Consider the following 72,089-nt stretch of genomic DNA (forward strand, 5'->3'; position numbering starts at 1 on the left):
GGTCACTAGAAAAGAAACCAAATTTTGTAAAATAATTTAAAGAGGTTTATTCTGAGATGAATTTGAGGACCATGACCCAGAGCCATGCCCGAAGTCTTAAGCAAGTGGACTCCTTGTGGTTGGGTTACAGTTTGATTTTATACATTTTATGGAGACAGGGATTGCAAGTACATTCATAAATCAATACATGAAAGGCATACATTGGTTTGCCCCCAAAGTTGGGATATCTCAAAGCAAAGTGGGGGCTTACAGGTTATAGGTGGGTTTAAAGACTCTTTGACTTGTAATTGGTTACAAAAATGAAGCTTTTGTCTAAAGGCTAAGAATGTTTTAAGATAAGGAGCTCTGTTAATCAGAGAAAAGCTACTGGCAATATATTTGCTGTGTTAATTGAGGACCTGCACTTTTGTCTTGCATAGCTTTAGGCCTGTCAATGAGTTACAAAAGATATACACGAGAAAGGAGGGGGAAGGATGAGGCATATCTGATCTCACTCTCTTGGCTGGCACTCAGCTTTAGGGTATCATCTTGGCCAGGAAGGGCTCCATTTAATCAGACATTGCGGAGGAGCCTTAAGATTTTCTTTTAATTCACAGAACTTATTCAGTGTAGGAATGCAATTTTCATGCCCTCATTCCCCAACCCATCAGTGACTCCAGCCTCTCAGCCGTTACCTGCCAAAATTCCCTTAAAAACCCCAGTCCAAGACCCCTCTGGGAGGCAGATTTGATGTACCCTCACACCTCATTTGGCAGCCATCCAATTATCAAACTCCTTCTGTGCTGCAACACTTGCTATTTCAGTGTCTTTGTCTGTTACCATGCATTAGGCATGAATCTGGTGAGCAGATACCAAAAGCAGCCACATGAACTTCACTGAGCAAAGCCATGAGGGCAGGGCTACCTGAGGCCTTGGGAGCGCACCCCTAGCTCCAGTGTGTCCAAGATGCAGAGCATGGAGTGAAGGGAGATTATTCTGGAGTTTTAATATTTAATGTCTGCTATGCTGTGTTTCAGATTTGCTTGGGCCCTGGTATGCCTTTCTTTTTGGTCTACCCTATGCCTGTTCCACCATCATATCTTAGAAGTAAATAATCTGTTTTTTATTTTACAAGCCCATTAGTGGAATTTAGACTTTTAAGTTGGTGATGGAACAAGGATAAGACTTTGGGGGATATTGGGATGTATTTTGCATATGAGAAGGACATGAGATTTGATGGGCCAGAAATGGAATGCTATTGATTAGATGTGGTTTGTCCCCTCAAGTCACATGTTGAAATTTAATCCCCAGTGTAGTAATGCTGGGAGATAAGGCCTGGTGGAAGGTGTTTGGGCCATGGGGGTAACTCCCTCATGAATTGATTAATGCCCAACTACAGGGATGATTCAATTCTATTTCTCATGTGAATAAATCTGTTTCTGAGAGAGTGTGTTGTTAAAAAATCTGGCTTTCTCAGTTTCTATTTCTTGCTTCCACTGTTGTCCTGCGATCTCTTTTTGCAGGCCCACACCTCTTCCACCTTCTGTTGTGAGTGAAAACATTCTCAGGCCCTCACCAGATGCAGCTGCTCAATGCTGAAATTTTCAGCCACCAGAATCATAAGCCAAATGAACCTCTTTATTTTTTATAAATTACCCTACCCCAGGTATTCTGTTATAGCAACACAAAATAGCATAAGGCATGAATAAACTTTAACCTAGGTAGTGAAAATCTTACATTCTGGAAACCACACAACATTGCTTTAAAAATAAAGAACACATAAATAAATGGAATGACATCTAGACTTTGTGGATTGGAAGAATTAATATTGTTAATGTGCCAATACTACCCAAAGTGATCTGCAGTTTCAATGCAATTCCTATCAAAATGCCAACAATATTTTGCAAAAATAGAAAAAAAGTCATCAAATAATTTGTATGGAATCTCAAGAGATTTCAGTTGCCAAAATAATCTTGAAAAATAAAAACAAAATTTGAAGTTTCACCCTTCCTGATTTCAAAAATTACTACAAAGTTATGGTAATAAAAACAACGTGGTACTGGCATAAATATAAATATACAAATGGAATAGAACAAGGAGTCCAGTAATAAACTCTATGATTTTGGTCAAATGATTTTGGACATGGATGCCAAGATCAGTCAATGGGCAAATAGCAGTGTTGTCAACAAGTAGCACTATATTCAGTAGTACTGAATATATACATGTAAAAGAATAAAGCTGGACCCTTACTTCACACAATAAATAACATTTAACTCAAATCTGATCAAAGACTTAAGTGTAAGAGCTTAAAGTATAAATGTTCTATGGAAAATCATACGGAAAGCTTTGTAATATTGGAATTGGCAATTATTTTTTTTGGATATGACACGAAAAGCACAGGCAAAAAAGTAATAATAGATATATTAAATTTCATCAAAATTGAAAATCTGGGACATCAAAGGACAGTATCAATAAAGCATTATAAAAAGGCAAGCCACATAATGTGAGAAATTATTTAGAAATCATATATATTATAAGGGATTACATCAAGAGCAAGTAAAGAACATTTAAAACTCAACAATAGCAATAATTAAAGAACCAAATTTAGAAATGGGCTAAAGACTTAAATAGAAATTTCACCATAGATTATCTACAAATTGCCAATACACACAGGAAAAGATACTTAACATCATTACATATTATGGAAATGCAAGTCAAACTACACTGGAATATCATTTTATACCTATTAGCCATTCGTATGGCTGTAAAGGAAACTGAACATATTTCACCCCAAACTATTCTTTTTTTGACACATTTTGAGATTACTAATCAGAGGGTCTAAAGGTGGAAATTGTCCTAAAAAGCTGCCTTTTCTGGAGAAGTTTTGTATCCATACAGAAAAATCTACATTGGTAAAATAAGCATGCATGTTTTCTCTGAGGCTCCTCTTCCTTTCCAGCTATGAAATATCAACTCAACCACTGGCTACTATCTATTTTTTTTTTCTGAGGGCTGCTACCGATGAGGTTTCATCTGCATAACAAGACCACCTTCACTAGCCATACATTTCCTCTTCTCTCCCTCCTTTCTTGTCATGATTGAAGATCTTGTTCTTTCTGAAACTGCAAAATAATGTTAAAATGTCAATCATCTGGCACTTTGAGTCTTTCATATTTTGTATTACTTCTATGTATATTTGTACACACTAATACATTTTGAATTCCTTGCCTCCTATTAACCTATATTTTGTCAGTTGACTATGTGAACTTTCAGAGAATAAAATAAATCTTCTCTTGGTCCTTACATGTGTATTCAAAAATTAGAATACAACAATTTTCGGTGAGAAATTGGAACACTTGTGCTTTGTTGGTGGGAATGTAAAATGAAATTTCCACTGTGGAAAACAATATAGTAGTTCTTCACAAGGTGAAACATAGAATTACCTATACCCCAGCAATTCCAAATGTATATATACACATCCCAAATAATTAGAAGCAGGAGCTCAAATAGATATTGTACAGCAATTTTTATAATAGCATTATTCCCAATATACAACAGGTGGAAATAATCCAAATGTCCACTGAGAGATAAACATATGAACAAAATATTCCATATACATTCAATAGAATATTATTCAGCCTTAAAAAGCAAATGGGATTCTGGCACATGCTACAGTGTGGATTAACCTTGAAAACATTATGTTAACTTAAATAGACCAAACACAAAAGGACAAATGGTTTATTACTTCACATATAGGTAGATCTTGGGTAGTGAAATTCATAGAGTCGAAAAATTGAAAGATGATTTCTAAGGTATGAAGGGAGGGATAAGTGAGGAGTTACTGTTTAATGGTGCAGCATTTCAGTTTGGGTACATAAAGTTCTGGAGATGGATGGAGGTGATGGTTGCACAAGAGTGCACAAATAATGACACTAAACTGTAAATTCAGAAATACATAATATGGTAAATATTATGTATATTCTATGATAATTTTAAAAGTACATCAGTAGAATATTTTCAAGAACTTTTTGCCAATAAATTTGACAACTTAGATGAAATGCATAAATTTCTTGAATGATAGAAACTAAAAAAAAGTTACTCAAACTGAAAACCAAATCAAAGTCTGAATATCCTTCATAATACCAACAAGGAAAATAAAATACTCAGGAATATATTTAACTAAGGAGGCAAAAAGACTTCTAAGGGAGAATTATGAAACACCGAGGAAGGAAACAGAACAGGATATAAACAGGTGGAAAACCATACCATGATCATAGGTTTGCAGAATCAACATTGTTAAAATGTCTATACTACTGAAAGTGATCTACAGATTCAATGCAATCCCTATTAAAATAACAACATCATTTTTCACAGATCTAGAAAAAATAATTGTATGCTTCATATGGAAGCAGAGAAGACCCCATACAGCAAAAGCAATTTTAAGCAAAAAGAACAAATTTGGAGGTATCAATTTACCAGACTTTAAGCTATAATATAAGGCTACAATAACTAAAACAGCATGGTATGGGCACAAGAACAGAGACATAGATTAATGGAACAGAACTGAAAACTCAGATATAAAACCATCTTCATATAGCCATGTGATCTTTGACAAAGCAGACAAAAACATATGCTGGGGAAAAGAATCCTTATTCAATAAATGGTGCTGGGAAAATTGGATAGCCATATGTAGAAGACTGAAACAGAATCTGCACTTTTCAGCTGTCCAAAAAATCAACTCATAGTGTGTAACAGACTTAAACCTAAGGCATGAAACAATACGAATTCTACAAAAAGTTGGAAAAATTCTTATGGACATTGGCCTAGGGAGAGAATTTATGAAGAAGACCCCAAAGGCAATCACAGCAACAACAAAATAAGTAAATGCGACCTGATAAAATTAGAAAAACTTCTGCACAGCCAAGGAAACTATCATGAGAACAAACAGACAGCCTACAGAGTGGGAGAGAATATTCACATGTTACACATTCAATAAAGGGCTGATAACTAGAACCTATATACAACTCAGGAAAATCAGCAAGAAGAAATGAAACAACCCTATCAAAAAGTTGGCAAAGGACATGAACAGAAACTTTTCAAAAGAAGACAGATTAATGGCCAACAAACATGAAAAAAAATGGTCAACTACTCTAGTCATCAGGGAAATGCAAATCAAAACCACCACGAGATATCACTTAATTCTAATGAGAATGGCTTTTATCAAAAAATATCCAAACAATAAATACTAGCATAGATGTGGAGAGATAGGAACACTCATACACTGCTGGTGGGATTGCAAACTAGTACTTCTATGGAAATCAATATGGAGTTACCTCAAAGGGCTACAAGTATAACTACCATTTGATTCAGCAATCCCATTACTGGGCATCTACCCAAAAGAAAAGAAGACATGCTATAAAATAGAATCTGCACCAGAATGTTTATAGCACCACGACTCATCATTGCAAAAATGTGGAAACAACCCAAGTGCCCATCAATACATGAATGAATTAATGAAATATGGTACATGTATGAGTTCTACTCAGCCACAAAAAAACACTGATGGTTTAGCACCTCTTATATTAATCTGGATAGAGCTGGAGCCCATTCTACTAAGTGAAGTATCACAAGAATAGAAAAACAAGCACCACATGAAATCATCGTCAAATTGGTATTAACTGATCACCACTTATGTGCACGTATAGTACTAACATTTATCAGGTGCTTGGCAGGTGGGAGGGAGTAGGAGGGGATGGGTATATTCACACCTACTGAATGTGGTGTGCACTGTCTGCAGGATGAACACACTTAAAGCTCTGACTCAGGTGGGCAATGGCAATATATGTAACCTTAACACTTGTACCCTCATAGTATGCTTAAATAGAAAATAAAAATAAATACAAAATAAATTTTAAAAACTCAAGGGGAAATACATAATATGAATAAGCTTAATGCCTATTAAATAAATCGAATTTTTTGTGAATAATTTCACAAAGAAGACATTGACTCATATTACTCACTGATAAATTTTACCAAATATTTAATACTAATTCTAATTTAACTTGTCCAAAAGTTTGAACTGGAGATAGTACTTTGCCAATAATTCCATAAGGCAAGTATTACCCTGATACCAAAATCAGACATGGGCATTGTAAGAAAAAAAATAACTGGAGATCGATATCCCACATATACACTGATGTAAAATTATAAAAAGTATCTTAGCAAACTGAATCCAGAAATATGCTAAAAGAATAAGAAATAATCAAATGGGATTTATCTTGGAATTACATGGTTATATTGACATTTAAAATCAATCAAAGTAATTCTTCATATTACTAACATAAAACAACCATTTGATTATCTGAAAATCTACTTAAGAAATTGTGGCAAAACCTATCATCTATTATTCATGAAAATTCTTAGCAAGCTAGTAACAGAAGAAAAATTCTTCAACCTGAAGGGAAAATCTTTAGCCTAATAATGACCATGTAAGATAAACATGTAGCTAATCTCACATTTGACTATGAAAAACTGAATGTTTGCCCCTAAGATTAGGCAAATACAATGATATTTGTTCTTTCTACTTCTATTCAGCATTAAATTTAAAGTTCCGGTTGGTCACATATATCAAGACAAAAATAAATGAGTAAATAAATAGAAGGCACCATATTTGAAAAGAAGAAGAAAACTGTCTTTTTTTCCAATACAACATGATCATGCATTTAGAAAAATCTAATGGAATATACTAATATGTAAGTTCTGCAAGATTTAAGGACATAAAATTAATATACAACATTCAATTGTATTTCTTTATACTAGCAATGAAAAATGTGGACTTGTGTATAAGAGTTTTTCCAAAATTTTCTTCTAGAATTCTCATAGTTTCATGCCTTAAGTTTCAGTCTATTATCCAATGTGAGTTGATTTTTGTGAGATGTGAAAGGTGTGGATCCTGTTTTAGTCTTCTACATGTGGCTATCCAGTTTTTCTAGCACCATTTATTTAATAAGTATTTTTCCCAGTGTATCTTTTTGTCTGCTTTGTCAAAGATTAGATGTCTATATGACGATGGATTTATATATGGGTTCTCAGTTCTGTTCCCTTGGTCTATGTCTCAGTTCTTGTGCCAGTAAAATGCAGTTTTAGTTACTATAGTCTTGTAGTATAGCTTAAAGTCTGGTAAATTGATGCCTCCCAATATGTTCTTTGTGATTAGGATTGCTTTTGCTATATGGAGTCTTCTCTGGTTCCATACAAAGTGTAGAATTATTTTGTCTAGATCTGCAAAAAATTATGTTGGTTTTTTTTTCTCCCTGACTGTAAATGATTGTTTTCTTTTTTATTTCTGCATATTATGGGTGTACAAATATTTAGGTTACGTATGTTTCCCTTGCCTACCCTTCCCCCCTAGAGTCAGAGCTTTAAGTGAGTCCATCCTCCAGATGGTGCACATTGCTCTCTCTCTCTCTCTCTCTCTCTCTCTCTCTCTCTCTCTCTATATATATATATATATATATATATATGTAAATATATATATATATGACCATCCCTTCCTCCCCCCTCCCATCTGCCTGATGCCCGATAAATGCACTTGAATGTTTATAGCAGCACAATTCACAATTGCAGCGATGTGGAAACAACCCAAGTGCTCATCAATACATGAGTGGCTTAATAAAATATGGTATATATACCATGGAGTACTATTCATCTATAAGAAACAATAGTGATATAGCACTTCTTGTATTTTCCTGTATAGAGCTGGAACCCATTCTACTAAGTGAAGTATCCCAAGAATGGAAAAATAAACCCCACATGTACTCACCATCAAATTGATTTCACTGATCAACACCTAAGTGCACATATAGGAATAACATTTATGTTGGTATTTTAATAGGTATTGTATTGAATCTGTCAATCATATAAGGTAATATAGACATTTTAACAATGTTGATTCTGCCAACACAAGAGCATGATATGATTTTCCACCTTTTTATGTCCTCTGGTATTTTTTAAAAACTCTTATAGACATTGGCCTACCCAAAGAATTTATGAAGAAGACCCCAAAGCCAATCACAGTGACAACAAAAATAAGTAAATGGGACTTGATCAAATTAAAAGCTTCTGCACAGCCAAGGAAACTATCATGAGAGCAAACAGAAAACCTACAGAATGAGAGAAAATACTCACATGTTACACATCTGATAAAGGGCTGAAAACTAGAATCTATTTAGAACTCAGGAAAGTTAGCAAGAAAAAAATCAAACAACTCCATCAAAAAGTGGGCAAAAAATATGAAGAGAAACTTCTAAAGAAGAAAAACTGATGGCCAAAAACATATGAAAAAAATGTTCAACATTACTAATCATCAGGGAAATGAAAATCAAGATCACAATATTATATGACTTATCTCCTGTTAGAATGGCCTTTATCAAAATGTTCCCAAATAATTAATATTGATGTGGATGCAGAGAGTTGGGAATACTCATACACTGCTGGTAGGACTGCAAACTACCATGCTTCCCCGAAAATAAGACAGGGTCTTATATTTATTTTTCCTCAAGAAGACACCCTAGGGCTTATTTTTAGGGGATGGGTTATTTTTTTAAGTACAGTACAACAACTTACATTTATTCAAATATAGTTGAGTCATCTTCTTCTGGAACATCATCATAACTCTCCAAACCCCGAATTCCATCCTGAATTTCTTGAGACTCTATTTCCTTTAGAACAATTGGCCCCAATCTCTCATGTCAATAAATAGAGCTCTCATGAGGCAGATGAAAAAGACTGCTTGTCTTCTTTACAGCTCCGCGACAAAATGCATGGGTTGTGCAGATATGCTGCATAGCCACGCCAATCACTAGGTCTTATTTTGGGGGTAGGGCTTATTTTGTGCAAATGCTTAGAAATCCTGCTAGTGCTTATTTTATGGGTAGGTCTTATTTTGGGGAAAACACAGTAGTACAGCCTCTGTGGAAAGTTATATGGTGATATCTCAAAGAGCTACGAGTAGAACTAGCATTTGATCCAGCAATCCCATTACTGGGCATCTATCTAAAAGAACAAAAGACATTCTATAAAAAAGACAACTGCAGTAGAATGTTTATAGGAGCAAAATTCACAATTGCAAAGATGTGGAAACAACCTAAGTACTCATCAATACATGAACGAATGAATAAAATGTGATATATGTATACTGTAGAGTTCTACTCAGCCTCAAAAACAATGGTGATATACCACCTTTTGTATTAGCCTGGGTAGAGCTGGAACCCATTGTATGGAGTGAAGTATCACAAAAATGGAAAAACAAGCACCACATGTAATCATCATCAAATTGGTATTAACTGATCAACACTTAAGTGCACATATAGTAATAATATTTATCGAGTGTTGGGCAGAAGGGAGAGGGGAGAAGGGGATGGGTATAAACCCATCACATTTAATTGTCACAGTGCTCACCGTCTGGGGGATATACATGCTTGAAACTCTGACTGGGGTGGAGCAAAGGCAATATACTTAAACTAAACATCTGTATCCCCATAATATGCTGAATTTCGAAAAAAATTAAAACAAAAACAAATACAAAAGCAAAATAGGAAGTTGAATATTTTTAAATACATTTATAATAGCATCAAAATATAAAATGCTTAAGGGTAAATTTGACAAAATGTGGGAAACCTACACATTTAATACTATAAAACCATGCTAAAGAAATTTAATAAGACTTAAATAGAGAAATACAACTTGCTAATTAGTCAAAATACTCAATATAAAATGTTATTTCTTTTTAATTTATCTATAAATTCAACACATTCCATATCAAAATTCTAGTATGTTTTCATAAAAATTGACAAACTAATTATATATTTCTTATGGAAATGCCAAGCCCATAGAATAAAAAAGTAAATTTTGAAAAACAAAAAGTTGGAGGGCTAACTCTACCTCATTTCAATAATTATTATGAAGCTATAGTAATCAAAACAGAATGGTATTCTCTGCCTAATGACAGAGAAATAGATTAATGTGCAAACAGAAATAGTCCAGAAATAAACCCACACATATAGAGGCAATTGATTTTTACAAAGTTATGACAGCAATTCAGTGAAAAAAACATAGCTTGGTAAACAAATAAGGATGGAGCATTTGGATAAGTCTATGTAACTATTCAACCACATAGTATATACAATAATTTGTTGAAAATTGATCACACACCTAAATATAAATTCTGAAATTAGAAAACTCTAGAAGAAACCAGGAAAAAAATAGTGCAACCTCGTGTTAGGTAATGGTTTTTGATACCAGACAAAAAGTACAATTCATAAAATAATAAATTGTTGTATTTGACATCATCAATATTTGAAACTGTTGCTCTTAGAAAGATACTAATAAGAGAATTAAAAGATAAGCCACAGACTGGGTGAAGATCTTTGCAAATTATATAACTGAGGAAGGGCATGAAGGACTTTAATCAAAATATATAAAGAATTTTAAAACTCAACAATGAGAGAACAAACAACCTGACAAAAGTTAGCAAAATATTTGAATAGATACCTCACCAAGGAAGATATATGAATGGCAAATAAGCACATGAAAAGATGTTCAACATCGTTAAGCATAGTGGCAATTCAAGTTAAACCACAATGATATACTTATTAGAATACTTATTAGAACATACTTATTAGAATAATTAACATTGTAAAAGACTGACCATACCAAGTGTTGTCAAGAATGTGTGCATGAAGTGGAACTTCAAAACACTCCTAGTGGAAATGTAAAATGGTACAACCATTTTAGAAAATATTTTCAGTTTCTTAAAAATGTAAACATATACCTGCCATTTGATCAAGCCAATCTACTCCTAGGTATAATATTTACCCAAGGAAAAACTAAATATCTGTCCACCAAAGACATGTACATAAATGTTCATAGAACATTTGTCTATAATAACCATAAAATGAAAATAATTCAAACTATCAATAGATGAATAAACAAATTGTGGCTTGTAATGGATGGAATACTACTCAGCAATGAAAGAGGACTAAACTGCCAATAACATGGATGTACATAAAAATAACTCTCCTGAATGAAAGAAGCATGAAAATAAGGAGTACAAACTCCATAATTCCATTCATATAAAACTCTAGAAAATTCAAACTAATCTATAATGACTTAAAACACATCAGTTGTTGCTTGGGGATTGTATATGAGTGAGACTGGAGGGAGGAATTACAAAGAGCTATGAGGAAACTTTTGGAAGTTCTCCTGATTGTAGTAATGGTCTCTCAAGTTGTCAAAACTTACTAAATTGAACATATTAAATATATATAATTTATTTTATTTCATTTTTTCTTCAAAAATATACTCTCTATATAATTGTTTTTGAAAAGTTCTTTAGAAAAAATTCCTGTGGAAAACAAAAATATCATAGTGTAGATAATATAGAAGGAACAGACTTAAGAAATTTAGGTACCCATCAATTTTCTACATCAATAGAAGAGGACTCACATTAAATGCAAGTAAAGGAGTGGATAATTAAATGGTGAAATCCCTTTGGATTTTGAACAATTTTTTAAAAATGGTATTTGAATTTAAATAAATGTGGAATACTAAAAATTCTCAATTTTTTAAATACCATCATAGATCCCCCATGAAGTTTTGAGTTAGGATTCAACCAATTTTAATCTCTATAATTTCTGCCTGGCTACTTCATATCTCTTCAGAGGACTAAAATATTTGCTTATAAGGCCTTGTCTGGCAATCTAATTCAGTTTTTCCAGGTGTAAATTAGTGTTATTAAGAGAACCAAATTTTAGCTGATGGCTAATAAATCAGTTAATCCTTATATTCTGATTTTTACTAAATAGCATATATTTTGAGGATACTAGCAAAAGTAAAGTAAAAAGTGATTTATTATCTAGTAGAGATGAGGGACCAGGGGAGAGTCTGTATGGGCTAAATATCAGGGTAAAACTTTGGGGTCTTTTTCTTCTCTTCCTATTTCTGGTTACACTCTCTGTAAAAACTGAGTAGAAACTATGCTCTAATGTAATTCATGCGCTTCAAGAACTACAGACAGTTACATACAGCAGTCACTGGAGTGTTTTATGAGGTGAAACATCTCTGACTAGCCACCATGATAAATAATCAGAGGACCTTTTATACCAGTACTCCAAAGAGTGACAAAAATCTGGCAGAAAGTAATCTTGAAAAAATTAGTTATTTGAATTACTAGAGAAACATTTAAAAGAGGTCTATATGTAAGATTAAATTTTAATATTTGTTAATAGGTTACAAAAATTGTTAGAGAAGTATGTTCAAAAAGTTATTATAATGTATCACTTTAAAATATGTTTTATTTGACACTAAGTTCAGAAATAATTAAAGGCCTTTTGCAAGAATTTTTGAAGAGAAAAATAGGTGTTCTTAATGTTATGAGATATACCTCTGGGATGAATATAGAGTAGGCCATGTAGCAAAGAAGCACAACTAGTGGAAAAGTGGGGGGGCGGATTTCAAGAGATTTTGTTGCCATGGGGATATTTGTTATTGGAGTCATTGCCTTACTTGCTTTTTTTTTCTCTTGCTCTGGATTCATTTGGGAGTGAATATCAATAGCTCTTTCCAGATACATCACAAAAAGGAATTGCAATATGAAAGAGGGTGATTTGGGTAAGAGAGATTGTGAGACTGAAAATTCCCAAGTTAGCTGGGACTGATATTGAACAGTGTCTTTGGTTTTAACCCAGTAAATATTTATAGGATTTATAGCATCACTTACGAGAAAGAGCAGAGTGTGCAAGACTGCAAGATTAGGTGCCCGATGTTGTGCATTGCGAATATCCACAGAGGGGATTGGAATATTGAATCTGACTGCATATATATCAAGAAAGAACAAGCCAAAAGAAAAATAATTGTTTTAATCCAATAGGTATTCAGAGGGCTTGAAGAAGCTAATTAAAATTTCTTCTATCCTCTATTATGAAATTAAGATAAGAAAAATGGTGGAACATAGTGAGTGCCATATTGTTTTACAAGTCAAATCTGGTAGTATTATCATGAGCTTTGTTTGAGGTTTTACTCCCTTGCCACCCTCCTCTCTCTTTCCTCTTTCCCTTTAGTCAGTATTTATCCCACTCTGCAAATCTATATTATAAAGTTTTGGAAAATTCTATTTCTCTATTATCTTTTCCTTCCACATCACAGTTTCTGGCCTTGAGACCACATTTGGTGATCCCTGCTTCATTTCTCAGACAAGTGCTTTCTTTGTTTTTTTATTTTTTTTAATTGAGAAATTTCATTTTTTTCCCCAAGGGAAACATACAATGAGAAGAATAAAAAGACATATGATAAACTGAAAAAATATCTACAAGACCTATAATAGGCAAAGAATAAACCACTAATAATGTCTAACAACTAATTTATGATAGAGAACTGCAATGAAGTAGGCATATACAAAAAATGTTTCCTGCTAAGAAAAGCACATTGACACATAAGATTACAATTGTCATCATTAGAATGGTACATTTTGAAAGGTTTGATAAGGTACACTTTGATCAACAAAGATTGTTATACTGTCATGATTATAAATTGGTATAAATTCTTATTTTTTTCAATTATTATAGGTAATAATAGTTGTGTATATTTATAGAGTACATGTGATGTTTGGCAACAGGCATACAAATGTGTACTAATCAAATTAGCGTATTGAGGTATACAACACCTCAAGCATTCATAATTTCTTTGTTTTGGAAACATTTCAATTCCACTCTCTTAGTTATTTTAAAGTATACTCTAACTTATTGTTAATTATAGTCACATTGTTATGCTATCAAACATTGTCCATGCTATCTAACTACATTTTTGCACCTATTAACCATCTCCACTTTATCCTCCATCCTCACTATTCTTTCCAGCCTCTGCTAATCATAATTCTACTCTCTGCCTTTATGAGATTAATTGTTTTCATATTTGACTCCCAAATATGAGTGAGAACATGTGATATTTGTCTTACTGTGCTTGGCTTTTTTGAATTGATGCAGTTCCTTTCATGTTATTGCAAATGTAGGATTTTATTCTAATTTTCTGCCAATACAATACTCCATGATGTATTTCTGTATCCATTCTTCTGTTGAGGTACACTTGGGTTGATTCCAGATCTTGGCTACTGTGAACAGTGCTGCAATAAACATGGGAGTGCAGATATCTTTTTCATATACTGATTTCTTTCTTTTGTATATATACCCAGCAGTGGGATTGGTGGGTCATATGGTAGTTCTATTTTTAGTATTTTGAGGAACCTCCACACTGTTCCATAGTGACTACACTAATTTAATTTCCCCAAAAGAGTGTATGAGGGCATCCCTTTTTCCATATCCTCATTAGAATTCATTTTTCATTATGAATTATTAATTTTCATTTTTCATATTCATCATTCATTTTAAGGGGGTCTGAAATGCAGTTTATTTTATTGATTTTTATTTCGGAATATAATGGGGGTACAGATTTTAAGGTTTCCATAAATGCCCTTTCCCCCCTCTCCCCACAAGTCTGAGTCTCCAGCATGACCATCCCCCAGATGGTGCACATCTCATTAATTATGTATGTATATACACACCCCCCGGCCCCCTGCCTAATACCTTATTACTGTAGTACATATGTGTCCACTTAGGTGCTGCTCATTTAATACCAGTTTTCTGGTGTGTATAGGTGGTTCTTGTTTTTCCATTGTTGGGACACTTCACTTAGTAGTATGGGTTCCAGCTCTAACCAGGAAAATATAAGATGTGCTATATCACCGTTATTTCTTAGAGCTGAATAGTACTCCATGGTATACATACACCACATTTTATTAATCCATTCTTGGATTGATGGGCACTTGGGCTGCTTCCAAAGCCTTGCAATTATGAATTGTGCTACTATAAACATTCGAGTGCAGGTGTCTTTTTTGTAGAGTGTCATTGGATCTTTTGGGTAGATGACCAGTAATAGGATTACTGGATCAAATGGTAGATTCACTTGTATCGCTTTAAGGTATCTCCAAATTGCTTTCTACAGAGGTTGAAATAGTTTGCAATCCCACCAGCAGTGTAGGAGTGTTCCTCTCTCTCCCCATCCATGCCAGCATTTATTGTTTGGAGAATTTTTGATAAAGGCCATTCTCACTGGAGTTAAGTGATATCTCATTGTGGTTTTGATTTGCATTTCCCTGATGATTAGAGATGATAAGCATTTTTTCATATGTTTGTTAGCCATTCTTCTGTCTTCTTTAGAATAGTTTCTGTTCAAGTCCTTTGCCCACTTTTTAATAGGGTTATTTGATATTTTCTTTCTGATTTTCATGAGTGCTAAGTAGATTCTAGTAATCAACCCCTTATCGGATGCGTAGGATGCAAAAATTTTCTCCCTCTCTGTAGGTTGTCTGTTTACTCTCATGACCGTTTCTTTGGCTGTTCAGAAACTTTTTAGTTTGATCATATCCCATTTATTTATTTTTGTTGCTACTGTGATTGCCTTTGGGGATTTCTTCATAAACTCTTTGCCAAGGCTGATGTCTAGGAGAGTGTTGCCAACATTTTGCTCTAGAATTCTAATAGTTTCGTACCTTAGGTTTAAGTCTGTTATCCAGCGTGAGTTGATTTTTGTGAGAGGTGAAAGGTGTGGGTCCTGCTTTAGCCTTCGACAGGTGGCTATCCAGTTTTCCCAGCACCATTTATTGAAAAGGGATTCTTTTCCCCAGCATATGTTTTTTTTTTTTTTTTATTTTGGCATATTATGGAGGTACAGATTTTAAGGTTTCAATAAATGCCCATTTCCCCCCCTCCCCCCAAAAGTCTGAGTCTCCATCATGACCATCCTCCAGATGGTGCACGTCTCACTCATTATGTATGTATATACCCGCCCCGCTTCCCCCTCCCGCCTGCCCAATACCCTATTACTGTAGCACCTATGTGTCCACTTAGGTGCTACTCAGTTAATACCAGTTTGCTGGAGAATATATCTGGTGCTTGTTTTTCCATTCTTGGGATACTTCACTTAATAGTATGGGTTCCAGCTCTAACCAGAAAAATATAAGATGTGCTATATCACCATTGTTTCTTAGAGCTGAATAGTACTCCATGGTATACATATACCACATTTTATTAATCCATTCTTGGATTGATGGGCACTTGGGCTGTTTCCACAGCCTTGCAATTGTGAATTGTGCTGCTATAAACATTCGAGTGCAGGTGTCTTTTTTGTAGAGTGTCACTGGATCATTTGGGTAGATGCCCAGCAATGGGGTTGCTGGATCAAATGGTAGATTCACTTGTATCGCTTTAAGGTATCTCCATATTGCTTTCCACAGAGGTTGAACTAGTTTGCAGTCCCACTAGCAGTGTAGGAGTGTTCCTCTCTGTCCGCAACCATGCCAGCATTTATTGCTTGGAGATTTTTTGATAAAGGCCATTCTCACTGGGGTTAAGTGATATCTCATTGTGGTTTTGATTTGCATTTCCCTGATGATTAGAGATGTTGAGCATTTCTTCATATGTTTGTTGGCCATTCTTCTGTCTTCTTTAGAAAAATTTCTGTTCAAGTCCTTTGCCCATTTTTTAATGGGGTTATTTGATTTTTTCTTCCTAATTTTCGTGAGTTCTAAGTATATTCTAGTTATCAGTCGCTTATCGGATGCATAGGATGCAAAAATTTTCTCCCATTCTGTAGGTTGTCTGTTTACTTTCATGACTATTTCTTTGGCTGTGCAGAAGCTTTGTAGTTTGATCATGTCCCATTTATTTATTTTTGTTGCTGCTGTGATTGCCTTTGGGGACTTCTTCATAAACTCTTTGCCCAGGCCGATGTCTAGGAGAGTGTTTCCAACTTTTTCCTCTAGAGTTCTAATAGTTTCATATCTTAGGTTTAAGTCTGTTATCCAGCGTGAGTTGGTTTTTGTGAGAGGTGAAACGTGTGGGTCCTGTTTCAGCCTTCTACAGGTGGCTATCCAGTTTTCCCAGCACCATTTATAGAAGAGGGATTCTTTTCCCCAGCCTATGTTATTGTCTGCTTTGTCAAAGATGAGATGGCTATATGAGGATGGTTTTATATCAGGATTCTCACATCTGTTCCACTGGTCAATATTACTGTTTTTGTGCCAATACCATATTGTTTTAATTACTACATCTTTGTAGTATAGTTTGATATCTGGCATATTAATGCCTCCCATTTTGTTTTTGTTGCCTAGAATTGCTCTTGATATTCGGGGTCTTCTTTGGTTCCATACGAAGCGTAAAATTATTTTTTCTATATCTGTGAAGAATGCTGATGGGATTTTAATAGGTATTGCATTGAATCTGTAGATCAGTTTGGGTAGTATAGACATTTTGATGATATTGAGTCTGCCGATCCACGAGCATGGTATGGATTTCCATCTGTTTACATCCTCTGCTATTTCCTTCCTCAGTGTTTCATAGTTCTCCCTGTAGAGGTCTTTTACCTCTTTGGTTAAATATATTCCTAGGTACTTTAATTTCTTTGTTGCTATTGTGAAGGGAATTGAGTCTTTGATTTGGTTCTCAATTAGATTGTTGTTGGCGTATATGAATGCCTCTGATGTCTGTGTATTGATTTTGTATCCTGAGACTTTACTAAATTCATTGATCAGGTCCAGGAGTTTCTTGGTTGAATCCTTGGGGTTTTCTAGATACAATATCATATCATCAGCAAACAGTGAAAGTTTGATCTCTTCTGCCCCTATTTGGATACCTTTGATTCCATTTTCCTGTGTGATTGCTGTAGCCAAGACTTCCAGCACTATGTTGAACAGAAGTGGAGATAGTGGGCAGCCTTGTCTGGTTCCAGTTCTAAGTGGGAATGATTTCAATTTTTCCCCATTCAGTATGATGTTGGCTATGGGTCTGTCCTATATGGCTTGTATCATTTTTAGGTATGTCCCTTCTATGCCTATTTTCTTAAGTGTTCGTATCATGAAAGGGTGTTGAATTTTGTCAAAAGCTTTTTCTGCATCTATTGAAAGAATCATGTGGTCTTTGTTTTTGCTTCTGTTGATGTGGTGAATTGCATTCATAGATTTACGTATGTTGAACCATCCCTGCATCCCTGGGATGAAGCCCACTTGGTCGTGGTGGATTATTTTTTTGATAATTGTCTGGATTCGGTTAGCTAAGATTTTGTTGAAAATTTTTGCATGTATATTCATTAGGGATATGGGTCTGTAGTTTTCTTTTTTTTGTTGCATCCTTTCCTGGTTTTGGTATCAGAGTAATATTCGCTTCATAAAAGGTGTCAGGGAGGTTTCCGTTCTTCTCGATGTTGTGGAATAGTTTCTGCAAGATAGGTACTAGTTCTTCCTTGTAAGTGTGGTAAAATTCAGGTGTGAAGCCATCTGGACCGGGACTTTTCTTTTTAGGGAGATTTTTAATTGCTGTTTCTATTTCAGCTGTTGAGATTGGTCTGTTCAGGAAATCTATTTCTTCCTGGTTGAGCCTAGGGAGGCTGTGTGTTTCTAGAAATTTGTCCATTTCCTCCACATTTTCCAGTTTGTGTGCATAAAGATTTTTGTAGTATTCATAAATTGTATCTTGTATCTCTTTGGGATCAGTTGTGATATCTCCTTTTTTATTCCTGATGGAGCTTATTAAAGATTTCTCTTTTCTGCTTTTCGTTAGCTTAGCCAATGGTGTGTCAATTTTGTTTATTTTTTCAAAGAACCAACTGTTTGTTTTATTAATCTCCTGAATAGCTTCCCTGTTTTCAATTTCGTATAGTTCTGATTTGATCTTGTTGATTTCACTTCTTCTGCTGGGTTTGGGGTTGGTCTGTTCTTCTTTTTCCAGCTCTTTGAGTCGTTTCATTAGATTGTCTATTTGTGATCTTCTTGTCTTTTGGTTATAGGCATTTATGGAGATAAACTTTCCTCTCAGAACTGCTTTAGCTGTGTCCCAGAGGAGTTGATAACTTGTCTCTCCATTGTCGTTTTCTTCATAGAACTTTTTTATTTCCGTCTTGATTTCTTCATTTACGAAGTAATCATTTAGTAGGAGGTTGTTTAATTTCCATGTTTTTGTGTAGAAATGTGAGTTTCTGTTAGGGTTGATTTCTAGTTTTATTCCACTGTGATCTGAGAAGGTACATGGTATGATTTCTATTTTTTTAAATTTCTTGAGATTTTCTTTGTGTCCTAGGATATGGTCAATCTTAGAGAATGTCCCATGAGCTGATGAGAAGAACGTATATTCAGTGGATTTTGGGTAGAATGTTCTGTAGATGCCTGTCAGATCCAATTGTTCTAGAGTTTTGTTTAAGTCCATTATTTCTTTATTAATTTTCTGTTTGGAGGATCTGTCTCGTGCCGTCAGTGGGGTGTTGAAATCTCCGGCGATTATGGAGTTGCTATTAATCCATTTGCTTAGCTCCAGTAAGGTTTGCTTTATGAATCTGGGTGCACCTAAGTTGGGTGCATATATATTTAAAATTGTTATCTCTTCTTGTTGGACTGTGCCCTTCACCATTATATAATGACCCTCTTTGTCTTTTACTACTTTTGTTGGTTTAAAAACTAAATCGTCTGAAATTAGAACTGCCACAGCAGCCTTCTTTTGGCTTCTATTTGCTTGGAATATTGATCTCCACCCTTTTATTTTTAGTCTATATGCATCCTTGTAGGTTAGATGTGTTTCCTGAAGACAGCATATACTTGGCCTGTATTTTCTTATCCATTCAGCCAGCCTATGTCTCTTGAGTGGAGAGTTTAAGCCATTCACATTTATTGAGAGAACTGATAGGTAAGGTAGATTACTGATCATTCTGTTGGGTTGGATGTTGTTGCTATGATTTCTGTCTTGAGCCATTGTAATATCTGGCCTTTAATATCTTTGGGTTTTGGTTGTTTTCATATTCGTGGGTATTATTATGATGTTCCATGCATAACGCTGTTTTAAGTACTTCTTGTAGGGCTGGTGTTGTCTTGGTGAATTCTCTGAGCCTTTGCTTGTCTGAGAATGTTTTTATTTCTCCTTCATATACGAAGCTTAGTTTTGCAGGGAATAATATTCTAGGCTGGGCATTGTTTTGTTTCAAAAGAGTGAGAATGGGGCCCCAGTCTCTCCTTGCTTGTAAAGTCTCATTAGAGAAGTCTGATGTTATTCGAATTGGCTTTCTCTTGTATGTTACTTGCTTCTTTTGTCTTACAGCTCTTAGAAGGGCCTCTTTAGTTGATACTTTGGTTAGTCTGATGACTGCATGTCGTGACGTCTTCCTGTTTGCATTGAATCTCCCAGGGGTCCTCTGAGCTTCTTGAACTTGTATATCAAGATTTTGAGCAAGGTCTGGGAAAATTTCCTCTATTATATCTTCAAACAGCTTGTCCAACCCTTGAGTGTTGTCTTCTTCCCCTTCTTGTAACCCTATGACCCTCACATTAGGTTTCTTCACATAATCCCACAGCCTTTGTAGGCTTTGCTCTTTTCTCTTGTTTCTCTGCTCTATTTCTGTGAGTGATTTATTTAATTGGAGGGTGTTATCTTCAAGCTCTGAGATTCTTTCTTCTGTTTCATCTACCCTGTTCTTGAGACTATCCACTGTATTTTGTAGTTCCTTGAATTGATTCTTCATTTCCAGGAGTTCGGTTACACTTTTCTTCAATGTGTCTATTTCTTTTCTCATATCCTGGAGACTTTTTGTCATTTCTTCGTGCTGGTTATTGAGTTGTTGTTGCAGCTGGGTGAGTGTTCTTATGTTCCACATATGAAATTCCTCTTCTGTCATATTGGTTGCCTGATCTTGGTCGGTGTCCGTTTCTAGGGGGCTGGTTCTCCTCTTTGGGGGTGTGTTTTCCGTTTGGTTCTTCATATTTCCTGAGTTCTTTCGCTGATTTCTTCCCATGTCGATCAGTTGTTGTTTCTTTCCTTAGGTTATTGTTTGGGTATTCACACACTTTGTTTAGTTTCTGAGGCGTTAGGTGGTCCCTGTGGGTGAAATTGTACCACTCCCTGTATATTGAGTCAGTGGGTGCCATGGAAAGGCTGTGCAAGATGCCGTCCCTGTCAGTTTGCTTGGAGGAACAGGCTATGGTGTTGATTTTGAGTCCTGTTATCAGCTCTCGTTATGGGCAGAGCTGGGTCGGGTAAGCCTGCCCTCAGGCCGTTAGCAGGGGTCAAAGTTCTGTTCTCTGCTTCCAGGGAAAGCTGTCAGGGCGGGGCTGGAATGGTCCCGCTCAGCCAGAAAGTCTGGGTGTGGAGGTGGGGCTGTCTGAGACCCGCAGTCTGCAGCAGGCCTCGCTTCTTTCCACCCTCCCCAACTCCGCAGCTACTCCTGGGCCTCTGCCAGCAGGCCAGACCACAAGCCACCTGGCCTCCCTGGACTGTGATGCCGGCAGGGAGGTTCCCTGCACAGGAACGCCACCTGGGTTGGGCGCACGGCCTCCTCCTGGGAGGAGGGTTGCCCTCTAAGACACCGATCCACCCCTGGAGGCACACAGACCTCAGTAGGCTGTTCACGTATAACCCTTCTGTGCCCCGGGCAATGCTAGCCCTTGGTGCAGGGGATCTGGTCTGCAGGTCCGACCTATGGGTCCCAGAGTTCAAACTGTATTCCCACCAGGGAGAGGATTTCTGGTCCTAATTCACCCACAGGGAGCCCAAGCTGGGTCTATGTCTCTCAGCCTCTGAGTCGGCACCGTTTTCCTGGGAACACGGTGCCACCAGCACCTGGGAGGGCGGGCGGGGTCCCAAATAGGAAGGTCTCGTTCCCTGGAGGTGCCTCCGGCTGGTGGATGTATTGTCTCTCTGGGCAGCTGCGGGTAGGGTCGGCGGAGGGGAGGGGGAGGCAATATGGCGCCTGCGGCGCGGCTTGGGTCCGTGCACATGGAGGTGCCTGGAGGAAGTTGGGAACCTGGTGCCACGTCTGCTACAGGCTCACCGTTGGCAGGCGGCGGCAATCTCTGGGCTGGTGTCCGCAGGTCTCTCCACCCGCTGGGGAGCCCACCAGCAGTCCCGAATGCAGGGGAGGGGAAATAGCAAATCCACCTACCCTTGTCGCTGGTCTCCGGGCTGCTCCGGTGGTCTCCCATTATTCATTTTTGATTGAAGCATTTTAGTGTGAGATAATACCTCATTGTAGTTTTGATATGCATTTCTCTGATGAATAATGATGTGAGCATTTTTATATACCTATTTTCTATTTGTATATACTCTTTTGAGAAATGTCTATTCAGATCTTTACTCCATTTTTTTATTATCTCACATTTTATTGCGCAATACAAAATTGATTAAAATGCATTAAGAAACAACATTTTGCATTTACATTAAAACTAACTTAAAATGGCAGAATATAACACAGTTTATTTAAATATATTCTAACTCTTATGAAGGTAAGTGATTTATTTCAAAAGTTTTACATATTTTAGGTATAGTTTTTCATTAAACTACACAGCTTTTTTGAAACATCTCTCTCTCTCTTCATTCTTGCTTCTGTTATTCTACCCCATTTCTAATCAGATTATTTGATTTTTTCCTATTGAGTTGTTGGAGCACCTTATATACTCTAGTTATTACTCCCTTGTCAGATAGATAGTTTTCCAGTGTTTTCTTCCATTCTGTGGGTTATCTCTTTACTTTTGATTGTTTCCTTTGCTGTGCAAAAGCTTTTTAGCTTGATGTCATTCCTCTTGTTCAATATCACACTGGTTGGCTGTGCTCTGTGGGTATGACTCCAGAAGTTCTTGCCCATATCTATGTCATGAGGCATTTCCCTTATGTTTTATTTTAGTAGTTTTATAGTTTCAGGCATTATATTTAAGTCTTTAATCCATTTTTATTTGATTTTTTATATGCCAAGAGACAAGTTGCAGGATACAAAATTAATATACAAAACTCGGTAGCATTTCTATATGGTGACAGTAAGCACTTTGAAAAAGAAACTGAGAAAATAATCCTGTTTATGATAGCTACAAATGAAACAAAATAACTTGGAATAAACTTAATCAAAGAAATGAATGATCTCTATCATGAAAACTATAAAACATTGATGACAGAAATTGAAGAGGACACAAAAGATGAAAAGATATTCTAATCCAATTGATTGGAAGATTCAATATTATTCAAATATCCATACTTTCCTAGCAATCTCCTCCAGATTTAATGCAATTCCTATAAAAATTCCTATGACATTCATCATAGAAATAGAAAAAATAATCCCAAAATTTATACAAAACAACAAAAGACTCAGACTAGCAAAAAGTATCTTGAACAAAAAGAACAAAACCAGAGAAATCATATTACCTAACTTCAAATTATAATACAGAGCTGTAGTAACCAAAACAGCATGGTGATGGCAACAAAACAGACACATAGACCAGAGAACCAAGTAATAAATCCACACCACTATAGAGAACTTATCTTCAACAAAGTGCAAAGACATATGGAAGGGAGAGCCTCTTCAAAAACAGTGCTACAAAAACTGGATATCCATATGCAGAAGAATTAAACTACATCCTTATCATTCATGTAAATTCTTTGGAATGAAATTTGGCAAGTTTATATGAATTATATTTAAAATGCACAAATAGTTTGGTCCATTGATTTAAATTCTAGGCATTTTATTCTGACAACTGCTTTCTAAGCATTATCTAGTTAATTCTTTCATGTTTGGCAGCTTCAAGTTGATCTCTTGTCTGTTTCCTTCTCTCCGAGCCAGATTTAAATTAATGCTACCTGACCAGATTTATTCAGAGCTTCCCACTGAATTTTGAAATACAGTTTGAGTATATAATTCTTTGATTTAATTTTTTCTTCTTTGCATTATTTGACATTTGTGATAGCTCACTTAGTAGAATGGGCTCCATCTCCATGCAGGATAATACAAGAAGTGCTAGTTCACCATTGTTTTTTGTGGCTGAATAGAACTCCATGGTATAAATCACATTTTATTAATCCTCTCAAGTATTGGTGGGCACTTGGGTTGTTTCCACATCTTTGGAATTGTGAATTGTGTTGCTATAGACATTCGAGAGCAGGTGACAATTGTGAATAAAAGAAAATGTCAACCTGAGACTTAAGCTTTTTTTTCAGAGTTTACTGCACATAGCCACATATGAGAATTGGTGTTCCTTGTCTTGCATGAACACGTGAATGATTTATGTTAAAATATACTGTGTCATGAAATTATAAATAAGCAATGTATTTAAATCCTCTATCAGAAATTTTATGAGATAGCAATTATTTCCAATATTGCACAGAATGAATGAATGGCTGAGTTAATGAAGAAAAAATGAACTAAACTTTGCATAAAATAATGTACAAGAGCTTAACTTGAAAAAGGCTCTTTGCCTATATTTTATGAATATCTATTTGTCAAAACAGATAGATTAAGGCTTTAATTAATACCATGAAGAATTATTCTGGCACTGGACAGAGTAAGAAGTCAGGCAACTGACTCCTGCTCCTCAGTGATTTAGTTTAATGCTAATTCATGTTAGTTTCACTGATTATATTCACTAATTTTTTCTGGGTGATGCAATATTAACCTTAGAATGCATCTATAATAATTTTCAAATTATAGAAAAGTGCTTAAACTGGAAATCATATGGATTATTTGGCAAATATGTTTTCTGCATGCATATAGCATTGATTACCATGCACAATTCTTATTCATTGCAATCTGTTCAGTGTAAACTCATTTAAAGTCACATTTCTTCATTCTCTTGAGAATAAATTAAGTAGACAGCTTTCTGTATGAAAACTTTTTTAATTTTTAGTGATAAATTATTCTGACACTTGTTTTTTATTTAATTTTTTAATTTTTTTCATTTCAGTATATTATGGGGGTACAAATGTTAAAGTTACATATATTACCTTTGCCCCACCCAAGTCAGAATTTCTACTGTGTCCATCCCCAAGATGGTGTACACCACACCCATTAGGTGTGAATATACCAATCCCCTTCTCAATCTCAACTTCCTGACGTGGGGTGAATGTTACTACTATATGTGCATATGGGTGTTGATTGGTTAATGCAAATTTGATGGTGAGTACACATGATGCTTATTTTTCCACTCTTGTAAAACTTTGCTTAGTAGAATGGCCTCCAGCTGTATCCAAGATAATACAAGCAATGCTAGATCACCACTATTTTTTGTGGTTAAGTAGAACTCCTGGTATACATATATCAAATTTTAGTAATTAACTCATGTATTGATGGGCACTTGGGTTGTTTCCACATCTTTGCAATTGTGAGTTGTGCTGCTATAAATATTTGAGTGCAGATGTCTTTTGGGTAGATGCCCAGTAATGAGATTGCTGGATCAAATGGTAGCTCTACTTTTAGGTCTTTGAGGTGTCTACATGTTAATCTTTCCACAGAGGTTGTACTAGTTTGTAGTCCCACCAGCAGTTTATGAGTGTTCCTAACTCTTCACATCCATGCCAACATTTATTGTTTTGGGAATTTTCGATAAAGGCCATTCTCACAGGAGATATGCCATATCTCATTGTGGTTTTGATTTGCATTTCCCTGATGATTAGAGTAGTTGACCATTTTTTTATGTTTGTTGGCCATTAATCTGTCTTCTGTTGAAAAATTTTGTTCATGTCCTTTGCCCACTTTTTAATGGAATTGTTTGATTTTTTTTCTTGCTTATTATCCTGAGTTCCATATATGTTCTAGTTATCCCTTTATTGGATGTGTAACATGTGAACATTTTCTCCCATTTTGTAGGTTGTCTGCTCTTGTGATAGTTTCCTTGGCTGTGCAGAAACTTTTTAATTTGTTAAGGTCCCATTTATTTATTTTTGTTGTTGATGTGATTGCCTTTCAAATCTTCTTCATAAATTCTTTCCCTTTGCCAATGTCCATAAGAAAGTTTCCAATATTGTATTATAGAATTCTTACAGTTTCATGCCTTAGGCTTAAGTATGTTATCCAGTGTGAGTTGATTTTGGGGAGAAGTGAAAGGTGTGGATCCTGTTTCAGTCTTCTACATATGGCTATCCAATTTTCCCAGCACCATTTATTCAATAAGATTCATTTCCTTAGTGTATGTTTTGTCTGCTTTGTCAAAGATCACATGGCTATATGCAGATGGTTTTACATCTGAGTTCTCAGTTTTGTTCCATCAGTCTATGTCTCTGTTCTTGTGCCAGTCCATGCTGTTTAATTTACTATAGCCTTATAGTATAGCTTGAGGTCTGCTAAATTGATGCCTCCCAGTGTTTTCTTTTTGCTTGTTTTCCGTAGATTTTTTTTTTCTGTTTCCCTACGAAGTGTAGAATTATTGTTTCCAGATCTGCAAAATATGATGTTGACATTATAATAGGGATTGCATTGAATCTGTAGATCACTTTGGGTAGCATAGATATTTTAAAAGTGTTGATTCTGCCGACCCATGAACATGGTATGGTTTCCCAGCTGTTTGCGTCCTCTGCTATGTCCTTACTCAGTGTAAGGACATACCTGTAGAGGTATTTCACCTCCTTAGTTAAATATATTCCTGGGTATTTTGTTTTCTTTGTTGCTATTGTGAAGGGAATTGAGTCTTTGGTTAGGTTCTCAGATTGCTGTCATTGGTGTGTAGCATTGCTACTGATTTGTGTACCTTGATTTTGTAACTTGAGACTTTGCTGAATTTGTTTATCAATTTCAGTAGTCTCATGGCAGAGTCTTTGTGGTTTTCTAGATATAAGATCATATCATCAGCAAAGAGTGATAATTTGGCACTTCTGCCCCCATTTGGATGCCCTTGATTTCTTTCTCTTGTCTGATTGCTCTGGCTAGGACTTCCAGCACTATGTTCAATAGAATTGGTGATAGAGGACAACCTCATCTAGTTTCAATTCTAAGTGTGAATGCTTTCAATTTTTCCTCATTAAATATGATGTTTGCTGTGGATTTGTCATGTATGGTTTTTATCATTTTTAGGTAAGTCTCATCTGTGCCTATTTTGTTAAGTGTTCTTTTCATTAAAGAGTGATGAATTTTGTGGAATGCTTTTCTGCATTTTTTAGAAGATGATATGATTTTTATTTTTACTTCTATTTATTTGTTGAATTACATTTCTAGATTTGCATATGTTGAACCATCCCTTCATTGCTGGGATGAAGCCCACTTGGTCATGACAGATTATTTTTTTGATGAGCACCTGAATTCTGTTTGCTAGGATTTTGTTGACAATTTTTGCATCTATATTCTTAAGGGATATTGGTCTGTAGTTTTCTTTTTTGGTTGCATCCTTTCCTGGTTTTAATATCATAGTGATGTTGGCTTCATAAAACATGATGTGGAGGCTGGACACGCTAGAAGCTCTGGCATAGTGGGGTGGGCAAGTGGGGGCAGGGGCAAGATATGTAACCCTAACAATATATGTACACCCATAATATGAAGTAATAAAAAATTATTTTAAAAAAACATGCTGTGGAAGATTCTGTCTTTCTCGATGTTGTGGAATAATTTCTGCAAGATAGGCACCAGTTCTTCTTTGTAGGTCTGGCAAAATTCAGGTGTGAATCTATCTGGTCCAGGAATTTTCTTTTCAGGAAGTTTTAGTTTTTCTTTTTTCTTTTTCTTTTTTTTTTTTTTTTGCTGCTTCAATTTTGGTACTTGATATTGCTCTGTTCAGAAATTATTTTCCTTCCTGATTGAACCTAGGGAGGCTGTGTGTTTCTAAGATTTTGTCCATTTCCTCCACTTTTTCAAGTTTATGTGAATAGAGGTTTTTATAGTATTCATAGATGATATTTTGTATTTCTATGGTATCAGTCATAATACCTCCTTTTTCATTCCTGATGGAGCTTATTAAAGCTCTGTCTTTTCTGCTTCTTGTTAATCTAGCAAGAGGCATGTCAATTTTGTTTATTTTTTCAAAGAACCAACTTTTTGCTTTATTAATCTTCTGTATAGTTTTTTGTTATCAATTTCATTAAATTCTGCACTTGCTACAGTGGTACGAAAGATTTTGTTCAGGTTTATTGTGATAGCTGTCATGATTATCCTAATAGGTGATAGAGATTGGACTAAACTACAAATGCAGTAGAAACATTTGGGGATTTATATTCAAAGAACAGAGAGAGTGTTAGCATATGGAAAATTATTAAGAAGACACCAAATGTAGGTGTGATTCTTAATAAACTGATTTAAAAGGCTAGGTTGATCAGATATCAAGGGTAGAGTATTCTCTCTATTAAAATTAAAATTTTCAACAAATTAAATTTAATAGAGCTTAATTGAGCAAAGGCTGATATATGAATCAGACGGTCAGTCTCCAGGACTAGAATAAGTTCAGAGTGATTCCAATGCTGCCACATGACAGGATAACATTTATGGACAGAAAAAGAAAATGATATACAGAAAACCAAAGTGAAGTTCAGAAACAACTGTACTGGTTACAGTTACGTATTTCTGGTTTGAATGGTTGGGTGCCTATGGTTGACTGAAATTCAGCTGCTGTGATTTGCTGAGACTCAGCTACTTGTTACAAGAGTAGATTACACTCTCTTTACATATCAAGTTATATTATAGTTCAATATCTACAGAGAAACATTTAAGCGAGACTCAAAATGTAATGATGCAGCTTTAGGCCAAATTAATTTAACATCTCTAAACTAACTTAGCAAGCTTCTTGCTGCAACTGTACTGGGTGAGTCAAAGATAAGGTACAATTATGAGTCCTAGTTGAAAAGATGGCTCAGATGAGCCAGTTTAAAGATTGATCATGGAGAGAATCTTTGTCATTCTCTCCTTTTGTTCAAGGAAAGAAGAGACATTGTTTATTTTATCACCTTTTATTCATTAAGGATCAGATAAACCAACATTTTTTTATTTTTTTCAGCACATTATGAGGGTACAAATGTTAAGGTTACATATATTGCCCTTGTCCCCCTCCCCCATCAAGTCAGAGCTTCAAGCATGTTCATCCCCTAGATGGTGCGTATGGCACAAAAATGTGGTATATGTATACCATGGAGTACTATTCAGTTATAAGAAAAAAACGGTGATATAGCACCTCTTGTATTTTCCTGGATAGAGCTGGGACTCATTCTATTAAGTGAAGTATCCCAAGAATGGAAAGATAAACCAACTTTTGAAGTGTGGTATAGAGAATAGTTTCTGGTGCAAGCCATCAGGCATTTAAATAAGGGAAGTTACTATGAAAACAAAGTGAAAAACAAAGAATAATGATTGAAGCAGACTATGAACACAGTTTCTTAGTCCACAGAGCAGCCAGTTAAGAGGATTTCTCAATGTTGAGTAAACAAACCACAAAAACATAATCATTCTTCACAAATTCATTCAGTTCCATGTAATTACTTCTTATTCTGCTTTTTATTGGGTTAGCAGTTTGAGGAATTCATCAGCTCTTCTATTAGAATTCTGGAAGTCCTTACTTAGCCCAGTGATGTGTTTTCAACATTATTTAAGCAATGGCTTCAGAAGCCTGTTCCCTGGAGTACTAGTCACAGTCCTTTGTATGGATCTCTGATATAGTCTCTTTTTGTTCAAGTCCTTTATGTTCTTTTTTCATAGATGCACTCTGGCTTATAGTTTATTATAAACACTTTCAAGAGAAACATCAGAATAAAATGAAAACTAAATGTGGATGACAGCAGACTTAAAATGATTGTGGTTAAGGATATGATGAGAACTAATTGCAAAAGTAATTCAATTGACAAAGAAATTTGGTTATTTCTGTGGCATACATTTTAAAATAATAATTGGAATAATGACTGATAATATTACACCAGCACTTATCATGAATATTGAGTGTTTACAAATTCATATGAGCATATAACGTTTGAAATATTTATATCAATAACATTTGTCCATACAAGTGTAACCTAGGGGAAGATAAGCATGTCTTTTTATTTTGTAATGCTTTTTATGCAAATCAAAATATTAAATACATCTAATTATTTCTAACATTTCTCTTTTTATGAGGAGAAAGAACATATTCTTTGAGAATTTCTAGGGATCCTCTGGAAAATGTCAGGATCAGTTCAAGATCAAGATTTCATTTAAGATTTAATTTTGAGAAGTCAAAATGTCAAAAGCTGTTAAAAATGTCAACAGGTTTGAACACTTGACTAAGTAAGATTCTAATTCACTGTGAAACAATACTTAGCTATCTATGGAACAAAGTAACAATAAAAAAAATAACTATAGGAGACAAAATTGTTATTAAAAAAACCCCTTAGTTCTTTTTTTTCCTTAGTTCTTTTTAATAATGAGAAAACGTTTCTCATAAATAAACAATGGGATGATAAATGTTAAAATAAAGCACAGAAAATAATTCTGATAACACACAAATCTTCATTTCCTAGCAGACTACTTAAAAAGTAAAGAAAAACCATTTGCACTCTTTATTAAAGAGACCAATAATAAAAAAATACTTTGTGGTTTTAACAGAGAGTAAACTAAATTCTAATTTTACATCAGTGTGCTTTTGTTATTAAAGTTCATTTTCAAAACATCTTACAAATAAATCTGTTTAATTGTAGCCAGCTTTGGCCAAGCAGTATAAGATTACTTTTCTGTAAACCTTCTAGAACTTTGTATGTTCCTTTAGTTTTTGTCCTATATTTTCCTCTCTCTCATTCTGGAACATTTTACTTTGGGATAAAATTACTCTTTTTTTTTCCTTAACAAAAACACATCCTTTATACTTTGTGTGGATTTCTTTATCAAAAATACATCTTACATAATACCTTGCATACTTTGCATACAAAATTGTTTTCCTTCACCCTCATTGTTTCCAGTAACTTTATTTTCATATATTCATTATAATTTTTAACCATCAGTAACCCTTTTTTAACAGAGAAAACTAGGAAGTAGACAATTGTGAATTGTCTGTCACATACCAAGATTCTGTAGCAGACTAGCAAATTTTATAAATATATCTTTTGAAAATTTATAGGTATATGTTCCCTCAGACTACAGTTTTTCAATGTGACAATAAGAACATTTTCATAACAGATTCAATATATTTAACCTCTCCATATCATGTAAAAACAAGAAGCCCCCAAAACTACATAAACTTAAATATTTTATCTTACTTCTATATATTAATATTTAATATTAATTATTAAATATTAATGTTTAATGAATATGTATTACTTAATTTAGCATAACTTTAGGGTTGAAAATTATCAAAAAGATTTTGAAGGCTACTTTTAAGCAGATATAACAGTAAACAAAGTTATCCATTCTCTCAAGCTATTTCCCTTTTCACTATTTTTATAACACATGCATGTTAGAAAAGTATGAGAAAAAAAACCTCAAAAAGTTAAATACACTTTTGTTTTGTCTTTTATTACTGCACTTGATATACATAAAGTATTTCATTTTTTTTACCGTCTTTACTTGTACACTATTCTTAGGTTGAATCTATAATTTTTATAATCTCAAACATTTAGTAGATATAATATTACCTTATTTCACTAGCAAACTCAAGTAGAGTAAAAACATATGTTCATATTATTCTTGATAGAGATTAGTGCACACTGCCCCAAAACATGACACCTTGGCATATTAAATATTTTGAGCTGAAGGAACTTGAGAAATGTCAGAAAGGACTTTCTGACCTTCCTTTGCTTTTTTACTCTGTGCACTAATGCAGATCAAAATACCCTAATAGGAGAGGTGCCCTTCCTATACCCAGAGGAATGGAGCAACCTTATCTCTGAAGAAGGAGGGAAATTGAGAGGAATCTGAATGAACAAACTATGCTAAATTTCTTTCAGTTTAATACACTTATCCATTGTCCTTTCACATTCTTCCACAACTTTCTAGACTTCATCAAACCTAGCATAAAAACACTAAAGCTTAGCTATTTCTTCAGGTCTTCCTTTCTTTATGAAGGGCCCCATGTCACATAAAACTTATAATAAATATACTTACTTCTATGCTTTTCTCTTGTTAATCTGTCTTTTGTTATAGGGCCCTGGCTGACAACTTCAAAGGGTAGAAAGAAGATATTTTTCTTCCCTTACATATTTAATGCTGATAATCACCCTCATGTTTATTAAACCTATAACACCAAGCTAGTCTTATTTATCAATATTTATCTAAATTACATGAACTTGAAAAAGATTGTGTTAGTTTCTATATTTTGGGGGGGGTTAAAGAATATTAATTTATATAAATGCTTATTTATCTCTAAGCCAATCAAGATAGACTTTCTTTACAAAATTTTATGAATTAATTTGGTAACTCTACCTGGAAACAAAAAATATCACATAAACATAACATACATACACACATAAACCTATATATGTACATATATAACATATATACATAAACAGATGTGAATGGAGACTACAGCTTATATTCTAAAATTTTAGTCATGGGTCTGATAAACTCAGTAATGCAAAACTCACTGGTTTATATAAAATAATTGCATCTCATCTTTGCTGCAATTCAAATTCTAATCTGAATTGTGTTCCTGGCAGATTAAACAAGTTACCTACTCAATAATATTGCTTTTTACCAAGATTTAAGGAAGAGATGTTTAAGATTTTCTTTTGTTCTGATATGTAGTTGTTTTTGAGTTACCCAAATTCCTTGAGAGCCCCCAATGGGGAACAAGGGCCCTAAAGTTCAAGTGACTACATGGAATTTAGGAAGTGGAATGGGAAGAGAAAAGTCTGGCAGGGGTGCATGGAGGGGTGGAGGAGGTAAACAGGAGTGAAGGGGGGCATATCAAAGAATTCAAGGGAACTGAAAGGAAGATTGAAAATGCTAAAAGGAGAACAGATGAGCAGAGGCTATTGGAAGGGAGAGGACATAGATGTGCAAGTTCGAAGAGATTTAAATTTCCCAAAGAAGCCAGTAGAGTTCCAAATTATTGTTAGTAAAATCATGCCAAGGAGAAAGCAAGTAGACAAAGTTAGCATAGTAGTGGAATATACAGTCAACAGAGGTTCAGGAAGAAAAGTTTCAGTCGACTGAAAAGTTCCTATGGGAGCTCAGGATCAATAAAGAGAACAAACAGCTGTCACAAAGAGCAAGGAAAAAAAAAAAACAAAACAGACCAGGAGTCAGTGAGGGAATCTCCACTCAAAAAAAAGATGTTAGGTAGAACTCTTAGCCCAGGAAGTATCTTTCAAACAAAGAAGCCTGAAACTCTAATTCAGCTTCAGAGAATATACTCGGGATGTTAAGAATCAGAATCTGACTTACCATGCTTCAGTGAACTGTCATCTGGAGCAAAGGCTCAGGAGTTGAACTCATCACTGGATCTCTGATCAATACATCAGGAGTGAAGACAAAGGCTTGAATGATGTGCATTTAGGGTCTTGGGTGAGAGATCTAGGGATCCAATGATAAATTTGATGTTGTCTAAATTGTGGCCTCATGATTATTGAAAAATTATTCTGGCACTTGTTTAAATGGTAAGGAAAATTAGTCAGGACTATTGCAATAGATGTCAGCACTATTGCAACAGGGGAAAGATATTGGGTCCAACTCCAAATACAGCAAAGACAGTTGGGAATTTATAGCCAACAAGCAAAGTGAGGAGTTCAGTATATGGAAAATTACTAAGAGGAGAGACAGCAGGTAGGGAAAATACTTGATAAACCAACTTAATAGGATTCTTGTTGATGCTAGCTAGAGTGATAGATACTAAGGGTGAGAGATAAGTAATTTGATCTGATATGAGGGTGACCAGATATCAAGGGTAAGGGATTCTCTCTAAACTAACAGCAGGATTCTTATTACAATTGTACAACTAGGCTAAAGACAAGGCCCAAGAATGAAGCCTAGTCAAAAATATGGCTAAGAGGAGCGTGTCTAAACTTTGGTCAAGGACAGAGTCTTTGCCATAATTCTCCCAATAATATAAAAAGACAAAAAAATCACCCAAATTTTTGGGTTTCGGCTTCTGAAGTTAAAATGGCAGAAAATGTAACACATGTTAAATATGCCTTACTATAATTTTGTGTCTTATTTTTGTTTTCTTACTTTTTTGCTTTCTGATTTCAAATACACATGTATGAGCAGAAACAGAGACCTGGAGAAGAGAAGCAATGAAGCACTTTAGTCATGGAGGGCAAATACCTCTTCTCCTACACACACACACACACACACACACACACACACACACACACACACAGACACACACACACACACACACATACATCTGTACTTCTTGAGATCTGAACTAGGCTAATAGTTGTCAGTGGTATGGAGAGCTGATTTTTAAATCCTCTGGAATTTGGTTGTTAACCTCTTTATATCTCACTCCTTATACGTTTGGGAGATGGTCATGCTTGAAGCTCTGACTCGATGGGGGAGGGGGGACATGGGCAATATACATAACCTTAACATTTGTACCCCCATAATATGCTGAAATAAAACAAAAATAAAAAACTAAAAGTATTGGGATAGAAAAATTAATAAATAAATAAATAACTCTTTATATCTTGAATAGGCCAAGGTATTGCTGAGGAGTTTTCTGGTAGTGTTGACAAACTTTTTCTACAAAAGATCATATCGTAAATATTTTAGTCTTTGTGGACTGCCCAATTTCTGTAACAACAGCTCAACTCTGTGCTTGTAGCATGAAAGCAGCCATAGACAATACCTAAACATGTAAGTGTAACTATATTGCAATAAAACTTTATTTACAAAAAGAATGATTTGCCTAGAAGTTAAATTAACTCAAAATAAATTGGAAAAGCCTTAAACACCTGCTCCCTTTTTGAGTGTAAAGGTAACAACCTTTTGGAATGCTAGATATTCTAAACTAGAAGAGATAAAGTTTTGGTTAAATATGTTCATTATCCTAGCTTATTTTTTTTCTTAAGTTGTGATTTTTATTTTGAGGAAGTTAAAAATAATAAAGAAAATATAAAGAAGTAGGTAACAATCACCCAAAGTTCCCATGACCAAGAATCGACAGTTGTTAATGCTTGGTTGTCTGTCTCCAAACGTTATTGTTTTTTAGCATAAGAATGGATATGGTACAGATAGTGTTTGAATTTCCCCTTCCCTGATACCATCCATACCCCACCTTATCCAAACCAGGCAATTGTAGTCATGAATTTTACATGTTTTCTTCTTCCCTAACCCTAACTTTTATATATAGATTTATAATTCAATTAATAATATATAGTACTATATATGTTTTAATTTATGTGAATTTTATAATATTTTAGGCTTCATTTTGCATGTTTTTCTTAGTCAACATTTTGCTTTGGGGATTTATAGATGTTGATAGGTTGCTAAGTATTACATGTAGCTTCATCCGTTTATCCTTCCCTCTTCCCTATCTCTGAAGCTAGCTAGCTACTTGTCATCTATCTCTCCTCCTCCTCCTTCTTCTTCATCATATCTATGTATCTACCTACTTTTAGTCTTTCTGGCTGCCTATTTTCGATCTGTCCTATTTCACTTACTCATTCACTTTATTTTGCCTGATTTCTGTAGCGGGGGCGATACTTAAAAAATTTAACAACCCATATGGCCCAGGCACCACATAATAAAAATGTGTGATGGCCCCAGCAGACTAACCCTGGCCATAAGTAACTGGTAAACCCATGCTACTGGTTCCTAGCAGCTGACCAATTGCCTTACTTGCAGGCATTTCTGTTTGCAAACCCTACACTAGCAATTCCTTCCAATGCCGACATTCTTACCAACAAACCCCTCTGATTTCTTCTTTTTTTTATTTGAAAAAACATTTTTTTTTATTTTAGCGTATTATGGGGGTACAAGTGTTAAGGTTACTTATATTGCCCATGCCCCCCTCCCACATCGAGTAAGAGCTCCAAGCATGTCCATCCCCCAAACGTTGCATATCTTACTCATTGTGGTTGTATATACCCATCCCCTCCCCCCCCACCCTCCCGACACCTGATAAATGTTACTCCTATATGTCCACTTAGGTGTTGATCCGTTAATACCAATTTGCTGGTGAGTACATTTGGTGCTGGTTTTTCCATTCTTGAGGTACTTCACTTAGTAGAATGGGTTCCAGCTTTATATATTCTTATACTTAATTGAAACAAAATATATGATGATTACATTCTATATTAAATAGACACAAAACTATTCAAACTTTCAATTAATAAGATTTCTTTTTTTGTTGTTCAATTTATAGAAAATCTAATGATAAGTTATCATTACTCCTAAGATGTGTGTGTTTGTGTGTATGTGTGTATATTCTGGATAGTAAGTCTAATTTCTTATTTGACAGTTTAATATATAATCCCAGGGACTCAAGGAATAAAAACTGGAATGCTCTAATATATGACCTGGAGGCTCAGATCATCAACTATTGTACTTAGAAAGAAAAGTAACTTTGGAAATATTGCTTTTTGATTAAATTTTTTGTTCCTTTCTATTAAAACATATATGCTAGTTATGTAAAATTTTAAAAATAAAAAATGTAGAATAATGAAAAACAATACTCAAACTTATCCTCATAGAATTACCATTGACATTAAATTTAATTCTGCTGTATTGATTTCCATTCTTTTAAATACTTAATAGATTTTTTGCATAATTATGATTATAATATACATATAAATTTATTTTGCTTTTCAATTTTCTTAAGTTAATATTAACTCCTTTTAAGCATTATTTTATGGCATTATATTGAGTAAATAAACATACCAGAATTTACTTCAAAATTGTCCTATTGTATATTTAGGATGTGTTGTTTTCTGTTTCTCATTGTGATTACCAATCTATAATTATTTGACTGTTTTTTTTTATGCATTTTTAGAAGAGATTCAAAAACACTTCAGTATAAATGTGAGATAGTGTTCTCACTGCAGAGAGAAATCATGGCAAATTGGTGGCAAAAATTAGAGTCATAAGAAATAAAAAATTGTTTTACTGTTGAACCATTAGCTTTACTATATTAAGGGTCAAATTCTAATGCAAGACTTACAGATATGCATATTTTTTCTTACATTTAAAGCACTTAATAGAGGGAAAATAGTACTTATGATTATGTCATTTGAGAAAGACATTTCTGAAAACTAAAAAACGAATAAAATAAAATCAACGATAGTACTGGCTAACACAATTCTTCCTTTAAATACTTTCAGAATGCTGTCTCTGGCCTACATCAAAATCCTTTCTTGTCAATTATAACTTCACCTACTTAAGCCATCTGATATTTATCATCTGGAGAGAATTCTAAGGTAATTAACTAGCCACCCGTTTGTTTATTTATAGTCTACTTGGTTACATAGAGGACCTTTAAATAGACTGTTTGCCCTAGGCCTCTGCTCTGCCAGACTTAGGCAGTTGGCTAATCAAAGCACTATGTATGCCAGGCACACACAAAGAAACTAAACATCTTTGACCCAGTAATTACACTCTAACTCAGTAACCGAAAAGTGCATACATACAAAGCAAAGGAGGGAGGACTCTTAGACCATAGAAGGTGGCCTGAATTAGATCATCGAAAATTACAAAGAATATACATGCTTGCCCAGATTATTTTCAGTGAGGAATTTATTTTAAGTTACACAGAAAACTGAGCAGGGAGAATCCATCTGATTACCCTGGGCTTTAGCAATTCTAAGCCTAACCTTCCTGGAGAGTACGGGTAATAAAAATAGCTCATTATGATTCATAATGCATATATAGCACAAGGAACTGGTATTCAGGGTTCCTAGGTTCACCTTCTTCTTAAGCGAGAATATGAGTGGATTGATTCTTTGTGATCCAATGCTAGATAAAGTTTCACATCAAGCCACCTTGTGGAATGATGTGATCCCTCATATCTATCACCTCAGATAATAATTCCTGGTCGTCAGTATTGACCAAGCAGTAGGATTGGTTTCATTTTACACACATGACATAAGCCTACAAGGAAGACCTTCTTTGATTTGGCCTTTCATTGTCTGCTGACACTATGTCATAGTGTTCTCCCCTTTGCTCACTCTATTTCAGCTATTTAGGTCTTTTTTATCTTTTTATATTTTGGTCTTTTTGTTCTCTAAAATATTAAGCTCATACCTGGCTGAGAGCTTTTGTATGTGCAGTTCCAATGCCTGGGATACATTTCCAAAGATCTTCCCACAACAGGCTCTGTAACTTCAAATGTCATTTGACCAACCTTTCTGATGTTAACCGCCTGTGGCAAATCTTTCTTTCCATACCCATTTTATTTTTTTCTAGTGCTTATTACTACTTAGATTTTATATTATATTATATTTGTATTTCTTTTTTTAAAATTTATTTTATTTTTTATTACCTCATATTATGGGGGTACAGATATTGTTAGGGTTACATATCTTGCCCCTGCCACCCTCCCCACCCTGCTATGCCAGAGCTTCTAGCGTGTCCAGCCTCCAGGTGGTGCGCACCCCACCCACCGTGTAAGTACATACCCTTCCCCCCCTCCCCCCTTCCATCTGCCCACTTCCCGATTACAGATTTTTTTTTCAGACATTTTGGTTACCATGTATATCTTTCGCTCTCCCTAAAAAGGGATAGAGGTAATCCCTTCCCCCCATAATGCTCGCCATTTCCTTAAGATGTGGATTGCCCTGTCCCCACCAACTCCTTGTTGAGCACTACCGTTTTTTGGGGACCATAGTTTTAGTCAGTCAGTACCAATTGGATGGCCAGTAGATGTGTAGCCCATTTTCCAGATCTTGTGTTGTCTCGTTTTGTATTACGGGCTTAAGCTTCATCCAGGATAGCATAAACAGTGCTAGCTCACTGTCGTTTCTTAGGATTGAGTAATATTCCATTGTGAGCATATACCACATTTTAGTTATCCACTCATGAATTGACGGGCACTTGGGTAGTTTCTATGACTGTGCAATAGTGAACTGTGCTGCCATAAACATTCGGGTGCAGATGTCTTTATAATAGAGTGACTTGTGTTCTTTTGGATAGATGCCCAACAATGCTATTGCTGGGTCGAATGGTATTTCTATTTTTAGTTCTTTGAGGTATCTCCAAATTCTTTTCCACAAAGGTTGCACTAGTTTGCAGTCCCACCAACAGTGTAAGAGTGTTCCTGTCTTTCCGCATCCTCTCCAGCATTTGTTATTTTGGGATTTCTTGATACAGGCCATTCTCACTGGGGTTAGGTGGTATCTCATTGTGGTTTTGATTTGCATTTCTCTAATGATTAGAGGTTTTGAACATTTTTTATATGTTTGCAGGCCATTATTCTGTCTTCTTTGGAGAAGTTTCTGTTCATTTCCAATGCCCATTTCTTGATGGGGTTGTGTGACTTTTTCTTGTTTATTCTTTTGAGTTCTAGATAGATTCTTGTTATTAGACCTTTAACAGAAATGTAGAGAGCGAATATTTTCCCCCACTCTGTGGGTTGTCTATTTTCTCTAATGATCATTTCCTTGGCAGTGCAGAAACTTTTTAATTTGATCAGATCCCATTTGTTTATTTTTGATGCAGTAGTGATTGCCTTGGGGGTCCTCCTCATGAATTCTTTGCCTAGACCAATATCTGATAGGGTTTTCTCAACATCTTCTTCTAGGATTCTTAAAGTTTCATGCCTTAGGTTTAGGTCTGTTATCCATCTTGAGTGAATTTTTGTGAGAGATGAGAGATTGGGATCCTGATTTGCTCTTCTGCATGTTGCTAACCAGTTTTCCCAGCACCATTTATTGAAGAGAGAATCTTTTCCCCATTGTATATTTTTGTCTGCTTTATCAAAGATTAGGTTACCATATACAGATGGTTTCATCTCTGGAATCTCAGTTCTATTCCAGATATTGATGCTTCTATTCTTGTGCCAGTGCCAGGTAGATTTAACTATTATTGTTTTATGGTACAGCTTGATGTCAGGATGACTGATGCCTCCTAGTTTGTTCTTTTTACTTAAGATTGCTTTGGCTATATTTGCTTATCAGTTTGTGTTTTCACTGGCATGTGAACTTTTTGTGAGCAGTGACTCTGTCTGGTTCACTTCTCAGTGGAATAACGGCATGTCAATCTTTTGAAGTAGTTTGCCAAATTAAGTACTTAATGATTCTGAGGTTATTCATGTGATACATATACTTACCTACAAGCTTTCTTTTCTCTTTTTTGTATTTCAGGGTTCAAATATTTTGGTTACATTTTATGTCTTTGGCTCACCCTAGCGATGATTAGAGGCATGCCCTTCCCCTCTATAATGCTTATAATGCTCACCGTTTCCTTTACTTGCAAGCTTTTTGTTAAACATGTTCTCCCTGACCAAACTCTAATCAGAGTAATCTATGCCCTTTTCTCACTATCCCTCAACCTACCCTATAAAGATTTGAACAAACATTAAATGCTATATCACCATTGTTTCTTACAGATGAATAGTATTCTATGGTATATATATACCACAGTTTATTAATCCAATCATGTATTGATGGGCACTTGGGTTGTTTCCACAGCTTTGCAATTGTGAATTGTGCTGCTATAAACATTCGAGTGCAGGTGTCTTATTTGTAGAGTGTCATTTGTTCTTGTGGATAGATGCCCAGTAGGGGAATTGCTGGATCAAATGGTAGATACACTTGTATCGCTTTAAGGTATCTCTATATTGCTTTCCACAGAGGTTGAATTAGTTTGCAGTCCCACCAGCAGTGTAGGAGTGTTCCTCTCTCTCCACATCCACACCAACATTTATTGTTGGGGAATTTTTGATAAAGGCCATTCTTACTGGGGATAAGTGATATCTCCTTGCAGTTTTGATTTGCATTTCCCTGATGCTTAACGATGTTGAGCATTTTTTCATATGTTTGTTGGCCATTATTGTGTCTTCTTTTGAGAAGTTTCTGTTCATGTCCTTTGCCCACTTTTTGGTAGGGTTATTTGATTTTTCTTGCTGATTTTTGTGAGTTCTAAATAGATTCTAGTTATCAGCCCCTTATGGGATGTGTAGCATGTGAAAATTTTCTCCCATTGTGTAAGGTGTCTATGTGCTCTTGTGGCTGTTTCTTTGGCTGTGCAGAAGCTTTTTAGTTGGATCAGGTCTCATTTATTTATTTTTGTTGTTACTGTGATTGCCCTTGGGGTCTTCTTCATAAATTCTTTGCCTAGGCCAGTGTCTAGAAGAGTATTTCCAACGTTTTCCTCTAGAATTCTAATAGTTTCGTACCTTACATTTAAGTCTGTTACCCAGTGTGAGTTGATTTTTGTCAGAGGTGTAAGGTGTGGATCCTGCTTCAGTCTTGTACATGTGGCTATCCAGTTTTCCTAGCACCATTTATTAAATAAGGATTCTTTTCCCCAGTGTATGTTTTTGTCTGCTTTGTCAAAGGTTAGATGGCTACATGATTATGGTTTTATACCTGGGTTCTCAGTTCTCTTCCACTGGTCAATGTCTATATTTTTGTGCCAATACCAAGCTGAGTTAATTACTGAAACTTTGTAACATAGTTTGAAATCTGGCATATTGATATTTCCCATTTGGTTTTTATTGCCTAGAATTGCTTTTGATAGACAGGGTCTTCTCTGGTTCCATACGAAGCATAAAATTATTTTTTCTATATGTGTGAAAAGTGATGTTGGTATTTTAATAGGGATTGCATTGAATCTGTAGATCACTTTGGGTAGTATAGACCTTTTAACAATGTTGAGTCTGCCAACCCATGAGCATGGTATGGATTTCCATGTGTTTACATCCGCTATTTCCTTCCTCAGAGTCTCATAGTTCTCCCTGTAGAAGTCTTTTACCTCCTTAGTTAAGTATATTCCTAGGTACTTTATTTTCTTTGTTGCTATTGTGAAAGGTATTGAGTCTTTGATTTGGTTCTCAATTTGACTGTTAATGGCATATACAGAAGATTAATAAAACAAAAAGTTGGTTCTTTGAAAATATAAACAAAATTGACACCCATTTTGCTAGAGTAATGAAAATCGGAAAAGAGAAAACTCTAATAAGCTCCATCAGGAACAAAAAAGGAGATATTACAACTGATGCCTTGGACATACAAGATATAATCTATGAATACTACCAAAACCTTTATGTACACAAACTGGAAAATGAGGAGGAAATGGACAAATTTCTAGAAACACACAGCCTCCGTAGGCTCAACCAGGAAGAAATAGAATTCCTGAACAGACCAATATCAACAGCCAAAATAGAAACCACAATTAAAAATCTTCCTAGAGGGGTCAGTGTCCCGGGAGGAAGAAAGGCCCAGCCAAGGATCCTGGCAGCTAGCGTGGAATTCGGCCCGTTCGACCCCAGAGAGGAAGGCTGCTTCTTAAGCAGGGAGGAGAGGAAACGGCGCCCGAAAGCGAAAGCCACAAAGAAAACTGATAAACCCAGACTTGAAGATAAAGATGATCTAGATGTAACAGAGCTGACTAATGAAGATTTTCTGGATCAGCTTGTGAAATATGGAGTGAATCCTGGTCCTATTGTGGGTGATGATGATTTTGTAAGGTTGATTATGGCTTAGTTTTGGAGGGCCGTGGCAATAACTTCAAGATGAGAAAATCCATTTTGATCTTCTGTGTTGTGTGAAATTATGAACACTGGAGATTTGGAACAACCAGGAAGCTATATGAGAAAAAGCTGTTGAAACTTAGGGAACAAGGAACAGAATCAAGATCTTCTACTCCTCTGCCAACAATTTCTTCATCAGCAGAAAATACAAGGCAAAATGGAAGTAATGATTCTGACAGATACAGTGACAATGAAGAAGACTCTAAAATAGAGCTCAAGCTTGAGAAGAGAGAACCACTAAAGGGCAGAGCAAAGACTCCAGTAACACTCAAGCAATGAAGAGTTGAGCACAATCAGAGCTATTCTCAAGTTGGAATAATTGAGACTGGAAGGACAAGTGGATTTTCAAAAGGCGGACCTCTGCAGGCATTAACTAGGGAATCTACAAGAGGGTCGAGAAGAACTCCAAGGAAAAAGGTGGAAACTTCAGAACATTTTCGTATAGATGGTGCAGTAATTTCAGAGAGTACTCCCATAGCTGAAACTATAATGGCTTCAAGCAACGAAACTTTAGTTGTCAACAGGGTGACTGGAAATTTCAAGCATGCAACTCCTATTCTGCCAATCACTGAATTCTCAGACATTCCCAGAAGAACACCAAAGAAACCATTGACAAGAGCTGAAGTGGGAGAAAAAACAGAGGAAAGAAGAGTAGAAAGGGATATTCTTAAGGAAATGTTTCCCTATGAAGCATCTACACCAACAGGAATTAGTGCTAATTGCCGCAGACCAATCAAAGGGGCTGCAGGCCGGCCATTAGAACTCAGTGATTTCAGGATGGAGGAGTCCTTTTCATCTAAATATGTTCCTAAGTATGTTCCCTTGGCAGACGTCAAGTCTGAAAAGACAAAAAAGGGACGCTCCATTCCCATGTAGATAAAAATTTTGCTGTTTGTTGTTGTGGCAGTTTTTTTGTTTTTGGTCTATCAAGCTATGGAAACCAACCAAGGAAATCCCTTCTTTAAGTTTCTTCCTAATAACTCTCTAAAATCCAACTGAATGATATCTCTTTGGCACACTCAACTTGGTCTCCTATTTTTAACAACTGTATTGAAAAATATTTGTGTACATTTGTTGACTCCAAGAACTAAAAATAATGTGATTTCACCTCAATAAATATAGTATTCCATTGCAAAGCAAACAAAATATATAAATGGACTTCATTAAAATGTTTTTGGACTTTGGACTAGTAGGAGATCACTTTGTGCCATATGAATCTTTTTTAGCTCTGGAACTTTTTTGTAGGCTTTATTTTTTTAATGTGGGCATCTTATTTCATTTTTGAAAAAAAATGTATATTTGTTTTTGTGTATTCGAGAAACAAGAAGGGCAAAACATGGTAGTATAATGTGAAGCTACACATTTAAATACTTTGAATTCTTACAGAAAAGATTTTAAGACTTATTCTCTGCTAAATAAAAACTTCACAAATGTGAAACAATGAAATTTGGTAAGAGAAAAAGTAATTTGGTTGTACTTTTTGTAACTACAAAAGTTGATGGTGTTTTATGAGGAAAAGTACAGCAATAATCTCTTCTGTAATTTTATTAATAGTAATGTCATTGTTTTAGACCTATCATACTTTTTAAAACATTTCTAATATCATGAAAATCCTACTTAAGTAATACCCATTTAGATAATTGATTTTAGCAGGGATCTTTTAGTGCAACATGTACATGTTTTAGAGAACTCTTAGCTGACTGCACATGTCTTAAAAGACTGGCAGCTAGCTATAAGGCTATAATTGGAAATTTGTACTTTTATTTACAGCAAAACATTTATTCTGTCAATACAGTTTGCTACCAAAATATTTTTTAGATAAGTATGTGTGTGTTTAGAAGTTAGAAATATTAAACACTGGTCTTGTGTTCCATTTGGATTCATTATTGCATTGTCTTCTGTTACCAAGAACAAATTTTGCTAAGTTTTTTTGCCCTGTACTTCACAGAGTAATTTGATTAAAAGTGCAAAAAGTATTTGGTTTTAAATTACATACTAAGCAGTAGTTAATACTTAAAATTGTAAACTCTGAATGAGTTGGGCATTATGATTTTGTTACTCTTGAAATGGTTTATATTTGTGATTGATTTTTTTTTAATTATTTTATTTTGGCATATTATGGGGGTACAGATTTTAAGGTTTCAATAAATGCCCATTTCCCCCCTCCCCCCAAAAGTCTGAGTCTCCATCATGACCATCCCCCAGATGGTGCACATTTCACTCATTATGTATGTATATACCCGCCCCCCTCCCCCCTCCCACCTGCCCAATACCCTATTACTGTAGTACCTATGTGTCCACTTAGGTGCTACTCAGTTAATACCAGTTTGCTGGAGAATATATCTGGTGCTTGTTTTTCCATTCTTGGGATACTTCACTTAGTAGTATGGGTTCCAGCTCTAACCAGGAAAATATAAGATGTGCTATATCACCATTGTTTCTTAGAGCTGAATAGTACTCCATGGTATACATATACCACATTTTATTAATCCATTCTTGGATTGATGGGAACTCGGGCTGTTTCCACAGCCTTGCAATTATGAATTGTGCTGCTATAAACATTCGAGTGCAGGTGTCTTTTTTGTAGAGTGTCACTGGATCATTTGGGTAGATGCCCAGCAATGGGATTGCTGGATCAAATGGTAGATTCACTTGTATCGCTTTAAGGTATCTCAATATTGCTTTCCACAGAGGTTGAACTAGTTTGCAGTCCCACCAGCAGTGTAGGAGTGTTCCTCTCTCTCCGCAACCACGCCAGCATTTATTGTTTGGAGATTTTTTTTTCTTTTTTTATTTTGGCATATTATGGGGATACAGATTTTAAGGTTTCAATAAATGCCCATTTCCCCCCTCCCCCCAAAAGTCTGAGTCTCCATCATGACCATCCCCCAGATGGTGCACATCTCACTCATTATGTATGTATATACCCACCCCCCTCCCCCCTCCCCCCTCCCCCCTGCCCAATACCCTATTACTGTAGTACCTATGTGTCCACTTAGGTGCTAGTCAGTTAATACCAGTTTTCTGGAGAATATATCTGGTGCTTGTTTTTCCATTCTTGGGATACTTCACTTAGTAGTATGGGTTCCAGCTCTAACCAGGAAAATATAAGATGTGCTATGTCACCATTGTTTCTTAGAGCTGAATAGTACTCCATGGTATACATATACCACATTTTATTAATCCATTCTTTGATTGATGGGCACTTGGGCTGTTTCCACAGCCTTGCAATTATGAATTGTGCTGCTATAAACATTCGAGTGCAGGTGTCTTTTTTGTAGAGTGTCACTGGATCATTTGGGTAGATGCCCAGCAATGGGATTGCTGGATCAAATGGTAGATTCAGTTGTATCGCTTTAAGGTATCTCCATATTGCTTTCCACAGAGGTTGAACTAGTTTGCAGTCCCACCAGCAGTGTAGGAGTGTTCCTCTCTCTCCGCAACCACGCCAGCATTTATTGTTTGGAGATTTTTTGATAAAGGCCATTCTCACTGGGGTTAAGTGATATCTCATTGTGGTTTTGATTTGCATTTCCCTGATGATTAGAGATGTTGAGCATTTCTTCATATGTTTGTTGGCCATTCTTCTGTCTTCTTTAGAAAAATTTCTGTTCAAGTCTTTTGCCCACTTTTTAATGGGGTTATTTGATTTTTTCTTCCTAATTTTCGTGAGTTCTAAGTATATTCTAGTTATCAGTCCCTTATCGGATGCATAGGATGCAAAAATTTTCTCCCATTCTGTAGGTTGTCTGTTTACTTTCATGACTATTTCTTTGGCTGTGCAGAAGCTTTGTAGCTTGATCATGTCCCATTTATTTATTTTTGTTGCTGCTGTGATTGCCTTTGGGGACTTCTTCATAAACTCTTTGCCCAGGCCGATGTCTAGGAGAGTGTTTCCAACTTTTTCCTCTAGAGTTCTAATAGTTTCATATCTTAGGTTTAAGTCTGTTATCCAGCGTGAGTTGGTTTTTGTGAGAGGTGAAACGTGTGGGTCCTGTTTTAGCAATCTACAGGTGGCTATCCAGTTTTCCCAGCACCATTTATTGAAGAGAGATTCTTTTCCCCAGCGTATGTTTTTGTCTGCTTTGTCAAAGATGAGATGGCTATATGAGGATGGTTTTATATCAGGATTCTCACATCTGTTCCACTGGTCAATATTCCTGTTTTTGTGCCAATACCATATTGTTTTAATTACTACAGCTTTGTAGTATAGTTTGATATCTGGCATATTAATGCCTCCCATTTTGTTTTTGTTGCCTAGAATTGCTCTTGATATTCGGGGTCTTCTTTGGTTCCATACGAAGCGTAAAATTATTTTTTCTATATCTGTGAAGAATGCTGATGGGATTTTAATAGGTATTGCATTGAATCTGTAGATAAGTTTGGGTTGTATAGACATTTTGATGATATTGAGTCTGCCGATCCACGAGCATGGTATGGATTTCCATCTGTTTACATCCTCTGCTATTTCCTTCCTCAGTGTTTCATAGTTCTCCCTGTAGAGGTCTTTTACCTCTTTGGTTAAATATATTCCTAGGTACTTTAATTTCTTTGTTGCTATTGTGAAGGGAATTGAGTCTTTGATTTGGTTCTCAATTAGATTGTTGTTGGCGTATATGAATGCCTCTGATTTCTGTGTATTGATTTTGTATCCTGAGACTTTACTAAATTCATTGATCATTTCCAGGAGTTTCTTGGTTGAATCCTTGGGGTTTTCTAGATACAATATCATATCATCAGCAAACAGTGAAAGTTTGATCTCTTCTGCCCCTATTTGGATACCTTTGATTCCATTTTCCTGACGGATTGCTGTAGCCAAGACTTCCAGCACTATGTTGAACAGAAGTGGAGATAGTGGGCAGGCTTGTCTGGTTCCAGTTCTAAGTGGGAATGATTTCAATTTTTCCCCATTCAGTATGATGTTGGCTATGGGTCTGTCTTATATGGCTTGTATCATTTTTAGGTATGTCCCTTCTATGCCTATTTTCTTAAGTGTTCGTATCATGAAAGGGTGTTGAATTTTGTCAAAAGCTTTTTCTGCATCTATTGAAAGAATCATGTGGTCTTTGTTTTTGCTTCTGTTTATGTGGTGAATTGCATTTATAGATTTACGTATGTTGAACCATCCCTGCATCCCTGGGATGAAGTCCACTTGGTCATTGTTGATTATTTTTTTGATAATTGTCTGGATTCGGTTAGCTAAGATTTTGTTGAAAATGTTTGCATCTATATTCATTAGGGATATTGGTCTGTAGTTTTCTTTTTTTGTTGCATCCTTTCCTGGTTTTGGTATCAGAGTAATATTCGCTTCATAAAAGGTGTCAGGGAGGTTTCCGTTCTTCTCGATTTTGTGGAATAGTTTCTGCAAGATAGGTACTAGTTCTTCTTTGTAAGTATGGTAAAATTCAGGTGTGAAGCCATCTGGACCGGGACTTTTCTTTTTAGGGAGATTTTTAATTGCGCTTTCTATTTCAGCTGTTGAGATTGGTCTGTTCAGGGAATCTAATTTCTTCCTGGTTGAGCCTAGGGAGGCTGTGTGTTTCTAGAAATTTGTCCATTTCCTCCACATTTTCCAGTTTGTGTGCATAAAGATTTTTGTAGTATTCATAAATTGTATCTTGTATCTCTTTGGGATCAGTTGTGATATCTCCTTTTTTATTCCTGATGGAGCTTATTAGAGATTTCTCTTTTCTGCTTTTCGTTAGCTTAGCCAATGGTGTGTCAATTTTGCTTATTTTTTCAAAGAACCAACTTTTTGTTTTATTAATCTCCTGAATAACTTTCCTGTTTTCAATTTCATTTAGTACTGATTTGATCTTGTTGATTTCACTTCTTCTGCTGGGTTTGGGGTTGGTCTGTTCTTCTTTTTCCAGCTCTTTGAGTCGTTTCATTAGATTGTCTATTTGTGATCTTCTTGTCTTTTGGTTATAGACATTTATGGAGATAAACTTTCCTCTCAGAACTGCTTTAGCTGTGTCCCAGTTGAGTTGATAACTTGTCTCTCCATTGTCGTTTTCTTCATAGAAGTTTTTTTATTTCCGTCTTTATTTCTTCATTTACGAAGTAATCATTTAGTAGGAGGTTGTTTAATTTCCACGTTTTTGTGCAGAAATGTGAGTTTCTGTTAGGGTTGATTTCTAGTTTTATTCCACTGTGATCTGAGAAGGTACATGGTATGATTTCTATTTTTTTAAATTTCTTGAGATTTTCTTTGTGTTTTAGGATATGGTCAATCTTAGAGAATGTCCCGTGAGCTGATGAGAAGAACGTATATTCAGTGGATTTTGGGTAGAATGTTCTGTAGATGTCTGTCAGACCCAATTGTTCTAGAGGTTTGTTTAAGTCCATTATTTCTTTATTAATTTTCTGTTTGGAGGATCTGTCTCGTGGCGTCAGTGGGGTGTTGAAATCTCCGGCAATTATGGAGTTGCTATTAATCCATTTGCTTAGCTCCAGTAAGGTTTGCTTTATGAATCTGGGTCCACCTAAGTTGGGTGCATATATATTTAAAATTGTTATCTCTTCTTGTTGGACTGTGCCCTTCACCATTATATAATGACCCTCTTTGTCTTTTACTACTTTTGTTGGTTGAAAAACTAAATCGTCTGAAATTAGAACTGCCACACCAGCCTTCTTTTGGCTTCTATTTGCTTGGAATATTGATCTCCACCCTTTTATTTTTAGTCTATATGCATCCTTGCAGGTTAGATGTGTTTCCTGAAGACAGCATATACTTGGCCTGTATTTTCTTATCCATTCAGCCAGCCTCTGTCTCTTGAGTGGAGAGTTTAAGCCATTCACATTTATTGAGAGAACTGATGGGTAAGGTAGATTACTGATCATTCTGTTGGGTTGGATGTTGTTGCTATGATTTCTGTCTTGAGCCATTGTAATATCTGGCCTTTAATATCTTTGGGTTTTGGTTGTTTTTATATTCGTGGGTTATTATTATGATGTTCCGTGCATAACGCTGTTTTAAGTACTTCTTGTAGGGCTGGTCTTGTCTTGGTGAATTCTCTGAGCTTTTGCTTGTCTGAGAATGTTTTTATTTCTCCTTCATATACGAAGCTTAGTTTTGCAGGGAATAATATTCTAGGCTGGGCATTGTTTTGTTTCAAAAGAGTGAGAATGGGGCCCCAGTCTCTCCTTGCTTGTAAAGTCTCATTAGAGAAGTCTGATGTTATTCGAATTGGCTTTCCCTTGTATGTTACTTGCTTCTTTTGTCTTACAGCTCTTAGAAAGGCCTCTTTAGTTGATACTTTGGTCAGTCTGATGACTGCATGTCGTGACATCTTCCTGCTTGCGTTGAATCTCCCAGGGGTCCTCTGAGCTTCTTGAACTTGTATATCAAGATTTTGAGCAAGGCCTGGGAAATTTTCCTCTATTATATCTTCAAACAGCTTGTGAAACCCTTGAGTGTTGTCTTCTTCCCCTTCTTGTAACCCTATGACCCTCACATTAGGTTTCTTCACATAATCCCACAGCCTTTGTAGGCTTTGCTCTTTTCTCTTGTTTCTCTGCTCTATTTCTGTAACTGATTTATTTAATTGGACGGTGTTATCTTCAAGCTCTGAGATTCTTTCTTCTGTTTCATCTACCCTGTTCTTGAGACTTTCCACTGTATTTTGTAGTTCCTTGAATTGATTCTTCATTTCCAGGAGTTCGGTTACACTTTTCTTCAATGTGTCTATTTCTTTTCTCATATCCTGGAGACTTTTTGTCGTTTCTTGGTGCTGGTTATTGAGTTGTTGTTGCAGCTGGGTGAGTGTTCTTATGTTCCACATACGAAATTCCTCTTCTGTCATATTGGTTGCCTGATTTTGGTCGGTGTCTGTTTCTAGGGGGCTGGTGCTCCTCTTTGGGGGTGTGTTTTCCGTTTGGTTCTTCATATTTCCTGAGTTCTTTCGCTGATTTCTTCCCATGTCGATCAGTTGTTGTTTCTTTCCTTAGGTTATTGTTTGAGTATTCACACACCTTGTTTAGTTTCTGAGGCGTTAGGTGGTGCCTGTGGGTGAAATTGGACCACTCCCTGTATATTGAGTCAGTGGGTGCCGTGGAAAGGCTGTGCAAGATGCCGTCCTTGTCAGTAGGTGGTGTTTGCTTGGAGGAACAGTCTATGGTGTTGATTTTGAGTCCTGTTATCAGCTCTTCATCTGGGCGGAGCTGGGTCGGGTAAGCCTGCCCTCAGGCCGTTAGCAGGGGTCAAAGTTCCATGCTCTGCTTCCAGGGAAAGCTGTCAGGGCGGGGCTGGAATGGTCCCGCTCAGCCAGAAAGTCTGGGTGTGGAGGTGGGGCTGTCTGAGACCCGCAGTCTGCAGCAGGCCTCGCTTCTTTCCACCCTCCCCAACTCCGCAGCTACTCCTGGGCCTCTGCCAGCAGGCCAGACCACAAGCCACCAGGCCTCCCCGGACTGTGATGCCAGCAGGGAGGTTCCCTGCACAGGAACGCAACCTGGGTTGGGCGCACGGCCTCCTCCTGGGAGGAGGGTTGCCCTCTAGGACGCCGATCCGCCCCTGGAGGCACACAGACCTAGTAGGCTGTTCACGTATAACCCTTCTGTGCCCCGGCCAATGCTAGCCCTCCGTGCAGGGGATCTGGTCTGCAGGTCCGACCTCTGGGTCCCAGAGTTCAAACTGTATGCCCACCAGGGAGAGGATTTCCGGTCCTAATTCACCCACAGGGAGCCCAAGCTGGGTCTATGTCTCTCAGCCTCTGAGTCAGCACCTTTTTCCTGGGAACACGGTGCCAGCCGCACCTGGGAGGGCGGGCAGGGTCCCAAATGGGAAGGTCCTGTTCCCTGGAGGTGCCTCCAGCTGGTGGCTGTATTGTCTCTCTGGGCAGCCGCGGGTAAGGTCGGCGGAGGGGAGGGGGAGGCAATATGGCGCCTGCCGCGCGGCTCAGGTCCGTGCACACGGAGGTGCCCGGAGGATGTTGGGAACCTGGTGGTACGTGTGCTACAGGCTCACCGTTGGCTGGCGGCGGCGGTCTCTGGGCTGGTGTCCGCAGGTCTCTCCACCCGTTGGGGAGCCCACCAGCAGTCCCGAATGCAGGGGAGGGGAAACAGCAATTCCACCTACCCTTGCCGCTCGTCTCCCGGCTGCTTCGGTGGTCTCAGCCTCCAGTTCTCCTCTGCAGCTTCCTCCCGTGGAGTCTCCCGGGGTCTCAGGTACCCCTCCTTCCGGCCCTTGTCCGCTGCATGCTCGTCTTCTTGCCTCTTTCCTCTAGTTTCTGCTAGAATCTGTCTTTTCTGCAGAGACCCTCTGTCTGGTGGTGTTATTCGTCTGCCATCTTGCTCCGCCCCCCGATTTTTTTTTTTTTTAGCTGAAACTTACCTCATGCATAACTTGGTTAAGTAAAGTAGTAGGTGATTGAAATTTCAGGAGAATCAAGTAAAACAAAAAATTTAAACATTCATTTGAGTTTCAACTTTACAGTGATCAGAAAGCACACTAAAAATGTAAGTTATTTTTAAATATCATCTGAAATTAAAACATACTTTTTAAAAAGGAAGAAGCTGAAGATGTATATTTAGACCAGCATACAATTTTAATTTGAATCAGCCGTGTTCTGGTATTTAGCTTTTAGTTATTTTGTAGACATTTTCACTTACTTTGCAATTGCAACCAGAAACATCTGTACGTCTGGTCCTGCAGGGTGAGTGGGAAACTAACTCCTAGATCAGAAATGTTTGCCTCTCTGAGTAAAAGTGTTTCTTTGAGATGAGCCACAGAAGGGGCACGTTTTACTCAACTTTTCCATATAAGGTAATAGCAGTATACATTATTTGTTTTTAAGCTTTGTTTCCCATATTGTTTTCAGTCCTTTGTTTATAATTTGAAATTGTGAGAAGCTCCATTTAATGTTTAAAATGTGGGGAGATAAATCAGACTTAACATGTATGTAAAAATCAATTCTCTAAAAGTATGGTCCAAAATAGCAAAAGTAGTGCCAGGTAAAACATGTAGTCATTTTTTAAAAAACATGTATTTGGTCTTTTGTCTGTGTCTATTTTATTCCACTAGAGTAAATGTGTCCTTGATGTAAGTGCAAAGCATTTCTTCCTGATTAAACTGTAGATGTAGACCTTACAATATACTTCAATAATAAAGTAATTAACCTCTAAAAAAAAAAAAATCTTCCTAGAAAGAAAAGTTCCAGACCAGATGGTTTCACACTTGAATTTTACCACACCTACAAGGAAGAACTGGTGCCTATCCTGCAGAAATTATTCCACAACATTGAGGATGGAATCCTATCTGATTCATTTTATGAAGCCATTATCACTTTGATACCAAAACCAGGAAGGATGCAAGAAAGAAGCAAACAAAAGACCAATAGCATTTATGAACACAGATGCAAAAATTCTCAACAAAATCCTAGCTAACTGAATCCAGGTTCTTATCAAGAAAATAATCCATCACAACCATGTTGGCTTCATCTCAGGGATGCAGGGGTGGTTTAACATATGCAAATCTATAAATGTAATTCACCACATAAACAGAAGCAAAAACAAAGACAATATGATCCTTTCAATAGATGAAGAAAAAATATTTGACAAAATTCAACACCCTTTCATGATAAGAACAATTAATGAAATAGCCATACAAAGGACATACCTAAAAATGATACAAGCCATATACGACAGAACTTACTGGCATCAGTATGATGCCAACATCATGCTGAATGGGGAAAAATTGAAAGCATTCTCACTTAGAACTGGAATCTGGCAAGGTTGCCCACTATCTCCACTTCTATTCAACATAGTGCTAGAAGTCCTGGATATAGCAATTAGACATGAAAGTGGAATTAAAGGTACCCAAATCGGGGCAGGAGAGATCAAACTTTCACTCTTTGCTGATGATATGATATTTTATTTAGAAAATCCTAAGGATTCAACCAAGAGACTCCTGGTATTGATAAACAAATTTAGTGAAGTTTCAGGATAAAAAATCAACACACACAAATCAGAAGCATTCCTTTATGATAATAACAGTCAAATTGAGAACCAAATAACGAACTATTTCTTATTTAAAATGCCCTTAGCATCTTGATTTTTGAAGGGAATTTTTTTTGGTCAAAAATTACCTTTTAATGGTTTTGAATTTCTTTCAGGCTTTGTGTAGTATTTGTTTGATTTAGTTTGATTTTCTTCCTCCTGTTCTTTTAAACTTTAGCTTTCATCAAAAGGAAACAGACAGATACAGGATAGATGGAACAGCATGTTATTTGAAGCCAATGATAGCAACCAAGGGCAACTTATACAAGAGACTAAAGGAAAGAAATGTCAAGCCTTAACATTTTTCTTATTGTCTCTTTGTACATTACTCCATTACCCAAGATTGATGAACCTGGGACCTCCACTCTCTCTGTACATTGTTTCAAACATTTGCAAAAGATAATCTTTGAAATTACACACATATTGCACCTCCTTCTAGTATACCTGCCATACATTTTCCCAATTTGTCACATTGGTGCACAATAAAGGTGGCTTTTAAAGAGAAAATGATTGTGGTGTTATAAATTTTTATGCCTGTGATATTTGCTACCAATGCTTAGAGAACGAAATCCTCTTGATTTTCTTCCTCTGACGTTTCTTCCAGATTCTTGACACTATTAGATTTCTAGATTGTACATTTTTAGACTTCTAGTATAAACAAAAGACTTGGCTTATACAGTATTGTTACAGAGCCAACATTAAACATAATAAGTCTGCATTTTATCTACTGGGACACCTGGTTAACATCTACCAGCTGCACTCCTGTGAAAGAATCTCCTCTATAATATTGAGTATAATGCACTTTTGCAAAGAAACAAAGGCATTTTGTTACTAATCACCTACTAGTCTTTCTGAACTTGAATCGGATTGCTAATATTTGAGGTTCAAAAAATTTGGTCCTGTAGCCAGCACTTCCAGTACTATGTTGACTAGAAATGGAGACAGTGAGCAGCCTTGCCTGGTTCCAGTTATAGGTGGGAATGCTTTCAATTTTTCCCCATTCAGTATGATGTTGGCTATGGGTCTGTCATATATGGCTCGTATCATTTTTAGGTATGTTCCTTCTATGCCTATTTTAATAAGTATTCATATCATGAAAGGTGTTGAATTTTGTCAAAAACTTTTTCTGCATCTATTGAGAGAATCAAGTGGTCTTTGTTTTTGCTTCTGCTTATGTGGTGAATTGTATTTATACATTTACGTATGTCCAACCATCTCTGCATCCCTGGGATGAAGCCCACTTGGACGTGATGGATTATTTTTTTGATAAGCGTCTGGATTCGGTTAGCTAAGATTGTGTTGAACATTTTTGCATCTATATTCATTAGGGATATTGGTCTGTAGTTTTCTTTTTTTGTTGCATCCTTTCCTGGTTTTGGTATCAGAGTAATATTCGCTTCATAAAAGGTGTCGGGGAGGTTTCCGTTCTTCTCGATGTTGTGGCATAGTTTCTGCAAGATAGGTACTAGTTCTTCTTTGTAAGTGTGGTAAAATTCGGGTGTGAAGCCATCTGGACCGGGACTTTTCTTTTTAGGGAGATTTTTAATTGCTGTTTCTATTTCAGCTGTTGAGATTGGTCTGTTCAGGGAATCCATTTCTTCCTGGTTGAGCCTCGGGAGGCTGTGTGTTTCTAGAAATTTGTCCACTTCCTCCACATTTTCCAGTTTGTGTGAATAAAAATTTTTGTAGTACTGATAAATTATATCTTGTATCACTTTGGGATCAGTTGTGATATCTCCTTTTTTGTTCCTGATGGAGCTTATTAGAGATTTCTCTTTTCTGCTTTTCATTAGCTTACCCAGTGGCGTGTCAATTTTGTTTATATTTTCAAAGAACCAACTTTTTGTTTTATTAATCTCCTGAATAGCTTCCCTGTTTTCAATTTCATTTAGTACTGATTTGATCTTGTTGATGTCACTTCTTCTGCTGGGTTTGGGGTTAGTCTGCTCTTCTTTTTCCAGCTCTTTGAGTCGTTTCATTAGATTGTCTATTTGTGATCTTCTTGACTTTTGGTTATAGGCATTTATGGAGATCAACTTTCCTCTCAGAACTGCTTTAGCTGTGACCCAGAGGATTTGATAACTTGTCTCTCCATTGTCATTTTGTTCATAGAATTTTTTTATTTCCATCTTGATTTCTTCATTTATGAAGTAATCATTTAGTAGGAGGTTTTTCTTTTATTTCGGCATATTATGGGGGTACATATATTAAGGTTTCAATAAATGCCCATTTTCCCCCCTCCCCCCACAAGTCTGAGTCTCCAGCATGACCATCCCCCAGATGGTGCATATCTCACTCATTATATGTGTATATACCCGCCCCCCTCCTACCTGCCCAATACCCTATTACTGTAGTACCTATGTGACCACTTAGGTGCTGCTCTGTTAATACCAATTTGCTGGTGAGTATATGTCATGCTTGTTTTTCCATTCTTGGGAAACTTCATTTAATAGTATGGGTTCCAGCTCTAACCAGGAAAATATAAGATGTGCTATATCACCATTGTTTCTTAGAGCTGAATGTAGGAGGTTGTTTAATTTCCACGTTTTTGTGTAGAAATGTGAGTTTCTGTTACGGTTGATTTCTAATTTTATTCCACTGTGACCTCACAAGATACATGCTTTGATTTCCATTTTTAAAAATTTATTGAGGTTTACTTTGTGTCCTAGGATATGGTCAATCTTAGAGAATGTCCCGTGAGCTGATGAGAAGAATGTATATTCAGTGGATTTTGGGTAGAGTGTTCTGTAAATGTCAGTCAAACCCAATTATTCTAGAGTTTTGTTTAAGTTCATTATTTGTTTAAGTCCATTATTTATTTATTAATTTTCTGTTTGGAGGATCTGTCTTGTGCCATCAGTGGGGTGTTGAAATCTCTGGTGATTATGGAGTTGCTATTAATCCATTTGCTTAGCTCCGGTAAGGTTTACTTTATGAATCTGGGTGCACCTAAGTTGGGTGCATATATATTTAAAATTGTTATCTCTTCTTGTTGAAGTGTGCCCTTCACCATTATATAATGACCCTCTGTCTTTCACTACTTTTGTTGATTTAAAAACTAAATCATCTGAAAATAGAACTGCCATGCCAGCCTTCTTTAGGCTTCCATTTGCTTGGAATACTGATCTCCACCCTTTTATTTTTAGTCTATATGCATCCTTGCGTGTTAGATGTGTTTCCTGAAGACAGCATATACTTGGCCTGTATTTTCTTATCCATTCAGCCAGCCTATTTCTCTTGATTGGAGAGTTTAAGCCATTCAAATTTATTGAGAGAACTGATAGGTAAGGTAGATTACTGTTCATTCTGTTGGGTTGGATGTTGTTGCTATGATTTCTGTCTTGAGCCATTGTAATATCTGGCCTTTAATCTTTGGGTTTTGATTGTTTTTATATTCATGCGTTGTTAATATGATGTTCCATGTGTAATGCTGTTTTGAGTACTTCTTGTAGGGCTGCTCTTGTCTTGGTGAAATGTCTGAGCCTTTGCTTGTCTGAAAATGTCTTTATTTCTCTTTCATATACAAAGCTTAGTTTTGAAGGGAATAAGATTCTTGGCTGGGCATTGTTTTGCTTCAAAAGAGTGAGAATGGGGCCTCAGTCTCTCCTTGCTTGTAAAGTCTCATTAGAGAAATCTGGTGATATTTGAATTAGCTTTCCCTTGTAAGTTACTTGCTTCTTTAGTCTTACAGCTCTTAGAAGGGCCTCTTTAGTTAATATTTTGGTCAGTCTGATGACTGCATGTTGGGAGGTCTTCCTGTTTGCATTGAATCTCCCAGGGGTCCTCTGAGCTTTTTGAACTTGTATATCAAGATTTTGAGCAAGGCCTGGGAAATTTTCCTCTATTGTATCTTCCAATAGCTTGCCAACCCTTGAGTGTTGTCTTCTTCCCCTTCTGGTCACCCTGTGACCCTCACACTAGGTTTCTTCACATAATCCCACATCTCCTTTAGGCTTTGCTCTTTTCTCTTGTTTCTCTGCTCTATTTCTGTGATTGATTTATTTAATTGGAGGGTGTTATCTTCAATCTCTGAGATTCTTTCTTCTGTTTGATCTACCCTGTTCTTGGGACTTTCCACTGTATTTTGTAGTTCCCTGAATTGATTCTTCATTTCTGGGAGCTCGGTTAAACTTTTCTTCATTGTGTCTATTTCTTTCGTGAACTTTTTTTATAGATCCTGGAGGCTTTTTTTGGTTTCTTTGTGTTGGTTATTGAGTTGTTCTTGCAGGTCGGTGAGTGTTCTTATGATACACATATGAAATTCCTCTTCTGTCATTTTGGTTGCCTAATTTTGGTTGATGCCCATTTCTAGGGGTCTGGGGCTCCTCTTTGGGGGTGTGTTTTCAGTTTGGTTCTTCCTATTTCTTGAGTTCCTTCACTGATTTCTTCTCATGTCAATCAGTTGTTGTTTCTTTTCTTTAGGTTTTTGTTTGGGTGTTCACATGCCTTGTTTAGTTTCTGAGCTGGTAGGTGGTGTCTGTGGGTGAGATTCGACCACTCCCTGTATAATGAGTCAGTAGGTGTCCTGAAGAGGGTGTGCAGGATGCTCTCCCTGTCAGTAGGTGGCGCTTGCTTGGAAGTACAGGCTACGCTGTTGTTTTTATGTCCTGTTATCAGCTTTTGTTCCTGTAGAGAGAACTCTAGTGCCTAAGGTGGTGGGTGGGGCCCTGGGACTTCCAGGTGTGTCCTTTTCTCCCCTTCAGTGAGGGCTAGTCTAGGAGAGAGTCTGGGTGGAGCTGGGTTGTGTAAGCCTGCCTTCAGGCACCACCAATGTCGTTAGCAGGGATTGAAGTTCTGTTCTCTGCTTCCAGGCAAAGCTGACAGGGAGGGGCTGGAATGGGCCAGCTCAGTCAGAGAGTCTGCGTGTGGGGGTGGTGCTGTCTGAGACTTGCAGTGTGGAGCGGGCCTCGCTTCTTTCCCCTGTCCCCAACTCTGCGGCTACCCCTTGGCCTCTGCCAGCAGGCCAGACTGCACGCCACCAGGCCTCCCCTGGCTGTGCTGCCGGTGGGGAGGTTTCCTGTGCAAGAACGCCACCTGGGGTGGGTGCACCGCTTCCCTTTGGGGAGAGGGTTGCCCTCTAGGAAGCTGATCTGCCCCTGAAGGCACACACACCTCAGTAGGCTGTTCAAAAATATCCCTTCTGTGCCCCAGACAATGCGAGGCCTTGGTGCACCGGATGTGGTCTTCAGGTCTGACCTCTGGGTCCCAGAGTTCAAACTATATCCCCACTAGGGAGAGCGATGCCAGTCCCAATTCACCCACAGGGAGTCCACGTTGGGTCTATGTCTCTCAAGCTCAGGGTCTGCCCCGTTCTCCTGGGATCACCATGCCAGCAGCACCTGGGAGGGCTGGCGGGTAGGGAGCTCACAGTCTGAGTTCCCCTTAGTCAGCTGTAGTGCCCCAAATGGGAAGGTCCAGTTCCCTGTAGGTGCCTCCGGCTGGTGGCGCTATTGTGTCTCTGTCTCTCTGGGTAGCCACGGGTAGAGTCGGCGGAGGGGAGGAGGCAATATGGTGTCTGTTGCGAGGTTCGGGTTTGTGCACACGGAGGTGCCCGGATGGAGATGGCAGCCTGGTGCCGCATCCGCTACTGGCTTACCGCTCACTGGTAGCAGCCGTCGCTGGGCTGGTGTCCGCAGGTCTCTCCACTCGCTGGGGAGCCCACCAGCAGTCCAGGATGCAGGGGAGGGGAAATGGCATATCCACCTACACTTCCCGCTGGTCTCCAGGCTGCTCTGGGGATCCCAGCTTCCAGTTCTCCTCTGTGACCTCCTACTGTGGAGTCTCCCACGGTCTCAGGTACTCCTCCTTCCGACCCTCATCTGATGTAGGCTCATCTTCTTGCTTCTTCTAATTTCTGCTAGAATCTATCTTTTCTGCAGAGACACTCTGTCTGGCGGTGTTTCTCATCCGCCATCTTCTCAGGAGAGGTTTTAAGTGCTTGATAAGCTAGTGGAAAGTCCTGGAAGATGTTAGTGAGAAGTTGGGCAGTGTGTTTGCTATGTAAGGATTTATTGAAGTTGGGCTCCTAACCCTCCTCTCCCCTTCCTCCAGCCCCAAGAGACTGAGTTCTATTTTTCCATTTCTTTACTTTCAGTCTATATGTGTCTTTCTGGTAAGGTGAGTTTCTTTTAAGCAGCATATAGTTGGACCATCATTTCCATTCAGCCATTCTATACCTTTTAAGTGGAGAATTTAACCTATTTATGTTCATTGTTATTACTGATATATGAAGCTTTGTTTTTTATCATATTTTAATTGTGTTCTAGCTGTTTTATATATTTTGTACCTTTTTATTAGTTGTTGTGCTTTGGTGGATTTCTGTAGTGGCACCATTTGACTCCTCTCTTTTCCTCCTTTGTGTGATTGCTTTTACAAGTGAGTTTCATAATTTTGTGTGTGTTCTCGATGATAAATGTCATTGCTTCACTTTAGATTTAGGATTCTTTTGAACATTTCTGGTAAGTCTAACTAGTGAAAATTAATTACCTCAGCATTTACTTCTCTGGGAAGGACTACACTCCTCCTTCACTTATGAAATATAATTTTTGTATATATAGTATTCTTGGCAGCCAAGTTGTTTTTCTCTTTCAGCACTTGGAATATATAATTGCATCTCCTCTGTCCTGTAAGGTTTCTGCTGAGATATTTGCTTTTAGTCTGATATGGCTTTTTAAATAGGTGACTAAACATTTGTCTCTTGCTGTTTTTAGGATGCTTGTTATTTATAACTTTAAGCATTATGACTATAATGCATCATAATGAAGACCTTTTTGCATGACACCTGCCTGGTCTAGTATCTGGATGTGTAAATCTCTTGCTGGATTTAGGAGGTTTTCATCTATTATTTCCTTAAGTAGGCTTTATGATCCTTTTGTTCTCTTTTCCACCTTGGGAACATCGATAGTCCAAATATTTGGTAACTTTATGTTGTCCCAAACATCTCAAAGGCTTTACTCATTCCTTTTTTTCTTTTATTTTTGTCTGACTGGATTATTTAAAATGACATGTATTCACATTCTGAGATAATTTCTTCTACTAGATCTTTCTACTGTTGATGTTTTCTAATGTATTTTGTTTTTCCTTCAATTAATTTTTCAGTTGCAGAATTTTTATTTGGTACTTCTAAAAAATATCAAAGAGGGAGCAAGATGGTGGACGAATAAAACCACCAGACAGAGTGTCTCTGCAGAAAAGACAGATTCTAGCAGAAATTAGAGGAAAGAAGCAAGAAGACGAGCATACAGCGGACGAGGGTCGGAAGGAGGGGTACCTGAGACCCCGGAGACGCAACAGGAGGAGGCTGCTGAGGAGAACTGGAGGCTAAGACCACCGGAGCAGCCTGGAGACCAACGGCAAGGGTAGGTGGATTTGCTGTTTCCCCTCCCCTGCATTTGGGACTGCTGGTGGGCTCCCGAGCGGGTGGAGAGACCTGGGGACACCAGCCCAGAGACAGCCGCCGCCAGCCAGCGGTGAGCCTGTAGCAGAAGTGGCACCAGGTTCCCAACTTTCTCCGGGCACCTCCATGTGCACAAACCTGAGCCACACAGCAGGCGCCATATTGCCTCCTCCTCCCCTCTGCCAACCCTACCCGCGGCTGCCCAGAGATACAATACAGCCACCAGCCAGAGGCACCTCCAGGGAACGGGACCTTCCCTTTTGGGACCCTATAGCTTACTCAGGGGAACTCAGACGGTGAGCTCCCAACCCACCCGCCCTCCTAGGTGCTGCTGGCACAGTGTTCCCAGGAGAACAGTGCCGACTCAGAGGCTGAGAGACATAGACCCAGCTTGGGCTCCCTGTGGGTGAATTGGGACCAGAAATCCTCTCCCTGGTGGGGATACAGTTTGAACTCTGGGACCCAGAGGTCGGAACTGCAGACCAGATCCCCTGCACCGAGGGCTAGCATTGCCCGGGGCACAGAAGGGTTATACGTGAACAGCCTACTGAGATGTGTGTGCCTCCAGGGGCAGATCGGCGTCCTAGAGGGCAACCCTCCTACCAGGAGGAGGCCGTGCGCCCAACCCAGGTGGCATTCCTGTGCAGGGAACCGCCCAGTAGTAGCTGCGGACTTGGGGAAGATGGAAAGAAGCGAGGCCCGCTCCAGAATGCGGGTCTCAGACAGCCCCATCCCCACACTCAGACTTTCTGGCTGAGTGGGACCATTCCAGCCCTGCCCTGACAGCTTTCCCTGGAAGCAGAGCATGGAACTTTGACCCCTGCTTACTGCCTGAGGGCAGGCTTACCCAACACAGCTCCGCCCAGATCAAGAGCTGATAACAGGACACAAAATCAACAGCATAGCCTGTTCCTCCAAGCAAACGCCACCTACTGACAGGGACAGCATCTTGCACAGCCTTTCCACGGCACCCACTGACTCAATATACAGGGAGTGGTTCAATTTCACCCACAGACACCACCTAATGCCTCAGAAACTAAACAAGGTGTGTGAATACCCAAACAATAACTTAAGGAAAGAAACAACAACTGATTGACAAGGGAAGAAATCAGCGAAAGAACTCAGGAAATATGAAGAACCAAACGGAAAACACACCCCCAAAGAGGACCACCTGCCCCCTAGAAACAGACACCGACCAAAATCAGGCAACCAATATGACAGAAGAGGAATTTTGTATGTGAATCATAAGAACACTCACCCAGCTGCAACAATAACTCAATAACCAACACAAAGAAACCACAAAAAGCCTCCAGAATATGGGAAAAGAAATAGACACAATGAAGAATAGTATAACCGAACTCCTGGAAATGAAGAATCAATTCAAGGAACTACAAAATACAGTGGAAAGTCTCAAGAACAGAGTAGATCAAACAGAAGAAAGAATCTCAGAGATTGAAGATAACACCCTCCAATTAAATAAATCAGTCATAGAAATAGAGCAGAGAAACAAGAGAATAGAGCAAAGCCTACAAGAGCTGTGGGATTATGTGAAGAAACCTAATGTGAGGGTCATAGGTTTATCAGAAGGGGAAGAAGACAACACTCAAGGGTTGGACAAGCTGTTTGAAGATATAATAGAGGAAAATTTCCCAGGTCTTGCTCAAACTCTTGATATACAAGTTGAAGAATCTCAGAGGACCCATGGGAGATTCAATGCAAACAGGAAGACGTCACGACATGCAGTCATCAGACTGACCAAAGTATCAACTAAAGAGGCCTTTCTAAGAGCTGTAAGACAAAAGAAGGAAGTAACATACAAGGAAAAGGCAATTCGAAAAACATCAGACTTCTCTAATGAGACTTTACAAGCAAGGAGAGACTGGGGCCCCATTCTCACTCTTTTGAAACAAAACAATGCGCAGCCTAGAATATTATTCCCTGCAAAACTAAGCTTCGTATATGAAGGAGAAATAAAAACATTCTCAGAGAAGCAAAAGAATTCACCAAGACAAGACCAGCCCTACAAGAAGTACTTAAAACAGCATTACGCATGGAACATCATAATAATAACCCACGAATATCCAAAGATATTAAACCAAAACCCAACCAAAACCCAAAGATATTAAAGGCCAGATATTACAATGGCTCAAGACAGAAATCATAGCAATAACATCCAACCCAACAGAATGAAGAATAATCTACCTTACCTATCAGTTCTCTCAATAAATGTGAATGGCTTAAACTCTCCACTCAAGAGACATAGGCTGGCTGAATGGATAAGAAACTACAGGCCAAGTATATGCTGTCTTCAGGAAACACATCTAACCTGCAAGGATGCATATAGACTAAAAATAAAAGGGTGGAGATCAATATTCCAAGCAAATAGAAGCCCAAAGAAGGCTGGTGTGGCAGTTCTAATATCAGATGATTTAGTTTTTAAACCAACAAAAGTAGTGAAAGACAAAGAGGGTCATTATATAATGGTGAAGGGCACAGTTCAACAAGAAGAGATAACAATTTTGAATATATATGCATCCAACTTAGGTGCACCTAGATTCATAAAGCAAACCTTACTGGAGCTAAGCAAATGGATTAATAGCAACTCCATAATTGCTGGAGGTTTCAACACCCCACTGACGGCATGAGATAGATCCTCCAAACAGAAAATTAATAAAGAAATAATGGACTTAAACAAAACTATAGAACAATTGGGTCTTACTGACATTTACAGAACATTTTACCCAAAATCCACTGAATACGTTCTTCTCATCAGCTCACGGGACATTCTCTAAGATTGACTATATACTAGGACACAAAGAAAATCTCAAGAAATTTAAAATAATAGAAATCATACCATGTACCTTCTCAGATCACAGTGGAATAAAAATAGAAATCAACCCTAAAAGAAACTCACATTTCTACACAAAAACGTGGAAATTAAACAACCTCTTGCTAAATGATTACTTCATAAATGAAGAAATCAAGATGGAAATAAAAAAATTCTATGAAGAAAACGACAATTGAGAGACAAGTTATGAAATCCTCTGGGACACAGCTAAAGCAGTTCTGAGAGGAAAGTTGATCTCCATAAATGCCTATAACCAAAAGACAAGAAGATCACAAATAGACAATCTAATGAAACGACTCAAAGAGCTGGAAAAAGAAGAGCAGACCAACCCCAAACACAGCAGAAGAAGTGAAATCAACAAGTTCAACTCAGAACTAAATGAAATTGAAAACAGGGAAGCTATTCATAAGATTAATAAAACAAAAAGTTGGTTATTTGAAAAAATAAACAAAATTGACACACCATTGGCTAAGCTAATGAAAAGCAGAAAAAAGAAATCTCTAATAAGCTCCATCAAGAACAAAAAAGGAGATATCACAACTGATCCCAAAGAGATACAAGATACAATTTATGAATACTACAAAAATCTTTATGCACACAAACTGGAAAATGTGGAGGAAATGGACAAATTTCTAGAAACACACAGCCTCCCTAGGCTCAACCAGGAAGAAATAGATTCCCTGAACAGACCAATCTCAACAGCTGAAATAGAAACAGCAATTAAAAATCTCCCTAAAAAGAAAAGTCCCGTTCCAGATGGCTTCACACCTGAAGTCTACCACACTTACAAAGAAGAACTAGTACCTATCTTGCAGAAACTATGCCAAAACATCGAGAAGAACGGAAACCTCCCCGACACCTTTTATGAAGCGAATATTACTCTGATACCAAAACCAGGAAAGGATGCAACAGAAAAAGAAAACTACAGACCAATATCCCTAATGAATATAGATGCAAAAATTTTCAACAAAATCTTAGCTAACCGAATCCAGACACTTATCAAAAAAATAATCCACCACGACCAAGTGGGCTTCATCCCAGAAATGCTGGGATGGTTCAACATACGTAAATCTATAAATGCAATTCACCTCATAAACAGAAGCAAAAACAAAGACCACATGATTCTCTCAATAGATGAAGAAAAAGCTTTTGACAAAATTCAACACCCTTTCATGATATGAACACTTAAGAAAACAGGCATAGAAAAGACATACCTAAAAATGATACAAGCCATATATGACAGACCCATAGCCAACACCATACTGAATGGGGAAAAATTGAAATCATTCCCACTTAGAACTGGAACCAGACAAGGCTGCCCACTATCTCCACTTCTGTTCAACATAGTGCTGGACGTCTTGGCTACAGCAATCTTACAGGAAAATGGAATCAAAGGTATCTAAATAGGGGCAGAACAGATCAAACTTTCACTGTTTGCTGATGATATGATATTGTATCTAGAAAACCCCAAAGATTCAACCAAGAAACTCCTGGAACTGATCAATGAATTTAGTACAGTCTCAGGATACAAAATCAATACACAGAAATCAGCGGCATACATATACGCCAACAACAATCTAATTGTGTACCAAATCAAAGACTTAATTCCCTTCACAATAGCAACAAAGAAGTTAAAGTACCGAGGAATATACTTAACCAAGGAGGTAAAAGACCTCTACAGGGAGAACTATGAAACACTGAGGAAGGAAATAGCAGAGGATGTAAATAGATGGAAATCCATACCATGCTCGTGGATCGGCTGACTCAATATCATCAAAATGTTGATACTACCCAAACTGATCTACAGATTCAATGCAATACCTATTAAAATCCCATCAGCATTCTTCACAGATACAGAGAAAATAATTTTACGGTTCGTATGGAACCAAAGAAGACACAGAATATCAAGAGCATTTCTAGGCAAGAAAAACAAAATGAGAGGCATTAATATGCCAGATATGAAACTATACTACAAAGCTGTAGTAATTAAATCAATATGGTATTGGCACAAAAATAGGAATATTGACCAGTGGAACAGATGTGAGAATCCTGATATAAAACCATCCTCATACAGCCATCTAATCTTTGCAAAGTAGACAAAAACTTACACTGGGGAAAAGAATCCCGTTTCACTAAATGGTGCTGGGAAAACTGGATAGCCACCTGTAGAATGCTAAAACAGGACCCACACCTTTCACCTCTCACAAAAACCAACTCACGCTGGATAACAGACTTAAACCTAAGGTATGAAAGTATTAGGACTCTAGAGGAAAAAGTTGGCAACACACTCCTAGACATCGGCCTGGGCAAAGAGTTTATGAATAAGTCCCCAAAGGCAATCACAGCAGCAACAAAAATAAATAAATGGGACATGATCAAACTACAAAGCTTCTTCACAGCCAAAGAAATAATCATGAAAGTAAACAGACAACCTACAGAATGGGAGAAAATTTTTGCATCCTATGCATCCGATAAGGGTCTGATAAATAGAACATACTTAGAACTCACGAAAATCAAAAAGAAAAAATCAAATAACCCCATTAAAAAGTGGGCAAAGGACTTGAACAGAAACTTTTCTAAAGAAAACAGAAGAATGGCCAACAGACATATGAAAAAATGCTCAACATCTCTAATCATCAGGGAAATGCAAATCAAAACCACAATGAGATATCACTTAACCCCAGTGAGAATGGCCTTTATCAAAAAATCTCCAAACAATAAATGCTGGCGTGGTTGCGGAGAGAGAGGAACACTCCTACACTGCTGGTGGGACTGCAAACTAGTTCAACCTCTGTGGAAAGCAATATGGAGATACCTTAAAGCGATACAAGTGAATCTACCATTTGATCCAGCAATCCCATTGCTGGGCATCTACCCAAATGATCCAGTGACACTCTACAAAAAAGACACCTGCACTCGAATGTTTATAGCAGCACAATTCATAATTGCAAGGCTGTGGAAACAGCCCAAGTGCCCATCAATCCAAGAATGGATTAATAAAATGTGGTATATGTATACCATGGAGTACTATTCAGCTCTAAGAAACAATGGTGATATAGCACATCTTATATTTTCCTGGTTAGAGCTGGAACCCATACTACTAAGTGAAGTATCCCAAGAATGGAAAAACAAGCACCAGATATATTCTCCAGCAAACTGGTATTAACTGAGTAGCACCTAAGTGGACACATAGGGGCTACAGTAATAGGGTATTGGGCAGGTGGGAGGGGGGAGGGGGGCGGGTATATACATACATAATGAGTGAGATGTGCACCATCTGGGGGATGGTCATGATGGAGACTCAGACTTTTGGGGGGAGGGGGGGAAATGGGCATTTATTGAAACCTTAAAATCTGTACCCCCATAGTATGCCGAAATACAAAAAAAAATATCTATGCTCTTGGTAAACTTTTTAATCACATCCTTAATTGTTTTTCTGATTTTTCTGTATCATTTTTCAGGAGTATATTATACCTCACTGAGCTTTTTAAAAAATCAATATTTTGAATTATTTATCTGAGGTTTCCAAAAATTATTTTTAGTAAAAATATATTGCTGAAGAATTATTGTGTTCCTTTGGAAATTTCATATTTCCTTGTTTTTTCATGTTTATGTGTGTGTGTCCTTATATTGTTATCTGTGTATCTGATTAACAGTGGCCTCTTCCTATTTTTAAACTTACTTTTGTATGGGAGGACTTTTTTCCTGATGCTATATCTATGGTATTGGTTTGGTGGGGCACTTTGGCTTTGGTTCTCCATGTATGTAGTAGTGCATGCTCTGCATGATTTATTTGGCTGTAAACACCTATAGTGGTATTTGTGAGTTTATTATCTAGTGTGAAACATACAAAGTAAAAATTATGTCTGCATCCTAAGGTCCTTTGAATCTATAACGGTAGCAAACATTCTAAACATCAGAATTATAATTTTAGAGAATAAAGAGTATTAGGATTTCTTTTGTCTCTTTATACTGCTTTGTGGAATTGTGAGCAAGGATTCCTTTGAAGGATGCAACCAAAGTCCCGATGAAATTTTTTGCCCCACATTTGTGTCCCGTCCGCTGTCTTCTTCTCTCACCTGTCAACTGCTCTTCTAAGCATAGACAGCCTGGTGCACCTCGGTATGGGTAAGTATTTGGTGGACATTATTTGTGGAGCATAATGGCATGACATTTACACATACTCACCTTCTGCCTTTGAGTATGCATATGTAGGTTGTATATATGTATGAATATGCATACACCACTATGCCATTCTAAAGAGTTTGGAAATAACTTTTCACACACACATATAGTTTTCTTGCTTCCTTTGAATCACTTTCTTGTGATATAATATTAGAGAATTATCCTATCTCCACAATCCTTAACCCAGGAAACATGGGAAATGGAAAGATACCTCACATATTCTGTGCAACCAGCTATTAAACAGTTTGAGGACTAGGTTTTTCTGTTGCTGATTTGAAATGTGGAGGTAGCCAGTATTGCCACCCTACAGATTTTGCCCCTGATTTCCTTAGTTTCCAGATGAATTATTTGCCTTTATTACTCATGTTGACATGAGGCCTTCTCTTTTCACCAGCAAAGGGTGGAGGAGTGAAAATGAAGGGTCTAGATTCCCCTAGATCCCTAGATTTTATTGACATCTCATAAGTGGAATATAGTGCTAAAAGTTGTATGTTCTCATTTAATCCTCATAGCAGCCCTGTGGCTTGAGGATAGTGAAATTATGGACACTTTCTTTTCTCTCCTATCTTTCAGATTTTCCATGTAAACACTCATTATTTTTATGATCAGAAAAACAGAAAATACATACACACAAAGAACCCTTTTTTTTTTCTCTCTTTACAAAGTTGGGGCCAGAATTTTGTCTCAATGATCTGTTTTTTCAAGCACTGTTCAAATCTCATGTGTATATCTCCATGTCATTAAATATGCTTTGAAAGCATGGTTTAGATAAGTTCAATAAATTCATAGATGAAGGTAAAAGAGTTTTATTATTTATTCTTCTGTCATAGACCACTTACGATAAATAATGGATCATCAAAGGAATATTAAAAGGAATATTATGGAACCATTAAAAATCATGTTTTCAGAGTATTTAATAATCTCGAAAAATGCTCATGATATAAATTTTAAAAGCAAACTATGAAAGTATGAAATATTCTTCCAATTTTGTAAAATACAAGCGCTGATATATTAATGAGACAAACAGCACCATTTGTTAACATTTTAGTGTAGTCTGGATGATAAAATTAAAATTAGTTTGTTTCACCGAATCTTAGAAAATCTCCTTTACATTCAGAAAAGAAATATTAAATAGTAATTACCAGGTAGAAAATATAAAGGAGAGTTTGGATCAAGATGGTGGACTGTACACAGGCTTTTTCTTGTCTGGTCTCAAATCCCTTAAACCAAAAAAAAAAAAAATGATTTGCATGTACAATCTCTCTCCCTCCCTCCTTCTCTCTCCCCCACTCACCACTCTGTGTGTGTGTGTGTGTGTGTGTGCGCGCGTTTGTGTGTCTGTTGTGAATATTAAAAAAAAAAAGGGTTTGTGAGGAATTCCTAGAAGACAGAAAGCAGATGGAGCCGCTGTGGAGGAGGGTGGCAGGCAGCAGGCAGCCAGAGAGGCGGAGGAGGGGAGCCGCCTTGTCTGGCTAGGGTTTGAGAGAAACGGTGTGTGGAAGGGGTGCATAAAGATATGTCAGAGCAAACTAAAGGAGGGCAAGAGCGGCGACCTGCCCCGCAGTTGCCCTGGAGCGGAAGGCGGGATGCCGGTGGGGCGGGGCCAAAGCGCAGGCGGGCTTAGAGGGGCCGGGTTCCCTAAGCTGCAAAAATCCTAACGCAGAGTAGCGCTGCGAAGCTCAGGCCGCGCGTACTCTTAAGAGACTTGCTGCCGTCTGCGCCTTTGCGTCTGCAGCCATCCCTCTCATCCCTTCCCTATCTTCCCGGTCGTCTCCACTGTCGCCGTGCCGCAGCTGCAGCAGCATCGACAACAGCTAAGTGGCGGATTCAGGGACTTGGTGTCGGGAGTCGGGGCGGGAAGCAAGGCGCGGACAGCAGACGCAAGCCCGCCATCTCTAGCAGCAGCCTCTACTGTAGTTACCCTTCCCGGGCGGGAGAGGAAAGCACTGTCTAGAGCACACGCTGTCCCAGTGCTCAGGGTCACAGAGCGTTTCTGCCAAGTCCTGGTGAGAGCCTTGTGCTTGGAGAAGAAAGCACGGACCGGGTCTCAGAGATCGCGAAAAAAGATCTCATATTGAATAGTGTTGCCTTTTTGTCAGCTTAATAGAGCAAAGCGGTAGCTTTGCCCAAGTCCCCTTACTTAAATCCTGAGCCATGGCTCCTCCAACTGTGCCTCCCATGGGGGTAGATGGAGTGTCGGCATACCTGATGAAGAAAAGACACACTCACAGGAAGCAGAGGCGCAAGCCCACTTTCCTCACTCGTAGAAACATCGTGGGCTGCCGCATTCAACACGGCTGGAAGGAAGGCAATGAGCCCGTGGAGCAGTGGAAGGGCACGGTGCTCGAACAGGTTTCCGTGAAGCCCACTCTCTACATCATTAAATATGATGACAAAGATAGTGTGTATGGACTAGAACTGCACCGAGATAAGAGAGTTTTAGCGTTAGAGATCCTTCCTGAAAGAGTGCCAACTCCTCGCATCGATTCACGCCTGGCAGATTCCCTGATTGGTAAGGCGGTAGGGCATGTGTTTGAAAGTGAGCAGGGTAGGAAGGATGAATGGAAGGGTATGGTTCTGGCGCGAGCCCCTGTGATGGATACTTGGTTTTACATCACCTATGAGAAAGATCCTGTTCTGTATATGTACACGCTGCTGGATGACTACAAAGATGGTGACCTGCGCATAATTCCAGATTCCAACTATTACTTCCCTATGGCAGAACGAGAGCCTGGAGAGGTAGTCGACAGCCTTGTGGGCAAGCAGGTGGAGCATGCCAAAGATGACGGGTCCAAGAGAACTGGCATTTTCATTCATCAGGTGGTGGCCAAGCCCTCTGTTTACTTCATTAAGTTTGATGACGATATTCACATTTATGTCTATGGTTTGGTGAAAACTCCCTAAATTCATTATGCTCTTTGCAAAAGTTGTGGAACTATTAGATGTAAATTATTTCGTGTTCTTGTAATTGTGAACTTTCAGAAGAGTTTTGGTGTCAGAAATTCAGGAAAGTGGATAAACCTTATTGTGGCTCTGGAAAATCTTATGTTGGCTAGTTCCACAGTTTTGCCTCAAGTGTACTTTGGTACTTTTGATATTGCTTTGTTCTGTAATTGAAAACTTAAATTAGGTGCTGATAGAAAATTTAAAAGTGTCTGCAACCATTGGAACAATGCAAAAATTGATTGAGAAATATTAATGGTGTAATCCCACACCATGTCCTTCTCCTCTCTTTCCTTACCTTGCCCCTTTCTTCTTCCTCAACAAGTGTTGAGGACATGATGTATATCCTACAAGTTTTCCCCATCCTCCTTCTGGAAGTTTGTTATAGTAGTTTCTGTAAAAATGACAAGCCACATGCATTTCTCTGTAGTTGCTCCTCTCACTTGGCATACAGATGGCATCTTTTCTGTTCAGTAGCTTTAGTTTCTCTCTGCCTCACTCTATCTCTCTCTCTTTCTCTCCTCTTCCCCTCCCTCCCTCTATCCTTTTCTCCCTCTAACAGCTGTATGTATACACAGTACATGTGGATCTACCAAAAAGGTATTCAACTATTTTGTTATTGATGGTCATTTATGTTCCTTTCCCCCCACCATAACACTGTAATACATATTGGTACTTTTATTTAAACAGTCTGGATTTCCAGAAATGCTAAGTAGGCATATGTTTAATTTTAAGAAATATTTCAAGATTAACATCCAAAATGAAAGTGCCTATTTTCAGAATCCTTTCTAGTACTTGTTAATGCTTGAAAATATGAAAGGTCACATGGTATTGCTTGATACCTTAATTACCTTTTATCGACTTCAAAGAGATTTTTGTTGTTGTTTTCTTCACTATTTGGACTTTTTTGTGATTTGTGAATTCTTATCCTTTGCTCATTTATCTATTGAATTATTGATTTTTGTTCTTATAAATGTGTAGGAATTCTTAGTATATGGTGCATATTGATCTTTCGTAGCTCTAATGTGTTATGATTTTTTCCCATATCATTAATCTTGATTTTATTGGTGATATCTTTTACTTGACAATTTTTAAACTATCTTTTATAGCTTTTTGGTTTCCTATCTTTTTCAGATGGATGCTCTCAATCCAAGTCATGCAAATCTTCACTTGCATTTTATTCTAATAATTTTATTATTTTTAATGTTCTAATGTTTGAGTCATGTAAATTTTATTTTTGTATATGGTAAAAGGTAAGGATCCAACTATATATTTTCTTCACATTGGATACCTCATTGTGACATTTATTTTAAAAATTACCCATTTTCAAATTACTG

General features: G+C 37.4%; 1 protein-coding gene and 1 pseudogene across 1 annotated transcript; both read left to right on the plus strand.

Moving 5' to 3' along the window:
* Positions 1–33,385: 33,385 nt before the first annotated feature.
* Positions 33,386–43,811, plus strand: LOC105857000 (lamina-associated polypeptide 2, isoforms beta/gamma pseudogene; annotated as a pseudogene).
* Positions 43,812–69,963: 26,152 nt separating this feature from the next.
* SPIN4 (spindlin family member 4) lies at positions 69,964–70,713 on the plus strand. The gene has a single exon (XM_012757056.2). It carries the CDS (start codon positions 69,964–69,966, stop codon positions 70,711–70,713), a length of 750 nt encoding a protein of 249 aa, XP_012612510.1.
* The last annotated feature ends 1,376 nt before the right edge of the window (positions 70,714–72,089 follow it).

The sequence above is a fragment of the Microcebus murinus genome, unplaced genomic scaffold (genome assembly GCF_040939455.1).
Source record: "Microcebus murinus isolate Inina unplaced genomic scaffold, M.murinus_Inina_mat1.0 scaf001_hap2_Mmur4.0, whole genome shotgun sequence".
Taxonomy (NCBI): Eukaryota; Metazoa; Chordata; class Mammalia; order Primates; family Cheirogaleidae; genus Microcebus; species Microcebus murinus.

What these genes read in the sequence shown, in the direction of transcription:
- SPIN4 (XM_012757056.2), top strand. Translation starts at nt 69,964, where the DNA reads ATGGCTCCTCCAACTGTGCCTCCCATGGGGGTAGATGGAGTGTCGGCA.